The sequence below is a fragment of the Eptatretus burgeri genome, chromosome 15, assembly GCF_056783735.1.
Source record: "Eptatretus burgeri isolate ZD-2024b chromosome 15, Ebu_testis_v1, whole genome shotgun sequence".
Lineage (NCBI taxonomy): Eukaryota > Metazoa > Chordata > Myxini > Myxiniformes > Myxinidae > Eptatretus > Eptatretus burgeri.
In genome coordinates this window covers 12734039-12805452 of record NC_140975.1, presented here as the reverse complement: position 1 = coordinate 12805452, position 71414 = coordinate 12734039, and the positions used below count along the sequence as shown (strand labels likewise).

The following is a 71414-nucleotide window of genomic DNA, read 5'->3' as shown; positions in this document are numbered from 1 at the left end:
ATGTATCTCATGATCTGTGGGTGGTTGAGCATGTAGTGCCACAGCTGATTAGGGTTGGCAATAGCAGCTGCAAGGAACTGTGCACCTCTCATGTCCAGGTGGTCTTTGATTTTTAACATTAAACGGTCCATCGTTGGGAGCGCTGTTTGCTTTGAGCTGAGCAGTGTATGGCGAATGTGTATTTCAGGTTCTGCAGGATGAATTGAAAGTGATGCATTCTGCCATCATCGAGTATTGCCAATCCTTTGATAGGGCTCTCACCTGCCTGTTTGACAAGAAAATCAAGATTGAAATGGCAATCCATCAGGTATTGGTCAGGGCATAAATGAGACCTTTTGGAAAGTTTACTTTACATGTCTGTTTTATTTATCCATCCAATAATTTAGAAGCAAATTCAAAGTCCCTGAAGATATTGTATTGTCCATTTTATACATGATATTAATCATTTTGTTGATGGCGGGTGTGTACCTCTTTTGCATGTGTCTCTCTCCAGGAAGAGTTGAAATTGGCCAATCTGAGTAATTCCTTGCTCTTGGAAGATGAACTGAACTGCAGAGAAGTGCAACTTAATTTCATGAGACAACAGAAAAAGCAATTGAAGGTATTTTATACTGCACTGTTTGCTGTGAATATACGCACAATTGTAAGGTGCGTTCGAAAAGTTCTTGGAACGGGATACAATATACTCCAAGAAACACCAATCTTTTTTTAATCTCTGAATAAGTATATATAATTATTGAGGAAATAATTTCCCTTTAAAATTGTAATATATTCTTTAAGACTGACAAATGTAAATAAAGAGTTTGTATTTCTTGGACATGTCGGGCAGGTACTGAGATAAACCATGCTTGTTATTGTTAGTTATCACTGATATGCATCCAGTCTCGTACAGTTATGACTTTTTCTATGTGTTCAGGCAAGGAGAAGGCTGAGGCTCTCATGTGCATTGCTTGTGGTGTGTTTTCTGCCGCAGGAGCAAAGCGCTCAGCTGCTGCTGGAAGCCAAGGAGAGAGTTGAAAACTTTCGAGAGACTTACACCAACCTTGTTACTGGAGACAAGGTGTCTACCTTAAATACATAATCTTAGTTTGGTACTCTACTCAAGGCAGATTCAATCCTTCCAAAGCAGCCTTGTGGAAAGGATTACACTGGGTGATTTGCCATTGCATTCCAAATGGTAGTCATGGAAGAAATTTGTAATTTTTTCAGGGCACTGGTGATGGCGTGGGATGGCTGCATACTTTTCATGAAGGATGCTGTGGGATATTTAACATCCATCCACTAACTAATTACAGAAGATGGCAAACCCAGTTTAATGTCCATCCAATGTTATATCTTGTGGTCATGAGGTCTTGAAGACCTTCATGCCACCCGGCAGATATGGGACGAAAAGATCTCCATGCTTGCCTGGTTAATTTGATGAAAATTGGCGTCTCTGAACACAGACTGTGACGGAAACCTGACAAGATGGCCCAACAAAGCCCTTCAGCGATCTGTGGTCGAGGAGCTTAAGTATGGACCCAATCTGCCCATCTAACAGGTTAATAATCCAATTAAACCAACGTGTCCTACAACCATGACAGCTTAACAAATATGTCATAACCATTCACTCAGGACACACGGGACCAAAAAAGAAGATGATGAGGCAAAATACAGATCTGTGCTGTGTGAGTTCTGCTAGTGCATGTGGTTGAGCTCCTCCAACTACTCTCTGTTCGTTCCTCAGCCCGTTCGTTCATTGGGGTCTCATCTGTGCATGCAGCGGTTCCATGTAGGACTTGTCTCTGCTGCGCCCTGTGCGCCTTCCCTCCGGAACTTCTTGCACAAGCAAGTAGCAGCCCTCCGCAGCAGCATGAGCCCTCCAGCATGAACAGCACGTGGTGAAGGACTAAACGCACCACTGGAATGCACATACCAAGCTCACCGTTTGCACTTATGGGGCATGCCCATGCCTCCAAACGGATGTCCTCATACGGGCATGATCTTGGCCCGTCTCACAGCCTTGCACTAGCCCCATAATTACCGGTGATTCATGGTCATTGGTGTGATGTCGGGGAAATCCCACACATAGATCACGATCATACGTGGGCCACACTCTTTGGCTATTACACCAGGGAAACTCCATGCAGAGACAGATAAATGACGAGGAAGTTTCAAGAATCTACAGAGCCTTCAGACACTATTCACACCCCTCGACTTTTTTCACATTTTGCTGTGCTACGGCCTGAATTTAAAATTCATTAAATTAATATTTTTGTCACTGATTGACGCAAAATATTCCATAATGACAGAGTGAAAATATGTTTGTTGAAATTTTTACAAATTAATTTAAAAAGAATAACTGAAATCTCTTGCGCCAATAAGTATTCAACCTCGTGAGTCAATAATTTGTAGAAGCACCTTTGGGAGTGATCACAGCTTAGAGTCTTCAAGTGTACATCTGTATCAGCTTTGCACATCTGGATTTGGGGATTTTCTCCCATTCTTCCTTGCAAATTTGCTAAAGTTCTGTCAAGTTGGATAGGGAGCATTGGTGAACAACAATTTTGAAGTTTTTCCACAGATTCTCAATGGGATTCAAGTCTGGGCTTTGACTGGGCCACTCAAGGACTTTCACCTTCTTGTTCTGAAGTCATTCCAGTGTTGCTTTGGCTGTATGCTTGAGGTCATTGTCCTGTTGGAATGTAAATCTTCACTGCAGTCTAAGGCCTTTTGCACTCTGAAGCAGGTTCTCCTCAAGGATTTGCCTGTATTTGGTTCTATTTATTGTTTCCTCTATCCCTACAATTCTCCAAATCACTGCCACTGAAAAGTATCCCAAAAGTATGATGCTGCCACCACGATGCATCACAGCAGGGATGGTGTTAGATGGGTGATGAACTGAGCTCAGTTTCCGCTAGATGTAGCGCTTTGCATTCAGGCCAAAGTTCAATTTTCATCTCATCAGACCACAGAATATTTTGCCTCATGCTCTCAGAGTCTTTCACGTGCCTTTTTGCAAACTCCAGGCGTGCTGTCATGGGCCTTTTTCTCAGGAGTGGCTTCCGTCTGGCCACGCTCCCATAAAGCCTCAATTTGTGAAATTCTGCAGATACTGTTGTCCTTCCGGCAGGTTCTCCCATCTCAGCCAAGCAATGATGTAGTTCTGTCAGAGTGGTGATTGTGTTCTTAGTCACCTCCCTGACCAAGGTTCCTCTTCCTAATTGCTCAGTTTTGTCAGACAACCATCTCTAGGAAGAGTCTGGGTAGTTCCATATTCTTTCCATTTCCTAATAATGGAGCTCACTGTGCTGTTAGGAACATTCAACACTCTAGAAATTGTTTTATACCCTTCCCCAGATCTATACCTCCTCACAAGTCTATCTCGGAGTTATATCGACAGTTCTTTGGACTTCATGGTGGAGTTTCTGCTCTGACATACACTGTCAACTGCCAGGCCTTATATAGAAAGGTGTGTTTCTTTCTAAATCATGTCCAATCATTTGAGTTGTCCACAGGTGGACTCCAATCAAGTTGTGGAGACATCTCAAGAATGATGAAAGGAAATTGAATGAACCCGAGATCAATTTTGAGTGTCACAGCAAAGGGGTTGAACACTTATTGACTTAACACATTTCAGCTTTTCATTTTTCATTGATTTGTAAAAATTTCGAAAAACTTTTTTCACTTTGTCATAATGGGGTTTTGTGGAGATCGGTGACATTTTTATATTCAATCCATTTTAAATTCAGGCTGTAACACAACAAAATGTGACAAAAGTGGTGGAGTGTGAATACTTTCTGAAGGTACTGTGGTGGGGGGAGGGAGGTTAGATCGAGACATTTGGGTGGAGGGACTAGATCTTTCGAAACAAGTGCTGAACACATTTTTTTTAATGGGAATTATTTCATATTTGCACTGGTGAGCTATTATGTGCAGCCTGTGGCTGGTGGTTGCATCATTTTCTGGTGGCACAGCTGTGACGCTGATGCAGTGCCCTCTATTACCAGTACAATAGTACTCATTTCCTTGACCTCAGAAGGATGGCAGGTGGAGTCAATCCCACCTGGTGTTAATTAAATGGCAGACAGGGGTTCCAACTCAAAACCTTGAGATCTTAAGCCAACCACCTTAACTGTGAAGCCAACACCAGGCTTGGGGGATTCATGCATATCCAGTGTAGTTGGAGAGCTTCCTGTTCTGGTTGGGCTCCTTGGTTCAGGTGTTCAGCTCTCCCTTGGTTTGTGATTCCTGGCCCTGTTCCATGACGGTTTGTTTTGCCGGTCCAGCTCAGGCTATTTCAGCTGTTTAATTTGTACTCTGAAATAACTATTCTAATCTATCCCCTATTTTACCCCCTATGTCAGATCTGTAACAATCTACTGTATATACGAGGGAGTATTGCAAAGTAATGCCTCCTATTCTTTTTCTCCAAAACAGTTTAAGATATTTGAATGGAACAAAGTGCACAGTCTGTACATTAGCTCTTCCCACCACTGGGTGAGAAGTTTCGTGATTCACTAGGACCATTTGTCCTAGTGCTATGTTAGTGAAGATGGCAGAGGGCAGCATGACATTTGCAGTGCTTTTAGGCATAAAGCACAGGAGATGAGAGTTGGGATGACTGACTGGAAATGAGAGTTGGGTGCATCATTATGATCCTGAAAGTAAAAGATGGTTAATAGAGTACTGCTACGGAGGCTCACCAGTCCCGACTTGGCTCCATGATATTTTTATCACTTCCCCAAATTTAAGGAACACCTTCATGGAGAACATTTTTCTCCCGGCGATGTTGTCAAGGCCACTGTGAAATGTCGGTGAAGTCATCAGGATGTACAGTTCTATTGTGATGACATCATAAAACTACTTGAACTTTGGCAGAAATGTGTGGACTGCAGTGGGATTATGTTGAGAAATAAATATGCACCATGGTAGAATAAAGATGCTGGCATCTGTCTTTGTTTTATTTGAGTACCTTTACCTGTTTTGGAGAAAAATAATAAGAGGCATTACTTTTCAACACCCCCTTGTATATACTGTAAGAGCAAGTTGTCCCCCACTGGTGTGTGTGTGTGTGTGTGTGTGTGTGTGTGTGTGCGTCCATGCGCGTGCGTGCGTACGCGTGCGTGCGTACGTGTGCGTGTGCGCGCGCGCGTATCACGCTGTTTTATGTTTGTTGTACAATTCCATACCCCTGGGTCAATCAGCCCCAAATTTTCTGCACCACATTATCTCAACACATGTTAGGTCAATGTCACAATTAAAAAAATAATAGTAATAAAATTCTTAATCAAATTGATGTTAAAACAAAAGACAAAGGCATTCTGGGTGATCATGCATCGAGTATCCCCCTTGACGGAGAGAAGGGTGCAGATTGGCTTGCGCCTTCGTGGCCCTTCCATGTCCATGGTGTTTGAAGGTGAATTATTTGTTGGTAAATGAACGAATTGCATTTAAGTAGTTTTTTTCTATCTGGTGTTTGTCATTCACAGTCGGCACAGGACTACACAGAGCTTAAATAGTCATTGCATGATCCTGTACTACCTCAAACAACGAAAATAGTCCATTTGGTCTGTCATTGTCATTGTGCAGTCCCAGGTTAATTTTTCTCTACAGCTTTGAACATCAATCTTCTTCTTGGTCTGCGAAAGTCTAAACAACCAGATCTTCATCAGATGACCCAACTTGTGTGTGTATCTCTAGGTCATGGAGTATGGTAGTACTCCATATAGAGGGATGATGTTTCTGCACAGTGTCTGTCTTGTTTTATCATGAACTACTCTCTCAAAATTTTGTGAAATCATACTAAACTTTCTGGCTCAACCTACCCCTCCCATGTATATGTCCTAAAACAAAAAATGGGTTTTTTTTAATTCCCTGAAAAAAAAATTGTGAAATTTTTTTGAAAAATTGTTTTTTTTACTCAAATCTTCAACTTCAATTGCTTATAAAAATGTAACATCATAAATATTACAAATAAATTTGTGCAAAAGAAAGGTGTTTTGAATTGCATGGTGGTGATGTGTTTTTAATGACATGTTGTTGAAGTTTTTTGAATCACGTGGTGGTGAAGTGCTTTGAATTACATGGTGGTGACGTTTTTTAATAATGTGGTGGTGAGGTTTATGAATTGCATGGTGGTGAGGTTTTTTAATAATGTGGTGATGAGGTGTTTTGAATTACATGGTAGAGGTTTTTTATAATATGGTGGTGAGGTGTTTGAATTACATGGTGGCCATGTGTTTTTAATAACGTGGTGGTGAGGTGTTTTGAATTATGTGGCAGAGGTGTTTTTAATAACATGGGGGTAAGATGTTTTTAATAACGTGTCATTGAGGTGTTTTTAATACCGTGGAGGTAAAGTGTTTTTAATGAATGGGGGAAAGGTGTTTTTAATACCGTGGCATTGAGGTGTTTTCAAGAACATGGAAGTGAGGTGTTTTTAATAACGTGGTGGTAAGGTGTTTTTAATAATTTGGTGGTTACATGGGGGTGAGGTGTTTTTAATAACTTGGAGATGAGGTGTTTTTAATAACGTGGGGGTGAGGTGTTTTTAATAACGCGGAGGTAAGGTGTTTTTTATAATTTGGCAGTTACATGGGGGTGAAGTGTTTTTAATAACGCGGAGGTAAGGTGTTTTTTTTATAATTTGGCAGTTACATGGGGGTAAGTGTGTTTAATAACGTGGAGGTAAGGTGTTTTTAATAATTTGGCGGTGACATGGGGGTGAGTGTTTTTAATAACATGGGGGTAAGGTGTTTTTAATACCATGGCATTGAGGCGTTTTTAATAACGTAGAGGTGAGGTGTTTTTAATAATGTGGAGGTAAGGTGTTCTTAATAATTTGGTGGTTACATGGGGGTGAGTGTGTTTAATAACATGGGGATGAGGGGTTTTTAATAACTTGGAGGTGAGGTGTTTTTAATAACGCAGAGGTAAGGTGTTTTTAATAATTTGGGGGTTACATGGGGGTGAGTGTGTTTAATAACGTGGAGGTAGGGTGTTTTTAATAATTTGGCGGTTACATGAGGGTGAGTGTTTTTAATAACATGGGGGTAAGGTGTTTTTAATACCATGGCATTGAGGCATTTTTAATAACGTAGAGGTGAGGTGTTTTTAATAATGTGGAGGTAAGGTGTTCTTAATAATTTGGTGGTTACATGGGGGTGAGTGTGTTTAATAACATGGGGATGAGGCGTTTTTAATAACTTGGAGGTGAGGTGTTTTTAATAACGCAGAGGTAAGGTGTTTTTAATAATTTGGGGGTTACATGGGGGTGAGTGTGTTTAATAACGTGGAGGTAGGGTGTTTTTAATAATTTGGCGGTTACATGAGGGTGAGTGTGTTTTTAATAACATGGGGGTAAGGTATTTTTAACACCACGGCATTGAGGGGTTTTTAATAACGTGGAGGTGAGGTGTTTTTAATAACTTGGAGGTGAGGTGTTTTTACTAACGTGGAGGTAAGGTGTTTTTAATAATTTGGCGGTTACATGGGGGTGAGTGTGTTTAATAACGTGGAGGTAAGGTGTTTTTAATAATTTGGCGGTTACATGGGGGTGAGTGTGTTTAATAACATGGGGGTAAGTTTTTTTAATACCATGGAATTGAGGAATTTTTTATAACATGGAGGTGAGGTGTTTTTAATACCGTGGAATTGAGGTGTTTTTCATACCGTAGAGGTGAGGTGTTTTTAATATCGTGGAGGTGAGATGTTTTCAATAATGTGGTGGTAAGGTGTACTTAATAACGTGGCATTGAGGTGTTTTTAATAACGTGGAAATGAGGTGTTTTAATACTGTGGAGGGAAGGTGTTTTTAATAACGTGGAATTGAGGTGTTTTTAATAACGTGGAATTGAGGTGTTTTAATACTGTGGAGGGAAGGTGTTTTTAATAATGTGGAATTGTGGTGTTTTTAATAACGTGGAATTGAGGTGTTTTTTAATAACATGGGGGTAAGGTGTTTTTAATACCATGGCATTGAGGTGTTATTAATAACATGGAGGTGAGGTGTTTTTAATACTGTGGCATTGAGGTGTTTTTAATACTGTGGAGGTGAGGTGTTTTTATTAACGTAACGTTGAGGTGTTTTTAATACTGTAGAGGTGAGGTGTTTTTATTAGCGTAACGGTGGGGTGTTTTTAATACTGTGGAGGTAAGGTGTTTTTAATAATTTGGCGTTTACATGGGGGTGAGGTGTTTTTAATAATATGGGGGTAAGGTGTTTTTAATACCATGGCATTGAGGTGTTATTAATAACATGGAGGTGAGGTGTTTTTAATACTGTGGCATTGAGGTGTTTTTAACACTGTGGAGGTGAGGTGTTTTTATTAACGTAATGTTGAGGTGTTTTTAATACTGTGGAGGTGAGGTGTTTTTATTAACGTAACGTTGAGGTGTTTTTAATACTGTAGAGGTGAGGTGTTTTTATTAACGTAACGTTGAGGTGATTTTAATACTGTGGAGTTGAGGTGTTTTTATTAGCGTAACGGTGAGGTGTTTTTAATACTGTGGAGGTGAGGTGTTTGTATTAACGTAACTGTGAAGACTTTTTAATACTGTGGAGGTAAGGTGTTTTTAATAATTTGGCGTTTACATGGGGGTGAGGTGTTTTTAATAATATGGGGGTAAGGTGTTTTTAATACCATGGCATTGAGGTCTTATTAATAACGTGGAGGTGAGTTGTTTTTAATACTGTGGCATTGAGGTGTTTTTAATACTGTGGAGGTGAGGTGTTTTTATTTACGTAACGTTGAGGTGTTTTTAATACTGTAGAGGTGAGGTGTTTTTAAACCCGTGGCAGTGTTTGTGCCACTGTCCCAATGTGTGGTGAAGCGAGCACAGCGAGCCCATTCATGCTATTTTTACGCATATTACTCGCAGGGTATGCTTACACTTCCACATTTTAAGCAATAGCAAACCATGCTTCCCCATTATCTCAGGTCGCTCACCTGCATTTTTAAAATTCATCCATTTTCATTTATTATCTTGCCAAAACGAAGTTTTTGCAAGATATGTTAGTCAGTTTGTATGTTTTTTTTTGTTTGTTTGTTTGTTTGTTTGTTTGTTTGTCTGTAATCACGTATAAAAAATTCTGCAGAGCACAGTTATCATTGGAAATTTTTGTAACTTCGCATATCAGAGGCCTATAGAGGTCCCTTTCAGCGCATAAAATTTTGAAGGTCAAGGTCAAAGGTCAAGGTCACTTTGTCGCAAATCAGGGGAGTCGACGAAACCCTTATTTTTTGAGTAATTTTGATCAGATCGTCTTCAAACTTCATGGGAATATAGTTCATGGTCTGGCGCTCAGTTGATTAATTTTTGGTGGCGATTGGCCTTGACCTTCATGGTTAACGCCTCAGGTCAAACATATTTGACCCCAAGGTCAAATTTTCAAGTTTTAGTAACCATATCGTGTAGTACCTCAAATTGAGCACCTCGATGAGTGCTTTCTAGATATGGCAAGCTTGAGACATTATGACGTCATTTGGTGACGTTATGAGGCAAAAGCATATTTTTCATGGTTACTCTGTAGAACGATTCTCATCGGAATCTCTCGTGGGCAGATATTCCTCAAGGAGTCGCTCCTGGTGGATAGCAGCTCTGTTCACCTCAGTGTGACCTTAAAGAAGTCACACGTGGTCACCTTTTTTTTTGTATACCTTGGTCGAGGCTCGTATGAGAGCTAACACACAACTCACAGCAAGGAGGCATGAGACAAGAGGGGTGGGAGTTGAAGGGACAAAACAGTGGGGAACAGACACATTAGGTGAACTGTGGAAGGGAGAGGGATGGGGATGGGACGGGGAACATGGCGAAGAGAAGATGGACATTTCAGGGACTTTCAGGAAGGAAAGTAGGAGAAATGAAGGAAGTGGCCTTGGGTGGATTATCGGGGGTAGAAAAGATCGAGGATTTGGATGGGGGAAGATAAGAGGTGGTGGTGAACAGCTGTTTTGAAAGCCTGGAGGGAAGAATGGGAAAGAATAGAGTGAGGAAGTTTATTCCAAAGGCGGGAAAAAGAGGAATGAAAGAGTGAAGATGAGCAGTGATTCGTGATTTTGGTAGTTTTACCAGAAGGGGGTTGTTGGCGGACCTTGAGCGCCCTGTGGAAATGTGGTGGGGACAAATCGCAGAGAGAGCAGGGGGGCAAGGCTGGAGAGGAGTCGGTAGAAGACAGAAAAACCACCGACCAACCTGCGGTGATTGAGTGAGAGGCCCAAAGACTCAGCTTCATTGCGGGAGATGCCGATGATCTTAAATGCCCTGGTTTCGACAGCGTGAAGCCGAGAAAGGTGGGAGGCAGGAGCACCAGCCCAGAGGGGAGAGCAGTACTCCATCAGGCTACGGACAAAAGCTTTGTAAGTGGTCAGGAGCTCAAGAGGGCCGAGGAAGGACTTAGCACGACGGAGGATTCCCAGTCGGCGACTGGCTTTTGAGGCGAGGTTGGAAATGTGACTTTCCCAGGAAAGGTCATGGCAGATAGTGAGACCTAGAAGCTTGAAAGAAAAGACTTCTTCCAGAGGATTGTTGAGAAAGTGGATGGGGGGGTTTTGTAAACGGTCCTTTCGAAGAGACATAGTGAGCGTGTGAGATTTGTCTGGATTGAAAGACATGTTCCACGTGTTGGACCAGTTTGTGATTTTATCCAGATCTGCAGTGAGCGAAGAAGCTGCTGCTTGCCGGTCTGAGGGATGACAGATGGTACGGCAGAGGGTGGAGTCGTCGGCAAAGAGAAATAGAGGATTTTCCAGAGAGTCGGAGAGATCATTGATGAAAACCAGAAAAAGAACAGGGCCCAGAACGCTACCTTGAGGAACTCCAGCCTGCACAGGAAGAGGGGATGAAAGAACTCCATTTAGGGCCACACGTTGACTGCGACAGGAGAGGAAGTCTGCGAGCCATGAGTGGAGATGGCCTTGAATACCATGGGAAGAGAGTTTGGTGAGTAGGGCAGGGTGCCAGACTGTGTCAAAAGCACGTGATATGTCCAGGGATACGGCTCGGATTTCCTGTCTGGCATTGAGGACCTCCATCCATTGATGGGAGAGCAGAAGCAGCATATCCAGGGTAGAGTGACCTGGTCTGAAACCAAATTGATGATTGGAAATCAAGCCATTGGAGAAGAGGAAGGATTTCATATCTGAGGCGATGATGGATTCCATCACCTTGCTGATGATTGGGAGAAGGCTGATTGGTCTGTAGTTATAGGGATCTGTTTTTGCACCTTTTTTATGCAGGGCAGTGATGTTAGCAGATTTCCAAGCAGATGGCAGATGACCTTGGGCAAATGAGAGGGTGAATAGAACAGAGAGAGGGTGAGCAAGAGCAGAAGAGCAGGCTTTGAGGACACGTGGGCTGATGCCGTCTGGACCGGTTGCAGAATCTGACTCGAGGTTTGAAAGCAAGCTCTCCACCTTGTCAGGAGAGAAGGATACAGAGTCCAGGGACAGTTGGGTGCGACTGGGTAAAGTGGGTAGAGATAGTGATGGGTTTAGGACACAAGATTTAGCTGCAAACACCGAGTTTAGACATTCAGCTTTATCACGTGTGGAATCAGCAGTGCGGCCATTTGAGGTAAGGGAGGGGATGGAGGGGGAACATACACCAGAAACAGATTTGATTAAACGCCACCAGGATTTTGAGGAGGGAGAGAGGTTTGAGAGTTCAGACTTGAGATGAGGAAGATGTTGTTTTCTGGCTCTCTTGAGGGTAGATACACACTTGTTCCGAGCTTTGTGGAAAGAACTGAGATTGCCCTCAGTTGGGTTTGCTTTCCATGAGGCAAAGGCAAGTTGTTTCAGGACAACTGCCTCGCCACAAGCTTCAGTAAACCAAGGGCGGGAGGAAGGGTAAGACAACTGAACACGAGAGGGGATAAATCTGTGCATGAGGGAGAGCAAGTTTCTTTGAAAGAATTCCCAGGATGAGTTGATGTTTGAGAAAGTAGTGATAGGAGACCAGTCTGTAAGTTTGATGGCTGCTCGGAGACCCTGCCAGTCGGCTTGAGTGAAATGCCAGACTCGACGGCGGTGAGGTGGTTCTCTGATAACAGCCAGAGAGATGTCCACTTTAACAAGGACGTGGTCAGAAGAACCAATTGGAGCGAAGGAAGAGCAGCAGATTTTGCTGACAACAGCAGATCTTTTGGCAAGATACAGGTCACCCTGCGGGTGACATTGGTTTATTTATATTTTCATTTATGGATGCTCTCTGATGGTTCTGTGATTTCTTTTTTTACTGGTGTATCGGCTTCGATGTCTTCCGGCACATGAAATTACTGCGCTTCTCCATTGTCTCGGGTCGCTCACCTGCATTTATTTTTTTCATTTATTTATTTTCATTTATTTATATTTTTAACTTATGGACACTTTCCAATGGTTGTGATTTTTTCCATTGCATCGGCTTTGATGTCCATCGTCATGCAAAATTTCACCCTTCTTACCTCACCCGGAAGGTTCCGAACATTAATATCAGTCAGTGAGTGGTTAGAATGAGCTTTATATATTACAGTATTGTCCCGTGTTCGACAAGGCTTTTCTGCATTTATTAAATGATTGAATATTACATTAAGTCAATGAATCATGAGCACGAAATATAAGTCAATGGGGATTTTGAGAGCAATGAAGAAAAAAATGAGGGGGTAGTGGGAGGGGAGCAGGTACAATGTTATGATTGTGATAGTTGTTCTTCCAAGAAATATCTCAAAATCAGTTGAATCCAAACTTTTCTACCTGCGAACTGACGTGAAATGCTCTGAACTCACCACACGCATTTTGCTGCTCACAGGAGTTGGAGCGTGGATTTAGGCGAGAGTTTCCAGACTTACAAAGCTCCATCATAGACAACCTATTCAAGATGTACAAGCACCGGCCACGGTAAGATGGACACCAGCATTTAACGTTCCTTTCAAGAACCACAGGGAGGAAAAAAGCTATAAAGATTTGTTGGTTTAAAACGTTTCAATTCCAGAAATACTTAAAACAAATCACAAAAGCTCCCCTTTCCATCTCTCTCTTTCGAGTGCAACCTTATGGCTGCTGGTAGCATCATTGATTCAGGACGCAGCTATGCCGCTGATCCAGTGTCCCTATAACCAGTACACTGGTACTCATTTTGCCGACCTTGGAAGGTTGACAGGCTGAGTCAACCTCACCTGGTATTAATTCAGTGACCAATGGGGCTCGAACTCAGCACCCTAAGATCCCAAGTCAACCACCCTAACCACTAAGCCAACACCATGCCTTCCCTATCCATTACATTCAGGAAATGGTTTCTCCCATCTCTTCCCAGATGTTTCCGTCTCCATCTGACACTTGTGGTTATCCAAACACCGTTAATTGCAATATGGTTGTAAAACTTGGATGCAGAAAATTAACCAAACACACCGTTTTGATTCTGACGGACCATACTCTGTTATGGAGCATAGCCTGGTGTTGGCTTCGTGGTTAGGGTGGTGGCTTGGGATCCTCGGGGTCCTGAGTTCGAGCCCAGCTGGCCAGTGAATTAACATCAGGGGGGTTGACTCAGACTGTCATCCTTCCGAGGTCAGTGAAATGAGCACCAGTGTACTGGTAATTATCCCTGCGTGTCGAAGGCGACTAAAGGGTTGGCGTCAGGAAGGGCATCCGGCCGTAAAAACATTGCCACAAGAGAGCCCACAAAAAGCTGATCCCTGCTCAGGGAAAAAGGCTTTAAAATGGTGTGATGTGATACTCTGTTATGGAACATCGGTGCTGCCGACAGTTTCATGGCAGAGGCGAGACTGGGTGGTTTGCCATTGCCTTCCCAGGGCAAGAATTTGTAATTTGGCCAGGGGAACAACGAAAACTCACCCACTCTTCGCAAAGGACACCGCGGGATCATTAATGTCCACCAACTATTACTGGTACACGGGACACCGAGTTTGACGTCCAGCCGAGGGACAGCATACATGAGTGACAGGTCAGGATTTTAACTCAGGCTAGACAGCTGAGAGGAGAGTGTGGGTACCTTTAGGCCATCCTGCCAGCCTCAACACACTGCACCAGGTGTCAGTTTCTTACATCACATCACAAGTGTTTTAATTCGGGAAGCATTGAAGATTTTCTTTGCACAGTTAATGTTCAAGAGCAAGTCATTTTGGTGTCTTTTTGCCTTTGTTCTTTTTACCAACTTCAATAGGTGTACAATTCACAATGCTACGTGCAGGTGTACTGTACAATACTCCATATTCGCTCGTCTGATGTATTACATCATTTTAGAATCGTATTAATAATCTTAATACACATATTTAAATGTTCATGAAAATTGCATTTCTTGAAGTCACATGGTTCTTAACCCGTACCGTGAGATGCAACAGGGTCTTTTCTCTTAGAAGAGATGATGTACGGGTGATGACAATGATCCCCCAAAAATAAATAATACCAAAGTAAAAGAACCAGACTGGGTGGCAGAATGGTTAGAGCGTCCGCTCTGATTCTGGGGGGTCGGTGGTTCAAACCCCTGCCGAGTCATACCAAAGACTTAGAAAATGGTATGTGCTACTTCCCTGTTTGATGCTCCGCATTTAAAAGCAGGCAATAGAGTATCGACAAACAATGCCAGGAAGGCAATTCAAACCACCCAGTATAACACTTGCCAAGAAACTGCTTGGACAGCACCAATGCTCTGTGAAGAGGGTCCAAATCCATTCAATGGGACCATACCCTGTGCAGATTGTTGGTGCTGCCAAAGCAGTCTTCTGGGCTATTGGGCACAATCCTCGACGGGTCGCCACTCCCTCACAGGATAGTCGAATGGCTCAATCATCCCAGCAAGCTGGTACTCATTTTTCCGACCTTGGAAGGATGACAAGTTCAATCAACCCTCCCTGCCCCCCCCCCCCAGTATTAATTCAACCGTCGAGCAGGATTTGAACTCGGGATCCTTGGATCCCAAGGCACCACCCTAGCCATAAAGCCAACACCAGGCATGTGAAGAGTGTGACGTATCAAAAAAAAAAAAGGGATTCATAATTTATTGTTTTGTTATCAGTGTGACTGTGTTTGGAGATGCAGAGAAGTAGGAGCATTCATGTGGCAATCTGAGATTCTTCAAGGAGAGCAGCATATATTTTTTGTGTCGGATTTGGTTTCAAGATATATATATATATATATATATATATATATATATATATATATATATATATATATATATATATATATATATATATATATATATATACAGACATACATACATACATACATACATACATCCACAGGAGAAGGGAAAAGAACAGAATCCCTTTTTTATGGGATAACCTTCTCCTCTTTACGATACGTTTGTGCATGCGAGAGATAGCCGTAAGCCCAATGGAGACTCATTCTACCCCTTTCCATCTGGACACATTGACTTGGAAATAGACGATTTATTTACACTTTGGACTTCCAGGATATTTGATTAAACACACCACGGGTTTTTCACATTTCATTCATTCTGACAGTCAAACATGGCTGTGGATCATTTACCTCAGGACTACCTTTTTCCATTGAAGTTCGACACCCACCTCTCTTCCACCGCTGTTGACATCCACCTTTTTCTATTGACGCCCGACACCCGTTCGGTAGCTCCCTGGACACTGGTTGGCTCTTGCTCATGCCAGGCCGAAGGGGGAGGCGATGGCCGTTGTTGACGTTTTGTGACTACTTCACGGCCCCGCTCGGTTGTTCCAGAAAATGGCCGCTTTCTGGCGTTCGTCCAGCGGCCCGAACATGGTGTCATGGGCTGGGCCTGTGTTAATTGGGGGTTGCATCTTGCTCGATGGTAAGGAAGGGATGATCACGAGATTTATGGTTGGAGGTCATGTGTGGAGATGCGCCAAGTGGCAAGCTGGATTTGGCTGAAGTTTGCTTGAGGCTCCTCCCACAATGGTCGCCTATAAAGAGGATGGGAGGACCACCTTCCTGACGGTTGGTGATAGCTCCTGATGGTTGCTGACAGCTCCTGACTGTTGCTTACATCTTCTTACAGCTCCTTACAGCTATCCGTTGGTTACAGCTCCTGATAGCTCCTGATGGTTGGTGACGGTTCCTTACAGCTCCTGATGGTTGGTGACGGTTCATTACAGCTCTTGATGGTTGGTGACGGTTCATTACAGCTCTTGATGGTTGGTGATGGTTCCTTACAGCTCCTGACCATTGCTGAAGGTTCCTTACAGCTCTTGACGGTTGGTGACGGTTCCTTACAGCTCCTGACAGTTGGTGACGGTTCCTTACAGATCCTGATGGTTGGTGACAGTTCCTTACAGCTCCTGACAGTTGGTGATGGTTCCTTACAGCTCCTGACAGTTGGTGATGGTTCCTTACAGCTCCTGACCATTAGTTACAGCTCCTTAGAGGTGCCCATTGGTTTTGGCTCTTGAGAGCTCCTGACAGTTGGTGATGGTTGGACCACTCCTGCTGGTTCTGCTCGGTACCTGATTCTTGGTGTACCTGATTCTTGGTGTCCCTGGTTCCCGGGGATGACGACGAGATGTCAAATGGTTTTCAAACCTGTTTGCGAGTGGGTGCACGGTGAGGCCAGGCGCTGGCAGCAGACCAAGGCACGCTCACACATTTTGGGACATTTTATTGGACGCACGACGACTTCTGCCTTGGTAAGCCGAGACTGGATTTCTTCCCCCCCCCCCCCTGAATTATCTACTGGGTACCCATTTCTAGTGTTTAATTGCGAAGTAAGGCATAGTGATAAGCATCTGCTCTTTGTCTGTTTTTCTCTCAATGCCTGTTGAATTCTTTATTTGTTTGAGATTATTTTTATTGATTTGAATTCATCCATTTACACCACAAGGAAATGAAAAGTTCTTCAGTTTATTTATTTTTCTTCGTAATAAATTCCTTGTTGACATTTCAACCTGTCTGTGCTTGTCCTTTCCTTCCATTGATCCAGCATTGTCTGAACCTAGATAGACTGTGAGGTAATTCCCAAACTAATTAGCCTCTCATAGTCGGTGTGCACCAGCGGTAAATGCTTGGCTGCCTTACTTAAGTTTGAATCAAGATAAGATTGGTGCATCGCCAAGGGCATGTTCCCTCGTCAGGAGGCCACGAGAGTTCCAGTTAAATGGAAAATTAGGCGGTGGACACTGACTAGCATTTGTGGTTATGAAGCAACCCACTATACCACAAAGTTAATTGTGGGTGATGGCTCCAGGTCCAGTTCTTCTGAGGAGAAATGAGGATTAACCCCCTCATAATACACCCTGTACCCATGGCCGTAACAATATATATATATATATATATGTATATATATATATATATATATATATATATATATATATATATATATATATATATATATACATATACAGACCTGAACCATATATATATATGGAGGAGGAGGAGATTGGGACCATACTCTGCGCAAAGTGTTGGTGCTGCCTAAGCAAACTCCTTGGCTATTGAGCACAATCCTGGACGGGTCGCCACTCCGACACAGGATACCAGCAAGCTGGCACTCATTTTGCCGACCTCGGAAGGATGACAGGCCGAGTTAACCCCACCTGGTATTAATTCAACAGCTGAGCGAGATTTGAACTCAGGACTCTAGGATCCAAAGCCCGCCACCCGAACCATTAAGCCAACACCAGGCTTATTATATACATATATATGAAAAGAGATACTTCAAGGTTTTGTTGAATAGAAAACCCAGCTGTGCAAAGTTATTTTCCATCATTTTTCATTATAAGATTCTTTTAATTGCTTCTGACAATGAAAATTATACTAATATAGTGTCATCTGGATTTGGAATCATTGCTGTTGACGCAGGGCACAGAAGGTGCGTACACTCGCCCTCTCTGCAGACCCTTATGCAGAGAGGCCCAGCTCTCGTAGTGGACAGGCACGAGAGGCTGCCACACAGTTGCTCCAGACGATGGCGGCACTCGACAAACCCGAGTGCTCCCCCACGGGGCTTGAACCTCCACTGTGGGAGCATTTCTGCCAGCTCCGCCAAGAGAAAGTTCTTAGTGAACTGACGGTAAGACCAGCCAGTCAATTTTTACACATCACCCAAAATGAATAGTGAAAGCGATGGGAGAAGGTATTGTAGTTGGTGTGCGAGTGCATGTGCACGTTCCCACATGCAGACCAACTTTACTATGGTGCCCTTGGTAGCCTACTTCAACATAGCACTCCGGTGGGTCACTCAGACAAATATGCCGAGTCTCTGTGTTGTTAAATGGTTTGTCTTGTATGTATCCAATGTAGAATTCACCGACTGAACTGTTATTTAAAGCACATTCTTGTGTAGGAACATATGCTGTGCCAGAGAAATATTTTGTGCTGGTGTGGTAGAAGCGAAAGTCACCTGATTCAGCGATTTTCCTTCCGAAGGTGAAAGAGAAAGCACTGATGCTGGCTGAGATGGAGGCGTTTCTGCAGAACAGGGTGGCAGAAGATGAAAAGCTAAAACAAGACATAAACAACATTACACAGGAACTTAACAGGTTTAATTGCTTTCCTGTTTGGTGTGCTGATACAAAAAGTGTATAAATACCAATTAACAGCGCACCAAGGATCACATAGAGTCAACAATGAAGTGTGAAAAAAGGACCACTTCGGAGGCAGGGCAAGCATTTTCTTTCCTCCCCACCCCCCCCCCCTCAATCCTCATGTCTTCCTTAAGGTCATTAGTGAGATGGATGGGTTTTTATACACTTAATTGGAACAAGGTAAATCTTTGGGGTGAGCTTGGTTTCGAGAGAGTTAGAATCTATAATTATTAATACCGAGCTTAGTGAGCTAATAGACAATACGTGTGCTTGTAAAAATGATCATAGAAAAAAGAATAGGAGAACCACTCTGGCTCACAACATTTCAATTAGCCGACCTGCATGCATGGAAGGGGCCATTATGAAATTCAACATTTGTGGAAGGAGCACATTCACCCCAGTTATAACGAAACAATAAAAACAGTCAGAGTTTAGATTAAGTATTGGATTTCAATTCTAAAAAAACAATATCTAGCCAACAAAATGAAAAGTGAAGAATGAATAAAATGTGAGGAATTCCCGAATACAGTGAATCAGTGGCAGCAATGATTGTTTTTGGGTTTTTTTTATCGAGCTGTGTCCGTCTCTTCTGAGCTTGCTTCGAGGTAACACTTACAACCCTTGGGATGCCGGTCTATTGTCTTCGCCACGGTAACTGTAACTTACAATAAGAACTCGATGGATTCGAGATTTCACACACAGTACCTCCGCTACGCTGAACAGTTGACGTTTTGTATACCACCGATGGGCCGAATCTGCTTCCAGACCTTAACGAAAATCTAATCGGCTTGTTCCTGTCACATTCCCAACTCATCCACCAAGTTTTGTCCAAATCCGTGATATATATCGTTTTTGGCCCAATCACTCAATTGTGAAAAATCACTTTTAAAACTTCTCGTATCTCGATCCTTTACCAAAATTGAATGAATTCGTCCACACACAACAGGTCAGGTCAGGTATGGGAACATGTGCCAGAACAGCGCGTCGCTACGTCTACTTTCCGCCGGTACTCCAGGGGCCTCCGTCTGGCCATCCCCCAGGCAGATGCCAGGCCCATCCCCATCTCCTTGAGATGATGGTCAACCTGCTGCAACCACGAGGCACGTGGTCGGCCCACTGGCCTCCTCCACTCACGAGACTCCCCCGCTGAGAGAATCTGGTGAGCAGGATCAGCGTCAGGAAAACGAGCCACATGTCCATACAGCCGTAACTGAAGCTTACAGATGATGCAGGTAACAAATCTCATCCGAGTCTCTCCCAGCAACCGCTCATTGGACACAAAATCCGACCAGCGATAGCCAAGGATTCTCCGAAGAGACCCGGTACCAGAGGAATTAAGTCTCCGTCTCAGATCCTTGGTCAGAGTCCAAGTCTCGCATCCATAGAGCAAGACTGGAAGTACCAAGGACCTGAAGACTCGGACTTTCATCCTCCCGCACAGGTACCGGCAGCGCCACACCCCATGATGCAGTGAATCCATGACTCCCCAGGCCCAACCCAGATGTCTATTGACCTCTAACTCACAGCCAGCAGAGACATGAATATCACTGCCAAGGTAAGTGAATCTCTCCACGACCTCAACATCCTCACCACAAACAGACACAGACAGGACAGCAGCATCCAAGATGTCACTGAAAGCCTGGATCTTAGTTTTGACCCAAGAAACCCGTAATCCCAGCAGCTCCGACTCCTCATTTAGCACCTCGAGGGCCCCCAAAAGGATATCTAAAGTCTCCGCAAAGATGACTGCATCATCTGAAAAATCAAGGTCCGAGATCTTGACATTCCCAAACGATGCACAGCAGCTTGATCTCTCCGACATCCTCCCTAAAATCCAGTCCATACAAGTGCTGAAAAGTGTGGGGGCCAGTACACACCCCTGACGAACTCCAGTAACAACTGGAAATAAGTCAGAGATGGTACCACCAAACTTCACAGCACTCTCAGTACCAGAGTAGAGTTCAGACATCAGATCGATCAGTTTTGGTGGCACCCCACGAAGACCAAGAATCCTCCAGAGGACATCCCGATTCACTGAATCGAACGCTTTACAGAGATCGACATAGGCTGCAAGCAGCCCCTGCCGAAACTCTCGTCTGCGTTCCGTGAGGACACGAAGAGCAAGGATACGGTCAATCGTTGACCTCTTTGGTGTAAAGCCTGACTGCTCTGGACGCTGGTGCTCAAGCAGATGGTGGCGAACCCTATCAAGAATTATCCGAGCAAAGACCTTGCCCGGCACTGAGAGCAGCGTCACCCCTCGGTAGTTGTTGCAGTCTTGGCCATCACCCTTCCCTTTCCAGAGAAGAACAACAAGGCCCCTCTTCCAATCAGTTGGGATGATGCCTGTGTTCCAGGCAGAGCACAAAACTGCATGCAACGACATGAGTGCAGCATTTCCACCAGCCTTGAGAAGTTCAGCATGGATGCCACAGATCCCTGGAGCTTTTCCCCGTTTCAACCGGTTCACCGCAGCCCATGTTTCCACAAGCGAAGGTGGACCACAGTTGATTCGAGGGTCAGCAACAGGGATTGAAACACCCTTGACGTCCAACTCGACAGCTGGGGGATCAGCCTGGTACAACCGCTCATAGTAACTGTCCCAGTGGGCCTTCACTTCAGACTCCTCTGTCAAGAGCCTACCACTCTCTGCTCTAACTGCAGTGCTCCGAGGGATGGGCTTGGATGAACGCAATGCGCGAATTCCCTGTAAGCGGGACGAGAATCACCTGTCCACAGGTGATGCTCTACCCCCTCACAGATTCCTCGCACATAGGCCTCCTTGTCCACCCTCAGTGCACGTACAGTTTTACGCCTCAGCTCCCCGAACAGCTCAGCTCTGCCATTCAGCCTGGCCCTGCGACTCTGGTCAATGGTATCCAGTGTCCCTTGAGACACAAAATTCTTCTTTGCCCTGCGGTGAGTTCCAAGACATCCACCAGCAACATCAAGGATGGTGGTCTTGAAGGCACTCCACAACTCTTCAGGACCCCCCAAAGCACCCAGACCCCCCAAGTGTCCACTCAGCCTGTTTGCAAACTCCTGAGCTACTCTCTCATCCCTGAGCTTGCCAACATCCAGCCTAGGCTGGGATGGTACCATTCTCCAGGATTTAAGGTGCAGCTTTAGAGTTGCAACAACAAGCCTGTGTTCAGTATTGAGGAACTGAGCACTCTGGTAGACCCTGCAGTTCTGGATCATCCTCCAGCGACCGTCAATGAGGACATGGTCAATCTCCTTTGCCACACCGCCAGTGTTGGAATACCAAGTCCAGCGATGAGCTTGTGGGCGCTGAAACCATGATCCAGCCATCCTAAGTCCATGACTTCTTGCAAAGTCAAGGAACTTAGTGCTATTCTGGTTCATAGTTCCTGACCCATGGGGACCAACACACATCTCATAACCATCCCTTTCCGTTCCAGTCGATGCATTGAAATTCCCAGTGTATCTAGACTAGAAGTGTATCTCGTCTGGGGCACTGATCAACCACAGACTCAAGCGTGGCGTAGAATGCATCCTTCACGGTGAGATCACTCGCCTCAGTCGGAGCATATACAGAGACCAGGGAAATGACACCTAAGGAGTGACGAATCCTTAATCTCATATGCTCGTTGACCGGTGTTACCTCAATTATCATTGGGTCAGCTTATTGGACACAGCTACAGCAACTCCTTGGGTATGGTAACCATCAGAGCGACCAGACCAATAGTAGGTGTAACCACCCACCATTATCTCGCCGCAATCCGGTCTCCGAACCTCAGAGAGAGCTGCAATCCCGATGTCCAAACGCTTGAGCTCAGATGATAACAGAGACAGGTGATCATCCTCTCTTTGGGATAGGCCATTCCAGGCACCCACCCGAAGGGACCGCCTCAGGTTAACCCAAGGAGACTGCCGTCTGGTGGACAACACCTCAGCACCACTCCGACACACTCTCCCGCAATCTGACCCAGGGATGTTACAACCTGTCCACCAAATTCCGTCCGAATCTGTCCACAACTTTTTTGAGATAGCCCTGCTCAAAAACCGACAAACAGGAGTGAACACAATCTCCGTCCACCTTTGATGGCGGAGGTAAAAATGTTTGATTGAGGAAGAATTTGTTATAATAATTAGGAGGACATTGGGACCATACTCTGTGCAGAGTGTTGGTGCTGCTTAAGCAGTCTCCTTGGCTACTGGGCACAATCCTGGACGGGTCGCCACTCCGACACGGTATACCATCAAGCTGGCACTCATTTTGCCGACCTCGGAAGGATGACAGGCCGAGTTACCCCACATGGTATTAATTCAACAGCTGAGCGGGATTTGAACTCAGGACCTAAGGATCCAAAGCCCACCACCCTAACCATTAAGCGAACACCAGGCATTAGGAACGGTCATAATATAATAATTGGAATCTCCTTAAATTTACTTTTTGCTACATTATGGGGTATAATACAGTTCTTCCAAATTTTCCATACGTTTCATATTTTTTTGTGAATGAATATGTCAGAACAGAATAACAAGGACGTAAGCATACACCTGCCAAGTTATCGTCTGTATCCCTGCCAGCTTGCACGAAGAGAAGGCAAGGCAGCAGGTCGATCTCGTTGTGCAGTTCTTGTTGAAACAAGGACAAGTGGAGATTGAGGCAGGACCATTTGTTCCTCAATACTCAAACTGTGTTCTCTTGCATCAAAGTATTGTGGAAGATCTCAACTCAGCCATCAAAGTGAGTGCACTGCTTGTGGTTCACAAATATTTTTTATTTGGGTTTTCCTTTTTTGACATTCTTTTTTTCCATCGTTTTATGTTTCATTTAATTCTGGCAGGCCCTCATAGAGGACAAGATCGCAGGCATGGTTAAGGGTAAGGATTTTCACAAGAAGATTGTCCAGCTCGAGTGGGAACACCGGAGGCAGCAGATGGAAATTGAGGACCTTCAGCAGAAACTCCGAAACATCCAGCTTCTGAAGGTGTCACGGAAATTGCAAGCGGTAAGATCAGTTTCCTCAGTTTACATTGGAGAAACTTTCCAAGCAATGTGACATCGAAAGTTCATGAAGAGCCTTAATCATGCACATTCCTTGTCAATTTGTCAAAGATGGTATTGAAAAGTATATAGAGAAAGAGAAAACGGTGCAGTGAAAGATTATAAGAGGTTGATTGCACTATACCTTTGCAGTACCTGAACAAACCAGATCGTCAGAATATCGCATCCAAAGAGATCTCCAAGCTGGAGAAAAACATTGCCCTTCGGCAGGAGGTAGGTTGAGGGCTTGTTCTGTTCGTGATCTATGACTTATAGTAACTGAGCTCTGATGCCATTTAGCGGGTTCCTCCTAAGACTCAATGTTAAATTCGGATTGCTCATGAGTCTTGCGAGTCATGCAAGCATCGCTTAACCTGATTGGATGATTGGTTGAAGCTGAGCATCTCCTCTCAGGACTTTTCACCATTGTTCTCAAACTTGTGTAACTGCACTGCAATAGTAACGTAAGTACACGACCTTACCTAATTGGATGTTTGAGTGAATCTGAGCACCTCCTCGAAGGACCTTTCACCGTTGGTCTCGATCTGGTGAAACTGAGCTGCCATAGTGATGTAATTACACAATGTTTTATCCATTGTGCTTTAACCTAACGTGAACCGCAGTATTCCTTCCGCTATCGCACAGTCTCAGCAGAAAGTGATGCGACGGCAAGAATTGCATTGTGAGGAGCTGAGTTGTCGCATACAAAGGAGAGCAAAGGAAGTTGAGATGAGGAACACGATTGTTCAGGAACTCGAGATCAACGTCGGTGAAATTAATCCATTGGAGAAAGGTGTTGGTAGGTTCTCATACTTTAAATTTATGGAATTTCGCATTTTTTGTTTTCAATCTCGAAATCGTAATTCTCTCTTGACATGACTGGTTTGTATGTTTCGAAGTTATGTGCTACTTTTATTTCATGTGCGAGACATTTTGTATGCGTCATAAATGCTTTTTACAGCATGTGCGCTGTATACAATTGCACCGAGTTTGAAATGTCCCCGGTGTCTACCACGTCTCCGATGTCCCCTATCCCCCCCCCCCCCCCATGTGCCTCAAGATAGCCAATGATGGCTGTCCGGTAGATGGCAGTGCGTAACCGAGATGGAAATAGCGAGAATTGACATAATGAGGTCATAATGTGCTGTGTGTAAGGTTCACAAAGGTATTTCACCCTATGCACAACCCACAAGGGGTTTGACAATGGTGCCTGCTCAAAAGAAACTACTGCTGCACAAATTCCATGAGATTTGTTATGTATGTGGTATAGACGGGTTAGCCAGCTTAACGTCCCCTCCTATGAATGTGGTGCTCCATTGTGCAATGCACCCTGCCAGTAAACCTCCACATGGCAGTTTTAGTAACATGATTCTGCCGGGCATCAAATATAAGAAAAAGGAGTGCGGAGACGATCTTATCACCATATATCTTTAACCATTATTTAACAATTGTTTGTTTATTTTGTGGCATTGTTCCCACCAGTTGTCGACGGAGGGAAGGCAGCCATGCACAAAAAGCACTACTCTGGCATCCTGAGGCGACGCCACCTACTCGACATCACGAAGAAGCAAGCAGAGGAGTTGGCTCTGCTTCGTGCTGAGGCAGGGCGGCTTCACAGGAAGAATTTTATTTCATTGTCTCCCCCAAAGTACTAAAAACACACCAGGGGCCACACCTGGCTCGGACAAACCGTTTTCTGTTGGTCACATGCAGTCAACGGTCCAATACAATACTTTGTTCTTTTAAATTCATTGTTAACACATTAAGTTAAACATTTCTGTTCTTCCCTTGGAAGCCATTTATTTATTTATTTATTATGTGCACATTTGGAGTGGGTGGGAGAGCTAAAATCTGAAAATTAAAATTGAGAAAACGAATAGAAGAGAGGACAAGAGGAGAATAAAAGGAGGATAAGGGAGTGTGGCTGGAAGTAGAGGAGGAGGGAAGGAAATTTGACTTTAGATGGGAATAATGGAAGGAAAGGGAGTGTGTACAGCAGGCAGTGGGGCACTCAAAATCCCTGCATACTCACATCCGTAATAAATGGATGTCCCTTTGTTTGCAGTCGTTTGGGATGTGTGCCTTGTAACACAGATGTTGCACATTCAGATGTCCATTGAGATTTTAAAATTCAGGTCTGATTCTCATGAGCATGGTTTGATTAACACTAACATTTGTGCACATTTTACCAATGTAAAGATACTCGTACCACCATGATTTTATATATACACTGTCGATGCTCATGAGCAGGATTTTCAGCAAAATCTCTCTTGTATGTGATGGTCCTCCAAGGCTCGAGGAATCAATCTTTCGATGTTTGCATGTGTGACCTCCGGACGGTGTTCGTACCATGATCTTCGTTACCTTCCACACTCTCACGACTCGATTTAAAATGCTCACCAGGTTTGCATTGGTTTTTCTTCATTGTGGTGTCATTACCGAACTGTGTTGCTGGCCAGCAATGAATTTAATGACGTTTAACACCCTCCTTGGTACAAAAACGATGCAGTTTTTCGCTTCATTCTTCAGGATCTTACACCATGCACCTGTCGCTATGTCAGATCTGGTGCCTCCTGGCACAGGTGAAGGCATTTCCAGACAAGCCATACATCTGTTAATGAATAACTTTACACTTTCCTCCAATTAAAATTGAACAATTATAAAGAGATAAATAGGCAAGGTTGTTACCCCGAGCACGCGAAGCGAAATGCGGGGTTAGGCAATTGGTTCACGTCCGTCTGTCCGTCTTATCAGATTATGATAGTCAGTTTATGATCGAAGAACAACTTATTTCAATGGAATGTTATATTTTAAACATGAATCGAAAAACGAACCTTCCGTTTAACAGTACTTTGTCTCTGCATTCGTCCCGATCGCACATGTGCAGAGAGGAGTGAGATTAAAAAAAAAAATTACTCTGTCTGCTGCCTAGCAGTCAATCAAAATTAAAAATCATTCCAAACAGGAAACTTCCTCTTTTAAGGACATCATAAAGGATACAAACAACAGGTGCGGGGGACCAACTTATCTTGTTGGAAATTAATTTATTTATAGGCCTTTAAGCCTTTATTTAAATCGAACTATACACTTGAACACTGTAGAACACAAATTGTCTTCATAATACTTCTAACAACCTGCAGTTTCACATAACTTGGTGTTCTCTAAGGTGGTGTATGTAATAGGAGTTGTCAAGCGCAGCCCCAGGGTAGTGGACGTGGCATGTAAAAGGGTGCATTATCGGGGTGAAGAAAAGGCCGCCGATATGCCTCTGTGCAATGCCGATTGATTCTGCGTTCTATGGTCATCAATAAAACCTCCATCTCTTAAACTGTGATTTAACGTCGTCTTGTTACAGTGTACGTTGAAGTCTCTACTGTATATACAGTGCCTTCAGAAAGTATTCACACCCCGTTGGCTTTTTCACATTTTGTTGTGCTGCAGCCTGAATTTAAAATGGATTAATTTGAGATTTTCTTTGTTGTCACTGATCTACCATAATGTCAAAGTGGAAAAAAAAAATCTCGATTTTTTTTACACATTAATTATAAATTAAAAGCTGTAATATGTTGCATCAATAAGTATTCAACCTCTTTGCTATGACACTCCAAATTGAGCTCAGGTGCATCCAATTTCCTTTGATCATCCTTGAAATGTCTCTACAACTTGATTGGAGTCCCCCTGTGGCTCATTCGATTGATTGGACATGATTTAGAAAGAAACACACCTTTCTATATAAGGCCTGGCAGTTGACAGTGTATGTCAGAGCAGAAACTCTATCATGAAGTCCAAGGAACTGTCCGTATAACTCCGAGATAGAATTGTGAGGAGGTATAGATCTGAGGAAGGGTATGAAACAATTTCTGGAGTGTTGAAAGTTCCCAAGAACACAGTGAGCTCCATCATGAGGAAATGTAAAAAGAATATGGAACTACCCAGACTCTTCCTAGAGCTGGCAGTCTGACCAAACTGAGCAACCAGGCAAGAAAGACCTTGGTCATGGAGGTGACCAAGAACCCAATACCACTCCGACAGACCTACAGAGTTCCTTGGCTGAGATGGAAGAACTTGCTGGAAGAACAACAGTCTCTGCATCATTTCACAAATCTAGGCTTTATCGGAGAGTGGCCAGACGAAAGCTAATCCTGAGAAAAAGGCACATGACAGCACACCTAGAGTTTACAAAGGGCACGTGAAAGACTTTGAGAGCATGAGATTCTGTGGTCTGATGATACGAAAATTGAACTCTTTAGCCTGAATCCAAAGCACTACGTCTGGTGGAAACCGAACAAAGCTCATCACACCCATCTAACACCATCCCTACAGTAAAGCATGGTGGTGGCAGCATCATACGATGGGGATGCTTTTCAGTAGCAGGCTTTGGGAGACTTGTAAGGATAGAGGGAACAATGAATATATCCAAATACAAGCAAATCCTTGAGGAGAACCTGCTTCAGAATGCAAAAGACCTCTGACTGTGACGAATATTTAGATTACAACAGGCCATAGACCCCAAGCATACAGTCAAAGCAACACTGGAGTGGCTTCAGAACAAGAACGTGAAAGTCCTTGAGTGGCCCAGCCAAAGCCCAGACTTGAATCCCATTGAGAATCTGTGGAAAAACTTGAAGATTGCTGTTCACCGACGCTCCCCATCCAGCTTGACAGAGCTTGAGCAAATCTACAAGAAAAAAAATGGGAGAAACTCCCCAAATCCAGGTGTGCAAAGCTGATAGACATACCCAAGAAGACTCAAAGCTGTAATCACTGCCAGAGGCACTTCTATAAAGTATTGACTCAGGGCGTTGAATAATTATGTGAATTAGATGTTTCAGCGTTTTCATTTTTAATTCATTTGTAAAAATTTCTAAAAACATGTTTTCACTTTGTCATTATGAGGTTGGTAGTTCTGAAGAATTGGTTTCAAAGCAACACAAATATTCAATCATTTGCTTGGGTGAGAGATGAGAATTGGTAATATGGACAAGAAAAACAGGCACGACAGGAATTTGAGTAATTGAATGCGACAAGAAGGGTTAAAAAGATTGATAGGAGTGAAAGGGTTTTTTCAAATAAATGAAGATGATGAGGAAAAAAGGAGGAAGGAAAAGAGATGACCACAAACACCGCAGGATTATTAAGGATATCATGGAATGCCAGTCTTAGTGACTGCTCTGCCAGTGTCGGTGACAGCTCTGCCAGTGTCGGTGATGGCTCTGGCAGTCTCGGTGACGGCTCTGGCAGTCTCGGTGATGGCTCTGCCGGTGTCGGTGACGGCTCTGCCAGCGTCGGTGACGGCTCTGCTGGTCTCAGTGATATCTCATGCCAGTTTCGGTGAGGGCTCATGACGGTCTCGGTGAGGACTCATGATGGTCTTGGTGAAGACTCATGCCAGTCTTGGTGAGGGCTCATGCCAGTCTTGGTGACGGCTCTGCCAGTCTCAGTGATATCTCATGTCAGTCTCGGTGAGGGCTCATGACGTTCTTGGTGAGGGCTCATGATGGTCTTGGTGAAGACTCATGTCAGTCTCGGTGAGGGCTCATGCCAGTCTCGGTGACGGCTCTGCCAGTCTCAGTGATATCTCATGCCAGTCTCGGTGAGGGCTCGTGACGGTCTCGGTGAGGACTCATGACAGTCTCGGTGAGGACTCATGCCGGTCTTGGTGAGGGCTCATGCCGGTCTCGGTGAGGGCTCATGCCAGTCTCGGTGAGGGCTCATGACAGTCTCGATGAGGACTCATGACAGTCTCGGTGAGGATTCATGACGGTCTCGGTGAGGGCTCATGACAGTCTGGGTGAGGATTCATGACAGTCTCGGTGAGGACTCATGATGGTCTCGGTGAGGACTCATGCCGGTCTCGGTGAGGACTCATGCCGGTCTCGGTGAGGGCTCATGACAGTCTCGATGAGGGCTCATGACAGTCTCGATGAGGATTCATGACGGTCTCTGTGAGGGCTCATGACAGTATCAGTGAGGACTCGTGACGGTCTCGGTGAGGGCTCATGACAGTCTGGGTGAGGGCTCATGACAGTCTCGATGAGGACTCATGACAGTCTCGGTGAGGATTCATGACGGTCTCGGTGAGGATTCATGACGGTCTCGGTGAGGGCTCATGACAGTCTGGGTGAGGACTCATGACAGTCTCGGTGAGGACTCATGATGGTCTCGGTGAGGACTCATGCCGGTCTCGGTGAGGGCTCATGACAGTATCAGTGAGGACTCGTGACGGTCTCGGTGAGGACTCATGACAGTCTCGGTGAGGACTCATGACAGTCTCGGTGAGGACTCATGACAGTCTCGGTGAGGGCTCATGACAGTCTCGGTGAGGGCTCATGCCGGTCTCGGTGAGGACTCATGCCGGTCTCGGTGAGGGCTCATGACAGTCTCGATGAGGATTCATGACGGTCTCGTTGAGGGCTCATGACAGTCTCGGTGAGGGCTCATGACAGTATCAGTGAGGGCTCATGACAGTCTCGGTGAGGACTCATGACAGTCTCGGTGAGGACTCATGACAGTATCGGTGAGGGCTCATGACAGTCTCGATGAGGATTCATGACGGTCTCGTTGAGGGCTCATGACAGTCTCGGTGAGGGCTCATGACAGTATCAGTGAGGGCTCATGACAGTCTCGGTGAGGACTCATGACAGTCTCGGTGAGGACTCATGACAGTATCGGTGAGGACTCATGACAGTCTCAGTGAGGACTCATGCCTGTCAGTGTCTGTAGACAAGACAAGAGATTGGACATCATCAACTGAAAGTTGTTAAGAGTATGCTAACTGCCAAAAAAAGCGAAGGTTCAGCCGTTTCGAGCATTTGTCCTTCGTCAGGGCAAAACTAATAAAATGCTTATTGACCCATCAGTTGCACGTTCGTACCTCGTTTCCCCATGGTGAGGAACATACTCTTACCAATGTTTAATCGATATAAGTAAACATGAAATAACACACAAAGTTTATAATAACAGTGCAGGTGTCGTGTCTCGTGAGCCATTGTTGAATGAATGAAACTAATGAAGAACTTTCAAACAAAAAGAAACAGGCAGAAAATTTCCCTAACAAGCCAGCAATACCGGCTCACTGCTCACACAAGGGGGAACCGGTCCTTATTGTGACTACAGTCGGTCTACGTCGACCCAGCAATAAGTTTGATTTAAGAGAACTAGCCTAACCATCATATGGAGAAAAAGGTGCAAAGGGACGTTTCAGGTTCCAAGCAAGCAAGGAGAGCCCGAAACGTCACAACAGTCTTTCCCACAGTGGTTCGCAAACCAATCTCAACATTTGGTTGGAAACATTGACTCCCCAGAATCACTTTATCTTGTGTCTGGACTGTGGGAGGGATCCATCTCAAGCCTTTATCCCACATTCCTGCTGGGACTTGCACCTGTTTGGCATTGCCTAACCTGTTCAGCAGCGTTTATGAAGCATTTTGTATTTGCTGGAGACGTCATCAGACCCAACCCCATGAATACAGTATTGCCAACAAACATTGCTTTATGAGCAACACATGTGGACTCTCATTTGAAAAGTAAGTTCCATTGTTTGATCGTTTGCTGTTGTTTTTTTGTTTGTTTTTTTAACTTCATACTTCATGTTCTTCAGTTTTAATTCTTCGTTTGAATCTCCATTGTTGTATCCAAGCATTAGACAAAGTACAGAGGAAAGTTTTGGATCCTGTGCGGAGATGACAATAGTTGTTCACATTTGTGAGAAACACTGTGGTTTGGAACAATTGGGGAGTTTCATTAGAAAACAAGCACGACACTCGGTAGAGCACGTACCTCCGCCATGCAACGGTTTATCCACAAGAGCACATCTGGCCCAATAAATTTTTGAAATATTATTATAGTTATAGTTTTTGGCCCAATCTCTCGATGGTGAGGAATCACTTTAAAAATTAAATAAATCTCGTATCCAGATACAGATTCGGATCTTCACCAAAATCTAATCAGTTCGTCCTTGTCACACAACCGAACCTGTCCACCAAGTTTCATCCGGATCCGTCCACAACTTTTTGAACTATCCTGTTCACAGACAGACAGACATTGGTGAAAACAACCTCCGTCCACCTTCGGTGGTAGATGTAACAAAGCAGGGCCCTCTTTGGTTACATCATGAGAACAGTTTCGTTCTATCAATCCTTAAAACGTGTTTTTGTTTTGTAACCTCAAGCATTTGGTGGTGTTCAAACCAAAAAATGCAACGAGCAGTCTTGGAGTATGTCAGACTGGAGAAGGATCTCGAGGTAGCAATAGATTTGGGGAGGGTAAGAAGGGCCGGTGCGACCATCAGGCCAACTAGGCAGCCGCCTCGGGCACAGATCTCAGAGGGGCGTATTACTGACCTTTAAGGGTCACAGTTTTATGCAAATTATTGTTTTAAGGAAACACTTAATAAAAGGAAAATATAATATTTCATTGTTCATAAGAGTTTATAGTTCATTGTTCGTTCATAACCAGTTTATTGTTTTCAACACTAACAATACTGTTTCTTTATCTATTCTATTCTTCTTTCTTTATCTATTCTATTCTTTCATTCTCAGCTTGGTAACAAAATTTGCAAAGGAAAAGGCACGCAAAGTGAGATTTTGATGTCTGAAATTGAAACTTTTATGAGACGTTTTTAACTCTGTTTGTCTGTTTTTTTGTTTGTTTCTCTGTCCGACTGTAAGAAAAATATTGTGGTGAAATAAATTTAGCAGTTTCAAGTTTTGTGCTTTTTATTTTTTCGACAAAACATCTGTTTTTAAAAATCGAAGTTGGCAATTTTTTTTGGGGGGGGGGATGCAAGTAGCTGGCCTTGCCGAGGGCACAAAATAGTCTGACGCCAGCCCTGGACGTAAGGGTGGGGTACGCAGACAGCACAATGCAGACGGTTACAGGTAAAGGAAAGAGGATTTTAGGTTGTTTTGGTGGGGGGATAATTATATATCGAAAAGGGTAAAAGGGTAGTGTTAACACGATAGTGATTTAGTGAGGCCTCATCTAGAATATCGTGTTCAGTTTTGGTCACCGGATCTGAAAAAGAACATATCTGCCATAGAGAGGGTACAGTGTCGATCTACGAGATTGATTCCAGGGCTGACTTCTAGCTACTCAGTTATGAGGAATGTTTGAAGGAGACAGCACTTGATATATTAGAAAGGAGCATTTACGAGGGGATTTGATGGAGATGTTTAAGATCATGAAAGGTGTGGACATGATAGGTGTGATACAGTGTTTCAACAGAGTGGACAGCATTTGGACCAGGGGCCACCGTTTGAGAGTAAAGTAGGATGAGAGTTAGGAGAGTTTTAAAACAGGTGTCTTTCCGTTGGAGAGTGGTTAATGCCTTGAATGGTCTTCCAGGAAGGATAGTATCAGCAGAGGGGGTGCATAAGCATAAATGGGATTTTGATAGGTCCCTTGATGCATTGGCGATAGAGGGGTGTGGGGATATTGGTCGGACTTGTAGGTAACTTGAGTATGGATGGGTGATTGTGTGCATCTGTGCTGAGTGTGATGTCTGTTGGAGGGTCTCATCAAGGGATAGTATGTGGACCGCAATCCAGTTGTGATGTTGCAGTTCTCCTGAAATGAACTAAACTTCCAAAAGATGAGAATCCAAATCCCAAATACTGCTGCCTTCTGGAATGCTGCAGAATTTGAACCCACATCGTCTGGGATCACAGTGCATGAATGTCCTGACGAACAGGTAACGATTAGTAACCAAATATAATACAGTACGTATTAACGAATCAATAATTGACAAGAGACATAAAACACAAGTTAATGAATGGATTAACCCCTCTGGAAACGTAGTGGCTGCAGAAACAGTAGATAGGTTCCTGAACTGGAAGCATTGGAGATAGAGCGGTGCAGGGATATTGGCAGGACTTGAAGGTAACTTATGTGTGGATGGGTCATGGATACTGGGATTGGCACAGCACGGGAATGGGCCGAATGGCCTCGTCCTCCTCTTCCTGTGCTAAAGTTCCTTTTGTGTAAAATTGACGAACAAGCTCCCTGTACAGTCATGAGCTTTCGAGATCAGTATGACACTAACTCTCGTACATCCCACCTTCGTTCCTTGTTGACCTTCCACCGTTTGTTGAAAAGCCTCAACTTCTACTGATGAATAGGTCGTTTCGCTAGAATTAATACTGGCTCGCTTGCTGTGAAATGCCAAACCCATTCAGACAAGTGTTTGAAGCAACATCTGATTATAAGGTTCATGTGATGTTTGTTTTTTTACTTGTGTTGGATACCACATGTTCTCAGGTTGTGGTGTGCAGGGATTGATGCAAGGAGCTGTACATGGCAAACAGTGAGTACAACAGTCTTCTACTCAATGATGTCACGGACGATGCTGTGGATGCTGTACAGATTGGAATTGAAAGATTAAAGGAGCATTCATTCATCCATTTCATTCGCCTTGTTGCGTTGAAAGCCTTTAGTCCTGGAATATTCTTTTCTTCTGCATTCGTATTTCAACTGAGCGGGTCTTATGGCCTCGCCACATCGATCTGGGTTGCTGGAGGACTTTTCTCCATTCTTGGAACCCTATGTCTCACGGAGATGTTGAACTGCACCTTGGACCCTGGTGCACAAGGGAATGTCCATGTGGAGGGTCTTCGTACATTCGTTCATCTCTGGCTGAAGTTGCTGATGCTGGAGCCGGCGTTTCAGGCTGTCATTGCTCTCATCTTGAGCACCTACCTCCTCCAACCGTTCTTTGATCACTGTAGTCCGTGCTACATTGCTGTTCGAATGATGGCCATCTTCGTCGTATGTAAGTTTTGATTTTTGTTGTTCGTTGTTATTATTTATTATCATAGTGGGGAGAAGCAGATCACATATTATGAGATTAGGGAAACTTTGGTACTCCAAGAGGGCAAGGAAGAGATTAAGTAAGTGGGGTTGGGTTAAAATGGGGATTGCAGACTCAAAGAGATTGAAGCAAAGCAAAGGAAATTAGATTTCAAATCAAGAAGTTTTGAAAAGGAATTTGTTACATTCTTTATTCATTTGTTCATTTCTTTTTGACGTTTGTCATGTGATCAAGGTTTTCTCACAATGCTGAACTGCCTGTTCGTGACATTGGGATCCAAACTGCAGAGATTCTGCAAATGCTTCATGATCGTTATGCTTCTGAGTATTGCTGTAGCTGGAATCGTCAAAATGTCACAAGGTGATTCGGAAGCTTGACTCACTGCCTTTCCTGGGGTTTGTAGGATGACCTAAAGGTACGCACACTCATCTTGACTGGGTTTGGATCTCGGGCCAGCTACAAGCTGTCGTCCTGGTATCCCGCAGGTATGATGATTCATCAATGTCTGTGCCGTCCCTCGTATGGACGTGAAACCTTGCGTCCTATCTGCTGACGTTAGTTGGTGGACATTAAAGATCCCACGGTGTCCTTCATGGAGAGTCGGCGAGCTATCGCCAGCATCATGAACAAGTTACAAATTCCTACCTTAACTACTGCTGGGAAGGCAATGGCAAACCACCCAACATAATCTTTGCCAAGAAACCGCTTTGGCATCATCGGCGCTCTGTAACAGAGTATGGTACATCAGAATCAGATGTGAATTGGATGAGATCCAGTAAGAGACCATTTGCCAATTGCATTTGAAAGAGGTGGGGTGAGGGTAATTGAGAAGAGAAATCTGATGGAAAGAAGGGAAGGAGGAGAAATAGAGGAAGAAAAAGGAGATTTGTGAAGGTGGGAGAAGAATATGGAAAGAAGGCTCAGAATGGATAGGACTAAGTGAAGGCAATGAGAAAATATGGGACATACCATGAAAGGAAGGGTGGGGATAAAAGTTGTGCTATTTTAGCATTTTTAACAGGTAGATGGCCCTTAAATGTGTATAACCTATGCTAAAGGTCACTTTAGACCAGAAGTCCATGATTATAATTATTACCTTTGTTGTGCAGGAAATACATCCAGACTACAAAATGCTTTTGGAGGATCTGTCTGGGAAATTACTCCAATTTCATTGGCTCTTTGTGTTGCTGTCTTCTCCTATTGGGGCCAAAAAATTCCAAAACATCTGATACATGAGACGAAACATCAGAAAAGGTGATGAATACTTGTACAGTATTGTTATGTGGAGACCGTTAACCATTCAGGAAGAATTGTGAGTGTTGACAGAAGGATGGGGCTGACAGGATGGCCTGGATGTTAGTGTGGCAGAAAACAGCAATTTTTGAGAGGAATCGTGCAAATGATGATACAAGCATCAAATTTGGCACATTTGTTCTCAAGGGGATTCTAATCAAATCTGCCTGATTGGCCATTTGAAAATCCAAATTTTTCAAAATTTGGATTTTCAAATGGCCAATCAGGCAGATTTGATCAGAAAGCCCTGCAGAATTGAAATGCCAAATTTGATGCTTGTATCATAATTTGCACGATTTTTCTACTATCTACTGCACTATGTTTGCACACTTACCTGTGAGGTGGATATAGCCTGGGTTTGAATCTCAAGGCAGTTATAAATTATCGTCCTGGTGTCTCGCAGGCAGGGTGATGCATCAATGTGCGTGCCATCCCTCAGAATCTCAGATGAACGTCAAGCTAAATGTCCCGTCTGCCAGCATAAGTTGGTGGACATTAAAAAAAACCCATGATGTCTTTCACAAAAAGTGGGTCAAATTACAAATTCCTGAATGTAACGCAATCGAGTAGCACGTGTCGGAGCGCCGACCCATCCAGGATCGCAACTCAAGCCAAAAACTGCTTCAGCCAATTCAATGCTCTGTATAGAGCATGATGCAAAAAATAATTCTTATTAGCTCACTTAGAACATCGTTCAGGTGAGCTAACGGGATGGTACGTCATCCGTCCATAAACACTTGCAACTTCTCTGAAACTGCTGATGGGATTGTATTCAAACTTCGGGCCCTGTCACACCTTGACGTTTTAGCCAGCGTATGGCAACGTATCAAAATGTATGTAAAACGCTGGCGTATGCTGAACTATTAATGTTTTTTTCAGTTTTGGGCGTATTCATAACGAGTTGGACGTTTGCATAACGTATTACTAACGTACACAGAACGTTTCGATAACTTATAGATAACTTATACCAACGAATGATTAGCGTGTTGTCGGCGTTCACAACCTATGCCCAACGATAGTCTAACTTATGCATAGCGCGCGGCAGTGTATCGCCGACGATCACGTGGTGTAGCCTATTAATAGGCTGCCGCTCAACGATTTGAAGGCCCCGTAACACCTTGACGATTTAGCCAGCGTATGCCGACGTATGAAAAATTTGTCTAAAACGCTGGCACACATCAAATATGTTATGGGTAAGTTTTGTATACATTAAGAGCACGCTGAAGCACGCTGGCATACGTCGTAGTACGCCGAGCTCATCGACAAATTTAAAGCATGCTCAAAATTTTTTGACGTATGCCAGCGTATGACACACGTTCCGCATACGCTGGCCATAAGTTGTAGGCACGTTATGCGATCGTTGACACACGTTACTTGTAAGTTACTCATAAGTCGAAACATGTCGAGGTAATGTTTAGCGTACCCAAAACTTATTTCTAACCTATGAGTAACGTATCTCCATCGTATATTGACGTATGTAGACGTATTTGACATCTTCAGGATGACCACAGAACTTACTGAACGTGTTTCTAACTTACAGCTACAGTATAATGGCGTATTGGCAGCGTTTAGGGGAATTGGCATATAAAAATGGGGTTCACAGGAGCAACCCGTCAGTGTTTCATACTCCATGGTTTTTTTTTTTTTCTTCTTCTTCGGCTTGACGGTGATGTTGACACTTCGATTTCTCGTGCGGTTATGATTTAAATCGTTGAGCGGCAGCCTATTAATTATATTATATTATAACCACACGAGAAATCGAAGTGTCAACATCACCGTCATGCCAAAGAAAAAAAAAAGAAAAAAAAACCATGGAGTATGAAACACTGACGGGTTCCTCCTGTGAACCCCATTTTTATATACCAATTCCCCTAAACGCTGCCAATACGCCATTATACGGTAGCTGTAAGTTAGAAACACGTTCAGTAAGTTCTGTGGTCGTCTTGAAGACGTCAAATACATCTACATACGTCAATATGCGTTGGAGATACGTTATTCATAGGTTAGAAATAAGTTTTGGGTAACTAAACATTACCTCGACGTGTTTCGACTTATGAGTAACTTAAAAGTAACGTGTGTCGACGTGTGTCAATGATTGTGTGTCAACGATCGCATAACGTGCCTACAACTTATGGCCCGCGTATGCGGAATGTGCGAGTCATATGCTGGCATTGGTCGAAAAATTTTGAGCATGCTTAAAATTTGTCGACGAGCTCGGCGTACTACGACGTATGCCAGCGTGCTCTTAACGTATACAAAACTGACCCATAACATATTCGACGTGTGCCAGCGTTTTAGACAAATTTTTCATATGTTGGCATACGCTGGCTAAATCGTCAAGGTGTGATAGGGCCTTTAGCTAAAATTATCTTTGGTGTGGTATAACTCAAACTTGTTCATGGCATCCCCCCCACCACCTCACCCCCCCCTCCATCTATAAGTCGGTCATCATAAGATTTGAAGGTCCCAAAAGTACTTGGATTTTGGTCGAGTTTGGCCACCATTTTGGATTGCAGGCATCTACTTTTCTCAAACTGCTCAACCAACCAATGCAAAACTTAAAATATTTGATCAACTTCCTCTGGGAATGTTTGATTAAAATAAGCTAATCTGAACCACAATGTGGGTACCGGTGATGTTGTAGTGGCATCATTTTGCCTTTGGTTTTGTAATATATCAATACACTTGAGCTTCGGTAATGGAGTTTCCCAGCAGGGGTTTTTGAGAATTTTTACCATGGTGGTTTAATGAAGAATTGACTCAGAATCTGAACGTTTCAGGCGTCTTTTCTTCCACACTAAAAACGTCATGATACTGTTACTGGCCGGGGGTCAGCCGCCAACCGACCGTTCTGAACGGAGCCGCAAGTCAAGTCGGCCCGACCGATTGCCCGGATAACTCCGAGCGACGGGTCCTTATACAAGAACCGAAATACGCCAATCGGCAGATCACGTGGGGTAGGGTCGATTGCCAATCTTCAATTTACCTAAATACCCACGTGATCCAACTACCGGGTTATTCCACCCTCGACGGAACTCGTACGGAACAAACCGCTGAGGCGAGCTTGTCCGTGCCCGATTCCGAGCAGCATAACCGCCGAGAACCATCCATCCAGATGTCCCCCTATTACGGCAAACCAACGGCTTTCTAACTCCCAACACACAAAATGTTCAGTCAATGAGGGAATGGACGCAACGAGCAGGTTTACATTCACACAAGGACATTTATTCTTATGAAACACGTATGCAATTATATAAGGCAAAACACTTATGCAATTATACAAGCAACAAAAGCACGACAAAAGAACTACAACCGTCTACTTATTATCTACAGTCATTTACACTTAACAGCAGTTTCTACTTATTAGACGGGCCCACGGACACACGTACACACACACACACACACACACACACACACACACACACACACACACGAAACGGTGGCTGAGGCCTTTAATCATGAGCTCCAGCTCGGAGGACAGGTGAGCTGAAAGTCAGAGCTTGACTCGAACCTTTCCACCTCGTGTGGTCTTCAACTTGTCCGGACCCGGGCTCCAGCGAATCCTCCCACGCTTCTCAACACGTGCCAGTGAGACGAGGCGTCGATCCTTCCTGTCGATCGTCGCTTCCCCGAGGATCCAACTCCAAGAAGAGGCCGACGCGTCGCACCAAGCCGGGAAACAAAATGGAGAACGACAAGCTCCATGAACCAAGAGGAAGAGGAAGAAGAGGAAGAAGCCTTCACTCGCAGCTCGAGCCGAACAACCGGCTCAAGTTCCTTCCCAAACAAAGCAGCAGCCGAAGCTCACTGAACCAGCCGAAGCAAAAAGCTTCCAAAGGCCTCAAGCCAAGCAGGACCCGATGGCTGAACGACTGCTCTCTCCGAAGCAAAAAAAGCTTACTCCTCCCACGGGACTCAGCACACGAACTCTGCCCACGGGACTCCCACGAACTCTTCAAACAAAGAAAAGATGTCCTCTTTATCCTTTGCACCCCCTCCCCTGCACCCGGCGTGACTCATGCCCTTATGATCCACCCCCCGCTCAACCACGGGTGGGAGGGAGTTGTATACGTCACCGCAGGGTTCTTCTTCCTCTTCACAGAAGAGGGGGAGGGACGTCTCCATTGTTCGCTCCCTAACTATTAAATCGATCTGCAGCGCATCTAATCGATTTCAAAACATTTAAACAATGGAAGGTGAGCTATCTAGGGAACATGCACTTATCGACATAGCTGACTAAGGGAACCTGTATGTTGTGTGCGATTGAATTCCAAATTCGTAGCAATACGTTGAGTGGGCAATATTTTGAAAAATATGAATTTTAGACACCTTGGAGTTGCACCTTATCAAGTCGGGGTAATTTTGATACAACAGGAAGTGACATCAACATTCCGGAAGTGGCCAATATCTCAAAAAAACAAAGCTCATCGACAGCAGGGAGTTTCACGACTGTGAATGTCATGTCAGTACTATCTCACCTAAGAATTGTATTCTAAATCCAGCTTTTCTTTTTACCCTGAACTATCCATTGCTCCAATTTTGGACAACCACTCACATGAGCTCCAAGATGATTGGTCCTCTATTTTTAGATCCTCGTGGAGGATCGCTAAGTCTTACTCACGTTGTTGTTCTTCATCTTCTTCTTGTGGACTTTTTTGTTTCACAGCCTACAGTTTTCATCGAAACTTCCTGAAATTTGGCATATATATGTAAAAAATACCTTGCGCAGACAGTAACCATCTCCAATTTTGAAAATTCCTCCAAGAAAAAAAGTTATGACGTCAAAATATCTCCGCAAATGGAAATCGCCTAAAAATTATCTCCGAAATTAGGCAAGCTTTTCGAATTCTGTTTGCGGGAATCGAACAGGGCATTAGCAGAGATGAATTACCGCACATATTATGATACATCACTATGACGTCATATCTATTTTTATGACGTCATTCCTATTTTGTGACATTTTTTGTTTCACAACCCAGAGTTTTCATCGGATCTTCGTGAAACTTGCCGTGTATATGCAGAAAGCCCACGCGCAGGCAGTAACCATCTCCGATTTTGGAAATTTTCCCGAGAAAAAAGTTGACGTCATAATATCGCCGCTAATGGAAATCGCCTATACCATTATCTCCGAAACTAGGCAAGCTGTTTGAATTTTGTTTGCGGGAATCAAGCTGGGCATTAGCACAGATAATTTATCGCAAACCGGATACATCACAATGACGTCATATTCGTTTTTATGACGTCATCATTAAAAGGACAAGGATCTTAGCTTACTTGAGCTTGTTTTTATTAATACTCAATTACGAAAAGAGGAAAGTACTTGTGTTTATTGCCCTGCTTTTACATGCTGGTATGCCAATTTAATCCTCACTTTTAAATCCTTCCTCCCACATTCCCACAGGAAACTATCTCGAGCGATTGTACTTTCATTGTCCCTAGTCATCGTGGTTTACATCCTTGACAACACAGCCTACTTCATCATGGTGGATAAAGTCATCGTTACATCGGGTCAGACCACAGAACTTGTGAGTCTGTCTCCACATCTGTAAATGTTTCATCGAAAGTGTTTCGTTTTTTTGATCGTGAGGGTGGGAGCAAAGCGTTGTTCGATAGCCAAGAGAAACGATTGTTATCATTACTCTTATCATAATATTGTTACGGCTGTGGAAATTCGCAAACCACCATTCAGGTCCCGTAGATGAGATAACTCTAAGTACATGTGTAGTTAGCCCCAAACCCGTTGTTTAGAGGGAATTTATGTGATTCATTCGGGCTGCGACGCTTTGAGATAGCCGTTTTTCTGTTCTATCTTTATTTTGAACAAACCACGTCTCAACCGCCAAAACCATCAAACCACCACCGATAAACCCTCCACCACCCTCACCTCTCTCCTTCTACGGCCGTTCCTGCACCACCTGTGAACACTGAGCGTCGGGCTGTCTTGGGCTCGTTCAAGATCCGCACCGAGCCGCGAGTGCAAATAGCGGCCTTTCCGAGGGAGAATTCGGATCAAGAACGCTACACGCCCACTTCTGATCCATCCAATCAGCAAGCGTGGAGCGGCTTGGCCCCGTCTCCAGGCGCGTCTGTGTGAAATCCATATATGCAATTTCTAGGATCAGGGGAGGTTCACGCCCACTTTTCCTCCGTCCAATTGGCGAGCGTGGCTCCGCCCCCGAGGTCATTCTGATCCAGAAATTTGCATATTGTTTCTCCTACCGGCCTATAAAACGGCGAGCACCAGGCGAATCGTGGCAGAGTCAGTTTTGGTGGCAGAGTCGGTTTTTGGTTGGAGAGCAGAGTGTGGCAGAGAGTGGAGTCGGGTGGGGAAGGCATTGAGTTGGGTTCTGCAGCTCGGCTGAGGAAAGTTGTGGGAAGAGGCCAAGGAGCTCGGGTCCGAGGCGAGAAGGATGGCAGTCGGCGACGAGGTCGCGGTGGGAGATCGCTCATCGCAGGACCCAAGCCAGCCAGCCATTCTCCCTCCCCCAGGGCATCAACAATTCCCCCTTTTCCCCCGTGCTGAGATAGTGCAACCAAGGGGGCCCCATTCCCACCCCACTCCAAACGTCGTGCCAACGAAACCCGCCAAGGAGCACGGAGTCGGGGCACAGCCACGCGGCCACATCTGCGGCTCGTCCGCCAACGCGTCACGAGGACGCGGGTAGGACCCACCCGGTCTCGCGGACCTGGCCGCTCCTTCAGGTCCCGCGCACATATTGGCCTACAGGCCCGTCTGCCCCCTTGTCTATGAGGGTGGCTTCTTTCCTTTGCTTTTGAGTAAATGTGGGTTGGCGCCGTGTCTTGTAAAGTAGAACTGTATAAGTGTTGCCGTGTGTACGCGAATTCGGTAGTAACTCTGCGTCATTGTTTCTTTTGTTTCACTGCTATAGGTGCATTTTGACTGTTTCGCTGTATATGTGTGCTTTCCGTGTGTCGCGTAATAAATGTGAATTGTGTGAACTGTTTTCCCGTTTCGCTTCGTCTTTTCTTGATTGACCCTCCATCCTGTTTCATGTAAAGGGTTCGTAGTGGGCTTAAAACGCCCGATAATTAATCTGAACCGTCGAGGCCGATGATAACACCGCTCGGTTATCCCGATAACACGGAACGGACCGCTTAAGCGGTTCGTGTCCGGAGTCGGCCTGCGACGAGGTACGATCGCCCAGTCGACCATCCACGCAGGTACTTAGGTAGATCAAATTTGGCGAGCAACCCTATCCTGCGTGGGTGGGCAATTGGCACGGTCGTGGTGGGGTTAAACCCCCACCCGTGACTAGCTCCCGGCGTTGTTCCGAGAGGGTCACGACAGAATTGTCCGTTCCGGTGGGTGAGGCGGCCGCCATTCGAGTCGAGCGGCTGATCGCACGCCGGCGGGCGCGAATTCGCAACAATATAATAACCATGGCATTTTCATTGAGCCTTATTTCATCACTCACCTTATGTTTTACAACACTTTAAAGTAGCAGTAAGTGTGAATTGCTCCATTGCTGATTAAGTGTTTTGATCTTGTCATTTGTTAGAACTTTGCCGACCATTCTTATGGACTTGCCAAGTGGTTGGGCCAACTTGCTGTTGCGATTTGTTGCTTTGGAAGCATCACGTCTTCTATGAGTACCTCATCAAGGTAAGTAATAACCATCCGCCATCAGCGCTGATCAATTTCAATGTATAATTGTGAACCCCTGTGCAGGTCTTGTCATCTAATAGATAAAGCTCTTTCTAACCAGTGACTCACTCACTCACTCACTGACTGATATTAAAGATTGGGACCTTCCGGGTGACGTAGAAAGCTGAAATTTTGTGTGCCGATGGACATCCAAGCCGATCACTGGGGGAAAATCACAGAATCGTCGGAAAACATCTGTAAATGAAAATATAAATAACTAAAAAAAAATGAAAAAAATGCAGGTGAGCGACCCGAGACAATGGGGAAACAATGCATATGCTTACACAATGTGTAGGCGTACCCCCCCCCCTAGTGTGTGAACATATATACACACACACTCTTCCCTTACTTGGTGAAGCAGCAAGGCACAGATTGAGTCACATAACGGCCATAGCTGCCCAACGTGTTAGCAGCAAGCATCGTCCACCATGGAGACACATTGTATCTGCCCTGTTGAGCACAAGTTAGGAGGTTAAGTTGTGGTTCATCATGGGGTAGAAAAGATCATGGTTTTGGATTTGGGATGATCTGAGATGGCGGTGAACAGCTGTCTTAAAGACCTGGAGGGAAGAATGAGTTTAACATGATAAGTTTGCGTCTGCACATGATGTCCTCGTCAAATCACTTTCAGGTCGGAAGAGCCTTTTCTGGAGGAGAAGAGCCTTTTTATTTATCCTTGTGAAATTGAGCTTTCTGGAAAGCTTTGTTTTGTTAATAATCACTATAAATATAACTATAAATAAATAGAATAAATCAGGTTTGTTTGCACATTGCAGCAACTGTTTCCTTGTCTTCCATCATTCGAGTAAGTCATGCTGAGGGGGGGGGGGCGGGGGGGGAAGAGGGGAGAAATTGTCCAACACATTCATGAGAAAGTTCCGGAAAAACTCCGGAGTGTTTCGCAGCCATCCTCGAACAAGATGTGGTTGCATCGGGTAGGAATTCCAACCAGATGACTGTACATCAAGAAACAATTCAAACTACAGGGTTGCCTGAAAGCCACTTTATGCCTCCCCAGTTAAGCATTCGTTCTTAAATTCTTTTAATATGCAGGTTTTTTTGTACAAGACTTCCAATAATTAATCACTTATTGTATCTGTATGCACTCCAGCATTCTCCTTGCACCACTGAATTCATCACCAAATCCTCTTAGACATCTTAGACACCAAATCCTCTTGTGTAGCATCTGTGGAGTCATCTGTGCAAAAGAAGTCACAACTGCAGTGCGCAATTCTTCAATCATCCTGTACCGGTTTGTCAACACTTTCCTCCTCAATGAAGCCCCACAAAGAGTTGTCTGTGTTTCCACGTACCATGACGGGAAAGGGCTGGAGAATGGAAAGATCAGACTAAAGATGGATATGATGAAAATTAAAAATCGCATTCCACTGCAAGTCAAAAAAAATCATTGCAGCATTGAAGAAACCAGTGATTACATTTACTCAGGCCAACTCGTACAAAATGGATTTGGATCAGTGTGAAGAAGTGGCGATTGTACAGATGGGCAGAATTTTGGACGGAGTAGGATGGATTGGCAGAATTTTGGATAATTGATCAACATCATGAAAAGCAAATGTCATCAGACTCTCACCTTAGCAAGCACTGAGTTACTTTCAGTATACGTATTTCAAAAAGTTGGAATAATCTCCAAATTGAGGGGGGAAAGGATTTTGATTTGAATGGGACATTTTCGTGTTTCCCAGGCTGTTCATGAATGGATCCATCGAAGGTGACTTACCTGATGTGTTCTGTATGTTGCATATCACATGGCTCACGCCAGTGCCTGCCCTCATCCTCAATGTAAGTGAAGGGACATTTCTTCACTATTATGACACCAAAACTAGTTTTTCTGACTGGAGAGGGCAAAAACTCAAAGCACTCAAACACTTCCTGAATGATCCAGTTGTACATCCATAACAATTTTGCCACATTGCTTTTCTGGTAACAAGAAACTCCAGCTAACCATTGGCTTGGTGGTGTGCTCTCGTGTTTGCAGTGTGTCATCACTCTTGTTTACTTCTTTGCCAACATTACGGCGCTTATCTATTACATCGTCTTCACCTACTGCCTCTCTATGGTGCTGGCATGCATCGGACTCTTGTATTTACGGTGGGCGAAGCTGGTTATACAATGGCTGCTCGAGGTATTGTCTCTGAGGGTGGTGACACATTGGGTTATCGGGTTTTTTTTGTATACATGGTCAAGCATCGTGGAAGAGCTAGTACTAGTACACTGAATGGATCAAGATGCAACAGGACAAAAGGAACAGCAGAGAGAGAGAGAGAGAGAGAGAGAGAGAGAGAGAGAGAGAGAGAGAGAGAGAGAGAGAGACAGAGAGAGAGGAGGGAAACACCAACAGCAGAGCCGAGGCTAAGACAAAGGGAGGCGGAGAAACAATGGGTGTGGGAAGGAATTGGGGGCAGGAGAGGATGCATGGGGTGAACAAAATGGATACAGAAGGGAAGTCTCAGGAGGTAAAACTGGAAATTTGGAAGAAGGGAGGGAATTGGGTTGGAATTGGGGGGGGGGGTGAATGAGGGTAGAAAAGATCATGGTTTTGGATTTGGGATGATCTGAGATGGCGGTGAACAGCTGTCTTAAAGACCTGGAGGGAAGAATGGGATTGAAGCGAATGTGGAAGTTGGTTCCACAGGTGGGAAAAAAGGAACTAATGAGTGGAGGTGAGCAGTGATCCTGGATTTCGTTAGTTTCACCAGAAGGGGTTGATTGTGGACCATGTGTGCCTTGCAAAGACCTGGAGGGGAGGGGGAGGGGACAAAGCATGGAAAGACCAGTGGGCGCAAGACCAGAACGGAGGTTCTGGAAGACAGAGAGACCACTGACGTATCTGCTATGGCAAAGTGATAGGCTCATAAACTCAGCTTCAACATGGGGGATTCCAATAATCTTAAAGGCCTTGGTTTCCACGGCATAAAACTGAGCAAGATATGCGGCAGGAGAACCATTCCAGAGAAGAGAGCCATGAAGCTGCAGGTGAAGACCTTGTAGGTCGATAGGAGTTCAGGTATGCCAAGGAAGCACATTGTATGGCAGAGGATGCCAAGCTGGCTGCAGGCCAACTTTGAAAGGTGGTTTGCCCAATAAAGATCATGGCTTCTTCTTCTTCTTGCATATGGTCAATATGGATTGTGCTAAAGTTTGATGTCCAGGTTCTGCAGCCATGTGGCTGCATGGGGGGTGAGTTGGTGGAGAGCTAAAAGTCCTCCCGATAAGCTAAAACTTCCACAAGGGACAGTGCAACGTGATGTGCTCATGCGTCTGAACTCCTCCGCAGTCACAGAGTACACCCGGCCTCATGCTCCATCGGTGGAGGGTTCTACCGCAAAGGCCTTGTCCACTGCAGAGTCTGTTGAGGGCTGTCCATTGCCGATGTGGCAGTGTGAAACCGAGTGGAGCAATGGTTGTATCATGTACAATATGTTTATTACGAGCTGCGGCAGCCTCCTAACTGACACTCCACAAGTCGGCTTCACTTTGATGGGCTCCAGTAGGGAGCTCGGCATGGTTCCATGGTGGTTTTCGGGACTTGAGGTGACAGCACAGATGTTCAGTGAGAAGGCGTTTGGCTGGAATTTCGGTATCCAAAACACGGCTGAAGTACCTGGACGATAACGCATCCCATGGATGACTGGTGAAGCAATGTTGTAGAGGATAGGAAGCCACTCAGTCTTTGTTGGCTTCAGGGTTCTAGACACTGTTGTCATCGTGACATTTAACTGAATGTCGATGACCTTCGTGTGGACACTCGCCGACCAGACTGACGCGCAATACTCTGCCATCGAGTACATGAGGATGAGCATTGCCGTGCGTAAGGTGTCAAAGCCGGCTCCCCATAATGTTCTAACAGCTTGCAGGAGTTTGTTGAAGGTCAGGGTCTGGTCAAATGTAACCCCAAGGTATTTTGGGATCATGGATATTTTCAACTTTCATCCCGCAGAATGTCACATCTACCTCTGCATTTGCTGTGTGATTGTCAAGATGGTGGGTGCAGATGACTCTTTTGTTGGGGTTTGGGAGGAGCTTCCATTTGTGTAAATACTCCTGCAGTTTGACCAGATCTCGGGTGAGTTGGTTCCCGACAGATTTTATGTTTGATCCCTGTTCTACGAGTGCGATGTCATCAGCAGAGGCGAATTTGAAGGAGGTCGTCATTAGCAGCTCACTAACATAGAGGTTAAAGAGGGCGGGGGCTAGAGCATATCCTTGGAGGAGGCCATCGTTTAGTGTTCAAACACAACTGATTTTGCCGTTGAGGTTAACGCAGATCTTTCGGTCCCCAAGGAATACTGACAGCAGTCTGACTGCCTTCTGACAGCAGAAGACTTTTGAGATTTTGAGAAGGAGCCCTCGGCACCAGACTGTGTCATAAGCCGACGACAGGTCCACTAAGGCGGTTGCCATTTCTTGTTTTCTCTGGAAGTCAGCCTCGATGATGGTGAAGAGGGCAAGAACCAGATCACAGGTACTGCGGCCAGGCCTAACGCCCCCCCCCTTGCTCATCAGTCAGGAAAGCCTTCAGAGTGGGGGTTGAACAGGATAGCAGGGCCCTCTTCATCAGCTTTCCTGTCACTGATAGTGGGGCTATAGGGCAGTTGTGGCATGGCAAGTCTGCTGGCTTACCAGTTTTTCGGTGGCAATAACATTAGCCTTCTTCCAGGCTGCAGGAATTTGCCCTGTTTCAAGGACGGCAGTAAAAAGGGCCGCCAACCAGAAATGACCCTTTTATTTGAGGTTTTAAAGGAATTCAGGGAATATTCCGTCGGCTCCTGTGGCTTTGCCATTTTGGTTGCCGACAGTGCAGCGTCAATGTCTTTCTTTGTATATGGGGCTATCAGGTGGCTGCTCAGTAGGCTTTCTTGGAGGTTTCTGAGGTAATCCCTTTTTACCTCCTGCTTTAATGATTTAGAGGTTGGTGCCTTTGAGGTCTGGAGGAGGTGAGACATGATGGAATCGGGGGAAACCTTTGGGATGGCAGCAGTAGTGTTTTCTGCAGCACTCAGTTTCTTCAGCAATGCCCATGCCTTGCGGCTGCCGTGGGTGAAGTCTGTTGACTCCACCAACTCCTTCCAGCACTTCAGACATTCAGTATCGAGAGCCTCAATGAGTGCTTGTGGCAACATCTGTGTTGCCAGTTTTGTTGTACTCCTTTAGAAGCCTATCAGTCTCTGCTGTCCAGCAAGGTGTGTAAGTCTTGCGGAAGCTACGTGGTATGGTATTGGTGGCAGCAGAGAGAAGGAGGTGCACAAATTCTGCATATTTAGCTGGGACAGGTGGTATATCCTCGATCTGGGATTCAGCTTCTTTGGTGAAAGTGGTTCAATCTGCTTCCCGGAAGTTCCAGCATGGTTTTGGCTTGGAGTGCACCAGCGGGATCTCGATACCAAAGTGAACAACAGTGGGGCAATGTTGGCTTTTTGGAAAAGGAGCGAGAACTCTTCTCGATGCTATCATTGGTAGCCGTCTGTCATCCATTGTCAGGAAGCAGAGGTCGGGATTTCTTCGGGTATGCCATCGTCCCAAGTGGAAGGTCTTTGGTTGCTTTGGGTGAAACAGCAGGTTGAGATCGGTCGTCGACGCCCAGTCAGTTAGCTGTTCTCCAGCGACGTCATTTTCCCTTTATCCCCATTCAGTGTGTTGGCTGTTGAAATCCCCGACGTAAATCATAGAGTTGTTGTATTTGGGTAGGGCAGGTGATGGCCATGTTTGTGTGGGCAGCTTGTACACATTTGCAACAGTGACACCGCTTATCTTTACTATTGTGTGTAGCGTGGTATTGTGTATGGTTTCGATGATTTGAAGACCGTGTTTGATATCGGTGGCGAGGCCATGTTTTGCTGTGTTAATGGAGGCCATGAGGATGCAGCCTGCAATCTTTTTCTTTGTAGCCTTTTGGTCATCCTCGCTATGAGTTTCCTGGAGTATGGCTACATGTCGATGTTGTAGTCCTTCAGGATCTTGTCGAGGATCTCACACTTTAGAAATGTCAGCCCCTCAACATTGAGTTGGAGGATGCGGAGAGAGGGACCCACTGGTCTTGTTGTGGTCCATGGCTTTTGGCACTGAAAATGACCTTGTTTTAGCACAATGCAACCTCGGGCCCCATTGCTGGGGTTTGTCCCAAGTGCGTTGGTAGTATTGGCCATCATGCCTGAACTTCCTCAAGAGTCGATGACCTTCATCATGGCTGAACTTCCTCAAGAAGATGGTTAAGAAAGTACAGGAGGAATTGCCAGATGGTCCCTTTGGAGAGAGATACTGAGAGTGTGGGATTTGTCAAGATTGAAATACATATTTCAAGTGTTTGACCAGCTTGTGAATTTTTCAAAGTCTGAAGAGAGGAAAGAGACTGCAGCCCCTTACTGAAGGATAAGGGATGTCACCACAGAGGTTGGTGTAATCAGCAAATTGATAAAGATAATTCTCCAGAGTCAGAGAGATCATTGATGAACATCGGGAATATGACTAGGCCCAGAACACTGATTTGGGGCACTCCAGCCTTGACAGAGATAGGAGATGAAAGGATTCTGTTGAGTGCCACACGTTGGCTATGAGAGTATAGAAAATCAATGTCATGTGCGGAATTGGTCTTGGATGTCATGGGCCAAGAGTTTGGAGAGTAAGGCAGGATGCCAGACTGTATCAAAGGCATGAGATATGTCAAGAGAGACGGCCCTGAACTCATGCCTGACAATGAGGGCCTCCATCCATTGTTGAGTGAGTCGGAGCAGCATGTGCAAGGTGGAGTGACCTGGTCTGAAACCAAGTTGATGATCTGAGATGAGGTTGTTGGAGAAAAGGAAAGATTTCATATCAACTACAATGATGGATTCCATGACCTTGCTGATGATTGGAAATAAGCTGATAGGTTCATAGTTATGGGGATCACTTTTTGCAGCTTTTTATCTCGTGCTGTGATGTTGGTGGATTTCCAAGCAGATGGGCGATGACCTGGAGCAAATGACAGGATGAAAAGGGCAGAGAGGATGTGCAAAAACAGCAGTGCAAGTTTTTAGAATGCGTGAGCTGATGCCGTCCGGTCCAGTGGTAGATTCAGAGTCGAGGTTTCAAATAACCTTCTCCACCTTCTCAGGTGAAAAAGACACAGAGTACAGGCATAGTTGGGTATGACAGGGAAGGATGGGTACCTGGAGTGAGGGGTTGGGGACAACATTTTGAAGCAAACACAGAATTGAGGCATTCAGCCTTCTCATGAGCTGAGTCGGCTATGATGCCATTTGAAGAGAGGGAAGGGATGAAAGGGGGACATGCACCAGCGACAGACTAAAGAAGGTGCCACCAGGTTTTAAGGAGGGAGATGAGTTTGAATGTGCATTCTTGAGGTTGGACAAATGTTTTCTGACTCTCCTGAGAGTGGACACACACTTGAGCTGTGCACTTTTTGGAATGCACTAAGATTGCCTTTGGTCGGATTTGCTTTCCAGGAAGAGAAGGCTCGTTATTTCAGAGCAACTGCCTCACCACAGGATTCGGTGTACCATGGGTGGGAAGAAGGGTAGGATAAGTGAAAACAAAATGGGATGAATCTGTGAGAGAGAGAGAGAGAGAGAGAGAGAGAGAGAGAGAGAGAGAGAGAGAGAGAGAGAGAGAGAGAGAGAGAGAGAGAGAGAGAGAGAGAGAGAGAGATAGAGATAGAGATAGAGATAGAGATAGAGATAGATTCTGTGGAAGAATTCCCAGGCTAAATTAATATTAGCAGCAGTGGATATCCTAGACCAATCCTGAAGAGAGATGGCTGCTTGGCAGTCCCTGCCAATCTGCTTGAGTGAAATGCCAGACTTGCCGGCATGAGGCAGCTCTCTGAGAATAGCCAGCGAGATGTTGACTCTCACAAGCATATTGTTCTAGCAATGATTCCTTGGGGTTAATAAATGCTTAATATAGCATAGTTATTCCCCATTAGTTTAGGTAAGTGCTTTCAGTCCCTGCCAATCTGCTTGTGTGAAATGCCCGACTTGCAAATGCCAAATTGAGTGGCATGCTAAAGCTTTTGATTGTACTCCAGTAGTTAGAGAAAGAAAAACTGTGTTGCTGCTCCAGGGCATGTGATCAGACTTCGACTGTCAAATATACATACAAGCCCAAAGGTCAGTTTCGTGAAATTCCATGTTTCTCCCATAATGCCGATCTCAATAAGATGGACAATTCCATTGGATGTTTCCACAGTGACAACCAATGAAGATGCGGCATCTCTCATCACTCCATCTGTCTCGAGCCGTGAACCATGCAGGATATGTTCAATACACAAATGCACAGTGATCGCAACATGTTTCATTGATGGGCCAAGTTTATTGTGGTGTAACAGTACTTAGCAGTCCTGTCTTGAATAGGTTACCTCATTTCTTGAATTCCTTAAAAAGCACCTAAATCCTTTATTTAATTGCCAAGTAAAAAGCTCCTTGTCTGTTGCAGTTGTCCCCAGCAGTGCCAGTGTTGTGTTTAATCCCCTCCATCGTACTGGTCATCCTACAAGTTTACTCCACCTGGACAACTTCCCTGGCTAGTGTGGTTGTACTCCTTATCGGCTTAGCAGTGTACTACCTGGCTCACATCAGATCTGGACAAACACCTGGGACCATTGTGTCTATTTTTGGTAAGTCAAACGAAACAAATAAATAAATGCATTTAACAAGCAGCTAAAAGGTTTAATATATAATTTTATTTACTTTTGGAAAGAGGAAACATGAAAAAAGAGATATGAAATTGATACAGTGGTACACTGTAAAGGAAGATGCTCAACAATCAACAAACACATGTCGAATCACCTTCACGTTCTACATATCTGTAGTGATGTGACTGATTTAACATATATATATATATATATATATATATATATATATATATATATATATATATATATATATATATATATTGTTACGGCTGTGGAAATTCGCAATACACCATAAAGGGTCCTTAGATCAGTTATGACGCTAAGTTTATGTGCAGATAGTTCCCCACCGTTGTTTAAAGGGAATTTATGTGATTCACCGGGCTGTGACTCTTTGAGATAGCCGTTTTTCTGTTCTATCATTATTTTGGACCATCCGAAGACTTCAAACGAAGGCCCCTTGAATGGCCTAGAACGGCGCGCGAGTTTTTCCCCCTTTCTTTTGCGGCGCCGGGGCTGACGGGAGAGGCCGCGAGAGCTCGCTGGCGATTGGTGGATACGGGGTGTGAGGCGGCCGTGAAGAGGGAACGCCCCTTTTCGAGGAGCTTCTCGAAAGGGATAGAGGAGAGGCAGAGCCAAAAATGGGGAGGAGCGAAGGGTGGAGCCCCATGCTATATAGGGCGGACCGCGCGCGGGCTCGCTCTCTTGGTGGACGTCGTGTTTGAGATCCCTCTCTCTCCTGCCTGGATCATCGCGTTGGATTCCTCCTCTCTCCTGCCTGGATCATCGCGTTGGATTCCTCCTCTCTCCTGCCTGGATCATTGCGTTGGATTCCTCCTCTCTCCTGCCTGGATCATCGCGTTGGATTCCTCCTCTCTCCTGCCTGGGATGTCGTGTTTGGACTCTTCGGGCTCTGGATCGTCGTGTTTGGACTCTTCGGGATCTGGATCGTCGTGTTTGGACTCGTCGGGCTCTGGATCGTCGAAGTGGGCTCTGGATCATTGAAGGCTCGTCTCTCCCTCTGGGCGCCGAGTCGTGAGGGTTGCTAGCAGTGGTCCTGGGTCGAGGTGCGCACGAGAGGAGAGTGCCGGAGAGGGCTCACCGACCGTCGCCCCTCGAGGGGGCAGGTAACCTGCTACGGTCTCGCGGGACCCGTTCGGTCTCCCAGGTCCCGTGTCATAAAGACCCAAGTGGTCCAGCCTTACCCCCTTGTCTGTGAGGGGGTATTTTCTTTCCATTTCTTTTGCTTTTGTATGACTGCTGTGGCGCCGTGTCCCTATAAGTTAGACCTGTGTAAGTGACTGTACATTGCTCGTATTTGGTGGTAACGCTTTTCTTGTATATTGCATGATTCCTTGCTTGTGTTGTGTGTGCAATATGTGTTTTGTAATAAATGTCCTTGTGTGAAATGTATCCCGTTCGTCGTCTCTTTCCCCATTGAAAGTGCCATCTTGAATCGCGGAATAAATTAGTAGAGGGTTTTGAACACCCGAGTAAAGAAGAGAATCACATCCATTGGGGTCGGCGATAACACCGCTCGGTTATCACTGTAGCACGGAACAGACTGCTTAAGCAGTTCGTGTCCTAGGCCGACCTGCGGCGAGGTATGATCACCCGGTCGACTACTCGCGCAGGTACTTAGGTAGGTCGAATTTGGCGAGCAACCCTATCCTGCGCGGGTGGGCAATTGGCACGATCGTGGTGAGGTTAAACCCCCACCCGTGACTGGCTCCTGGCGGTAGTTCCAGGAGGGTCACGACTGAATTGTCCGTCCGGTGGGCGACGCGGTTGTGATTGGAGTTATGCAATCGCTCGCACGCCAGGCGGGCCAGAATTCGTAACAATATATATATATATATATATATATATATATATATATATATATATATATATATATATATATATATATATATATATATATATATATATATATATATATATATATATATATATATATATATATATATATATATATATATATAGCTCGGTCTCGGTGTGCCTGCATGCGTGCACACGTCCGTCTGTTCATCAACATTTGTCCCATACAATCGACAGCGCAGCATGCCTGTATGCACGCAGCATAGCAATACACACATACACACATATACGTTCACACAGCATATAATATATGCTGCACATACGTGTATGAGGAGAGTCTGTTTCCTGACATGGCCCATGGCTAATATGTACCCCAGACAGTTTGATCAAAAGAAGGAAGAGAGGGGGAGGTGGAGGGCAAGAAATTATTATTACATTGATCTTCCTCTTAGTGTGTTGTTGTATATTATTTGGAATTCAGCATCTAAAAAGGTTGGGATGAATATCCCAATCACACCAACCCCCTCCCTGCTCCTTGTGTATGTAGCTTGACTGGTATCTATACACCATCTAATTTAATTTCCCATTAACAACAATCGTTTCTTCCAACTTTTAAAAAAATTTTAGCAATTGTGCAAAGATTGGTATTCCCATCAGCAAAGCGAGGGGTCTTACATTCTAGTTTTATCAAAATTATAACAATCCGGCGAAGAACTTTTCACTTTCAGGGGAATCTCTGTAATACCAACACAAAATGGCGGGATCTTTGACTCCATCCCAACCGTCCTCCATTTCCTACCCAAACATTCCTCTTGCTCGTCTTCCTCTCCCTCCTCTTCGCATTAAACTTCAATTCCCTCCTTACTCTTCCCCATACACTCCTTTTCTTTCTTCTTCCATTTTTCTTTTGATCCTTCCAACCTGCATGGAGAATGTGCAGATGAGATCTTTTGAAATAGCTTTTCATTGTGTTTCGGTCTGTTCTTCATATTCCAGAGGATTCCGTGGAATGTCCTACTTTTTCTGACAAACAGTACCATGTACCACCTTTCCTTTCTCTTCCCTATCACCAGGTCCTTGAAGCATCTTGTTTGTTTTTCGCTGACCTTAGTTTATTACTCCACTTCCAGATTGCCTACAAAATCACGATAGCAACCACACACACTAAACTCGGTCCTGATCGTCGTGATATTCCCTTCCGATGCACTTTCCTCGAATGTATACTGTATAAGAGAACGCAATCAATCACATTTTCAAAAAATTTACCCTCTTATTGGAAAATCGTCGTCTCACTCTGCTTTTGCTGTCTGTTTTTGCAGGGTTCTTGACGATGTACTCACAACTGCTGGGAAATTGTTGTGAAATGAAGCTTTCAAGAAAGGTAGAATAAATCATATTTGTTTGTACAATGCAACGACTGTTTGTCTATCTTTCACCATTTGGGTAAGTTGCGTGAGGGGGTAGAGGGGGGGATTGGGGGGGATTGACGGAACGTTCATGAGGAAGTTCCAGAAACACCCGAGCGTTTCACAGGCATACTCAAAGAAGATATGGGTGCATCAGGTAGGAGTTCAAACTAGATGTGGATACTGACTGACTGAAGTACCATACTCTGTTACAAAGCGTTGGTTCCGTCGAAGCGGTTTCTTGGCTAAGGGTCATACTGAGTGGTTTGCCATCCCTCTACCAGCAGTAGTTAGGGCAGGACTATGGATTTTGTTCATGGTGCAGGCGATAGTTCATACACATTGATGAATCAAGATATAGATATACATCAAGTCGGAATTCAAAGAAGATGTGGGTATATGTCTGGTATGAATCCAAAGAAGATCAATGTGGGTACATCAGTTAGGAATCACACACACACACACAAACACACACACACACACACACACACACACACACGCACGACGGGATTATTACTTCAATCTGATCATATGAAAAGGACATCGCTTGTGTTTTTTTTTTTGTTGCTGTTGATGTTTGTGAATGGGGAAATGCCATGTGCTATGGCACAGAGGCGATGGAACGAGAAGCCTTTTCCTATGAATCCTTGGCTGTTGCTGGTCAGACTTTGAGTCCAACGAGCGGTTGCTGAGAGAGACTCAAATGAGATTTGTTACCTGCATAGTCCGTGAGCATCAGCTGCGGCTGTATGGACATGGGGCTCGTTTTCCTGACGCTGATCCTGCTCACCAGATTCTCTCAGCGAGGGAGTCTCGGAAGGTGAGAAAGCCAATGGGCCGACCACGTGCCTCGTCGACGCAGCAGGTTGAGCGGCATCTCGAGGAGATAGAGATGGACCAGTCATCTGCCTGGGGGATGGCCAGACGGAGGCCCCTAGAGTACCGGCGGAAAGTGGACGCAGCGACGTGCTGTTCTGGCACATGCTCCCATACCTGACCTGACTTGATGAACCACTCGTGCATTTTTCAAGTCCATCTTCTGCCTCGCTACAAACAAGACATTGGTTATAATTTTTGTGCAGTGATGGTAATAAAACATCCACACAGAGTACTCGAACACATATTTCAAATCTGTGTTTATTGTTTGCGTTAAAATATAAACTGGTGTACAAATGAAACAGAAATCCGTCAGTTGTGACAAATTTTAAATTTTTTTTAAAGTTTTCCATAAAACCTTTTAAATAAGTTATTGATGCTTTCGAGTAAGTTTACTGGCACACTGGTGTGGTAGTATTTCCTCGAGGTACTCACACTCGCCTCTGAGCTATGAACTGCCATCCTGTTTCACATGAAGGGCAAGGCATCAGTGTGTGCACCGTCCGTCTGAAGGATTTTAAACCGGATGACCCGACTTCCAGCATCTTGAACAAATTACAAATTCCTGCCCAAAGTGCAGGTCGCAGGTGGTCTTGTCTACTTGGACACCAGGTAATTGCCTGGACACCAGGTAATTGCAACTTTTGTTATCTCAGTCTGCAATTGTCTGGGCAGTGGCTCCTCCACTCTCCGCAAATTCACGCTCCCAGGTTGTTTGCATGTCACGTGGTAATGGCCATCTTCAGTTACAAAGGGCAAGCACAGTGATGATGATGATGATGATGATGATGATGATGATGATGATGATGATGATTATGACTGGCACACTCAACATGCCAATGGTAAATCCCAGGAATGCTTAAATGTTTGTAAACATACAAGCTCACATTTTTACAGTGTGAAACTGTTATTTATTTACTTATTTTAAAAAAAAACAAAAAACTTCTCATTCAAGTAGTTGTTGTTTTTGTTTTTCTTTTACTATTTTTACATTTTTTTTTGTTCCAAAACTTATTGCTCTTTTTATGATAAACCAATGTACTAGTTTTTACAACCACTTGTTTGTGATCATAGGAGGGATAAGACGTAGAATGATTCACTGCTCAATCTATCATTCTATCCAAAGGAAGTGTTGGCAGATTCTGATCAGATGGCAACCATGATGGGAGTCATTATATGAACAAGAGATGTGTAGATCTCACTTCCCAAGCCTGGCAGTGGTCTCCGTCCCCTACCTCCTCCGACTACTCCACTCCTGCCTTCCCTCCCACACAACCCCATCCAACCCCATCCAACCCCATCCAACCCTACCCACTGTTCACTGTTGTCACTTTGGGTTTCAAGTTTATCAAACAACATCTATCCTTGTACTTTAAAATAAAATAAATAAATCCTCTCATTCAGGGTGTTTTTCATATTTATTTTAAGCAATCGATGTTATTTCAAAATGTTTATATAAATAATTTAAAGGAGAATGTATAATTATTCTAAAAGCTTTTCTGATTCCAAAAGTCACTTAGAATTTTTCTCCCGTCCAAAAATGTCAGCAATGGAAGTATCACCTGTTGGTTGCTTTGTTTTGATTGGCTGTTTAGTCTGATGATGACATGACAGACTGAATCGTTTGGTTTACCATCATTTTGGGTTTAAACCCCAACTTGTGCATTCCCTCAGGATGTTTTTTTGCTTTCTTATTTCTCCCATAACTTCCCGAGTAGAAATGTCAAGGGGTGCTAGGTAGCCAACAAAAGCGGTGTGTGCCCTGAGGGCAGCGAGATGCATACACAGTGCCCTGAGGATACCTGAGCGTCCTGAGCGCCCCCTGTCCAATTGGAGGACTTCTCCAACCAGGGTCGAGCCCCTCGCCTCCCAGCCAGGCACGAAACATTGTCAGGTCTTTCGGCCACCCTTGTCCATACTCTGGATATATGCACATCCCACGGTTTGGTCCACAATGCCCTGGTCTGCTCTGGTGCCAACGGGGCGTCTGGATCACATGCTCCGGCCTCGGTACATTGTATTCATGGTCTTTCGGTCTGTTTTGTTCATCTTGCCATTCTATATCCTCCGCAATGGTTCCTTCATCGAAGTCTTCAGGGCGTCGTCGTTTTCTTCCAGGCTGCTCGAGAACAAGAGACATATTTTGATGTTTGATTACAATTGATTATTGCAATCCAATACGCAGCTTTCAAAATTATGTAATCCACCCCAGAATGCTTGGCGTGCATGCACAGAATCCCCAAGCAACAGCTGTCATCCGGGCAGGGAACATATATTGTGTGTGCCAGATAAGGATTGTTACCTAAAATGGCTTTAAAAGGTTCTGAAAGAAGCCGAAAATACTTGGGAAAGTACCTGAGAGAAAGGGTGTGCCATTGCACAACAAAAGGTTTGGAGAACTTTCTGATCAACTCGCCCAAAAAGTTGATATCTTGCAGCCTGTACTGCAACGAGTACCGACGATGTGGACCCGTGCAAGGCCTGTGGATGATGCGTTCTACCTGACCTCCCCGATCATCCCCACCAGTTAGTGGGCTTTGAACCTTGTGGGATTAACTCGTGTGAACATGGCAGGCTTGGTGATTTATTTAATGGAGTCTTCAATTGGAAAGACGCCGCCGTCATTCCCAACATTCAGTTAGACTTCCCAGAGGGAGACACCTTATCAAATTTTGGTGCTTTTTAAATCCGATGGGAAGAGAACATATCTGGGGCTTGTCGATGCACTGGGTAAGTTTAAAATGATGATATTTACTATTAATTATGTTTGGGATGAGGAGGATGATGGGTTGGAGGAGGAGTTGCATTGGCTGTGAGTGTCATTATAAATATTGTTTTGGTTTTGGAAAACTTACCCCAGGGGGAGAGCTTACATTGACACGTAGGTCACCCGAGGATCAGTTATTTCATTAGTCTTTATATAAATAGTCCTTGGTCCCTTGTGAAAGGGCTGCTCAGGGTGGACATGCATTCGTTAAGCTGTATTTATCCTGTGTAATGTCTTCCCCCCCCCCCTCCCCTTCTGTTACTTTCAACCTTTCCTCCTTCACACCATCATTATGTTCAATCCCTGTGTTACCTTCAATCATTCCTCCTTCACATCATCGGTCCATTTCCCTTTTCTGCCTTTCTCAATCCAACAATTGCCTTCCCTTCATCAAACATCCTTATCAAAAATTCCTCCTTCACCCCATCGGTCTCGCCTTCAATTCAGTGGCCATTCGGTCATCCCTCGCTCATGCGAGGTCCCTCTCCATGTTTCCTCCATTCGCACATTGTTTGATTTGGCACATTGACCCGTCTGTGTGGTCTGCTTGTCGTGGTCTGCGAGGTGCGGTACTATTTGCAGGCGTGACAGTGCAGACCTGTACGAGTGAGCGTTTTGTGTTTGCAGGCGCTGTTTGGGGGCTCTCGGCACGGCTTTGGATGCGGAAAGTTCCCTCAGAAAGGTGTGGTATTTTCCACAAGTGACGTCGTGGACCTGCCCCCATTGGCTGCAAACCAATAGCAGAGGAAGAAGGCTTGTGGGAGGAGGGGAAGAAAGCTGATGTGAAGAAGAAGCAAGAAGAAAGGCGAGAGAAAACGAATGGTACAGGCTCACGCGAGCAGGGACAGAAAGCACTCTTGAGCAGATGGCTCAGAAAGCAAACAGGGTGAGAGAAGCAAAAGGAAGAAAACAGAAGAGAAGGCAGAAAGGAAAAACGAATGGGACAAGTTCGCATGAGCAGAAGATTCAAAGACTGAGAAGGCTCGTGAGGGAAGGAATAAAAACGTGTGACTGAGGGTAAAGAAAGGAAGTTTCACGAGCAGTAGGTGTTGAGCTTCTTTGGGAAAAGAACACTCCTTCCACGAGCATCGTCCTGCCCTCTCGATGCTGTCAAGCATGAAGGACGAGGAGGGTGAGTGGCAGCACCTCATCAACGGGGGCCTGAGGAGGAAGCATCTGAGGCAGAGGAGGGCAAGTCCCATATCTGACTCGAATATCTGGGATGCCAGAGAAGACTCACCTACTGGGTTTGGACACCTAAGGGACGTGGCTGTGTCCCCATTGCGTCACATTTCCGCTGAGTGTGGTGTAGCGGGCCTGCGGGGGCAGGGCATGATGTGGGGGAGCGTGGTGGAGGAGTGGTTAGAGTGGTCACGTGTTTGCGCGGGATATATGAGGGCGCGCTGCCTGAGGCGTGGTCGTAGTTGCTGTAGCCGTTGTGGCCGGGGAGCCTGTAAGTCGTGTGGCTTGTAGAGTGCATCGAGTACGTAATAAAGGGGAGTTACGGGCAACGTATGCTCACGCTCTCGCTCGTGCAATAAAGCAGGGTTCAACTGTTCCCCCGCTCGTGTCTGCCTTGGAGCACCTCTACCACGACACCACACTGCCCATCTTCCCCATACATTTTCCTTCAGATTCTCTTTTATATTTGTGTGAGGTGAGAGAGAGAATGAAAGACTGCTTTCCTTTTCTCCATACGTTACTTATATTTTATTTTCAAGTCCTTCTTTTATTCTTCTCCCCAAAGTGAATGATGGCCATGTTTTTTGTTTAAATAAGATTGAAGAAGAATAAGTGTTATGGTTAAATCTGCTCTTATGTGCCTTTTTGCTTTCTTCCTTATAAATACTTCCTTTTGAATGATTGCTTCCTTGTATGTTTGTAATAAATAATTGTTTGTTGCTATTTACAATCTGTCTCGGCTGTCTTTTCCTTTATTGGTCTGATGCAGTGCACAAGTAAGGTTAGACAGGATGCTCTACCCAAATAATTTCCTTTGTCAGTCAATGCATGCTCACTGTAATGCTCGGCAGTAATCTGAGTGTGCGCTGAGGGCATGTGATTAATTAGCCAGCCATTAACAAGTAAGGTTAGACGGGACGTTCTACCCCAATAATTTCCTTTGTCAGTCAATGCACACTCACTGTAATGCGCTGATCTGAGTGTGCGCTGAGGGCACGTGACTAATTAGCCAGCCATCCACAAGTAAGGTATCTCGCAAAGTCGTGTAACCCTGCCCGGATTGGTCGTGTCAATCGGTATTCGTGGTTGGCTAGTAACATGCTGGTGCATGGAGTTATCAGTGCCTGGCGACCTCAGGGCTGGGTGTTCGGCAGGGACCCGAGTGCTTCCCTTCGTAGCAAGCCTTGAACCCTGGATCTGAGACAATTTGGTGTCAGGAGTGGGATTCGGTCCTGGGGGGTGAATAGTGCACCCACAAAATTATAAAGAGGTGTTTAGCCAAAATTTTAGTTAAAATGTAATTGTGCAACTATTTCGGACCAATGCGAGATCATCCAGGTGGGTTTTGATGAGGATAATGAATTGGGGGAGGAACCTATGGTCCAGGGAATTGTATATGATGTTGAGCAAGAGGGCGTAGTCAGGGGTGCCATGGAAATACCAACAGAGCTCGAAGATTGCCACCCCCATTCCTCGGAAAAGAAGGCACAGGCAGTGGATTGGTATCACCATCGCAGTCCGGCAACGATCAGATGATGCTGTTCATGAGACATGATGGTAAAGATGGAGTTTGGGATGGAAGTGATGGGCAACAGGCTGGAAACAATGGGCAAGAAAATGGATGTGGGACAGGTGGAGTCATAGGTGATGGGCAATGGCCAAAGACATGACATGGAAGCGATGGACAACAGGCTGGAAACAATGGGCAGCAAAATGGATGTGGGACAGGCAGAGTTGAAGGCAATGGACCATGATGTGGCAGTGAAATTCCAAGCTGTATGGGACGAGGTGAATGGAGTAAGGGGGTGTGTGGACGGTGTCCAGGAAGAGATGAAGGCGGGTCAGGTCAAAATGACAGATAAAATACAGACGGAGATAAAAGGACTAAAGAAAGGGCAGGAACAGCAAAGAATAGAAATAGGAGGTAATACGGAGGTGATAAAAGAATTGAAAAAGGCCCAAAAAGTAACCAAGGGGGAATTGATAGCAATCAAGAAGGAATGTAAGGTGAGACACGACAAGGTGACCCAGAAAATAGAGGAGATAGGACAAACGATAGAAACAAAAGAATGACAGATAAAGGAACATATAGTGACGAGGGAATGGAAAATGAAAAAGCATAGAAGACACAAAAATAATTCAAGAAGAGTAAATTAATATAGGAAACCAAGTGGGAGATCATAAAGATATCAGACGAGAGAGATGAAATGAAGGAAGAATGAGTGGAGGCAGTGGAGGGGTAAAGCAAATTAAAGCAGAATTTATGGAATGTGTTGAAACAAGGCTTAAAGATCAAGATAACGCATTGCAGGTACAGGTGGAGAGGATACGAAACCTCGAGGCGAACCAGGAGGAGGTAAGTCCAGTTAAGGTAAGATTATGTGAGCCGACACAGGTGCATGGTGCGAATGGGTGTGTGTCGAGCTTTGGGGGAATAAAGGACCCAGGGTTTCTTGGAGTGATGAGAGGCATGGATTGTGTGCCGAGTGTGCAGAGAGTGAGTGTGATGGAGTGTGTGCCAGGAACGAGTAGTATGGAGTGCATGAGGAAGTGCAAGAGTGCAGGACGTGCACTGACACAGATGGGATATGATGGTAAGAGTGACTTGAGGGTGTTTTTGGTGCAGTTTGAGTGCATGGCTCAAGGCCATAGGGTGCATTTGGTAACAGCATTATGCAGTGCGGTATGGACATGTGGCTCGTTTTCCTGATGCTGATCCTGCTCACCAGATTCTCTCAGTGAGGGAGCCCCATGAGTGCAGGAGGCCAACAGGCTGACCGCGTGCCTCGTGGTTGCAGCAGATTGATCAGCATCTCAAGGAGATGGGAATGGGCCAGGCATCTGCCTGGGGGATGGCCAGACAGAGGCCCCTGGAGTACCAGCGTAGAGTGGACGCAGTGACACGCTACTCTGCCGCATGCTCCCATACCTGACCTGACCCATTGTCTTGTGTCACTCATCTGTATTTTTCTTCATTTATTAATTTTTTCATTTATTTATTTTCATTTATTTGTTTTCATTTATGGAAGTTTTCTGACAGTTCTGTGATTTTTCCCAATGTAGCGGCTTTGATGTCCATTGGCACGCAAAATTTCAGCTTTCTACGTCACCCGGAAGGTACCAATCTTTAATGAGTCAGTCAGTGAGTTAGTGAGTCATTGGTGAGAAAAAGCTTTATATATTACATGTTGTTTCTTTGGTTCAACAAAGAATTCTTCGGTTCTTTCTTTTGTTTCCACAGGATAAATGGCAGTAGATTTTTGCAACTATTGGTAAAAGGAGAAGTGTGTGTGTGTGTGTGTGTGTGTGTGTGTGTGTGTGTGTGTGTGTGTGTGTGTGTGTGTGTGTGTGTGTGTGTGTGTGTGTGTGTGTGTGTGTGTGTGTGTGTGTGTGTGTGTGTGTGTGTGTGTGTGTGTGTGTGTGTGTGTGTGATAACCACCGCTCACGAATTGTCTCTTATTTCCGAACAATTATGGCGAACTGTTTTGAAATTGCTACACTTTCGTCTAAAGGCTGAAAATGATGTTAAGAGAGGATTAAAATTACACATTTCGCACAACCAACGGCAGGTTAAAAGTGCCGAGTGTGTCAAACTGAGTCAGTGTAAACACACACACACACACACACACTCACACAAACACACACACACACACACACACACACACACACACACACACACAGCACATGCACGAAAGACCTCATTAGCATTCCTAGGTCATTTCGAAAGTTCAGTATTGTTTAATAATGACTGCAGGTCGGTTTTTTCTTTTCTTCTTGTGGGACTGTTTTTAACGAAACATATTCGATGGTTCCATCCATCCAATGAGACCGTACTCTGTACAGAGCATTGGTGCTGCCAAAGCAGTCTCCTTGGCTATTGGGCACAATCCTGGACAGATCGCCACTCCGACACAGACTACTTGAATGGCTCAATCATCCCAGCAAGCTGGTTCTCATTTTGCTGACCTCAGAAGGATAACCCGCTGAGTCAACCCCACCTGGTATTAATTCAACAACAAAGCGGGATTTGAACGCAGGACTATAGGACCCCAAGGAAGAGGAGGAGGAGGAGGAGGAGATTGGGACCACACTCTGTGCAGAGCGTTGGTGCTGCCCAAGCAGTCTCCTTGGCTATTGGGCACAATCCTGGACGGGTCGCCACTCCGACACAGTACACCAGCAAGCTGGCAACTCATTTTGCCGACCTCGGAAAGATGACAGGCAGAGTCAACCACACCTGGTATTAATTCAACAGCTGAGTGGGATTTGAACTCAGGACCCTAGGATCCAAAGCCTGCCACCCTAACCATTAAGCCAACATCAAGCTTCATTTGATGGTTGAAGTTACCTTATCATCCATCTTGAGTTACTGTTAGAAACTCTTTTCCTCTGTCATGACAAACCTGATCTCAAACATCTTGGCTTGAGATCACGTTTGATCCCAGTTATTCAAGAATTCCAATTCATTCATGAATGTAACAAGAAAAACTTTCAATAAGAACCAACACACCGATTCCTCACCGCAGGATCTCGTAGCATCTCAGCAAAGCTGGTCATCTCTCCCAAAACCTCTGACACCAGGTCAAAGCTTTCAGAAGAGCTTCCACATGTGATGCTTCCAGTTCCTCCACGTCCTCCATATTCATAATTGTGCTTTCCGGTGCAGGGAGGACTTCCAGCGTTTCTTTCTGTAAATCCAAGTTTATTGTCACCTGTTAGTGTCTGGAAAGGGAGGATGTTAAGATAAGAAATGTGATTTTAAACATCACTAACCCCTTCCTAATGCACAAAAGCAATTTGTGTGTAGCATGCCAACTGTGATACCTCGAGTAGTTGGGACAATTGGCGGGAATGTTCAAGCAGCTGCTGCAGGTACACCTTGTGTGCATCACTCTTGTTGCCGAATTGCTGTAATCGGTGGAATGGAAGGAATGGAAAAAGATAAGAAACCATAACTGTGGTTTTGATATAACTATTTATGATGTAGAGACAGATCTAACTGTTTATTATAGTTTTTGTTACGTTTGCAAATCCTTCAATTCGGGTTGGGGCAAAGACTAAAGGTATTTTTTGTACAGATCGATGAAATTGAGTTGAGATTATCCAACTGTGTTTAGGACAACCAAAGTTCACCTAATATTTATGACACCTAAGTTTATGACAACACTGAACTTGGAGCTTCACCGAAAATTTATGATGATAATTATTCATTGAAGGTTCAGCAATCATACCTGGTGTTTTTTGTTTTGGATCTCCAGACCAGCAGCACTGGTTCTCTTCTTGCAAGGGGTCGACGTTGCCAGCTGAGCCGACAGAAGGTCAGGAAGCGAGTTCCACGACTCATCCACATTAACACTGACGTTTGGTGGGGCAGGAGACAAAGGGTCTGGGGGAAAAAAGGAGATTATAACCCGGTCAGGCTGTACACAGTATCTGGTCTACTCCATTTTGAGTTTGGTTTTGGAGCTAAACTGATCATCAGCCTTCGTGACTATCATGATATGCATGATGGAGTCACCTTTAATACGATGATTCCATCTTACCGAACAACAGGTGTGAGAGTTCCGGTAGAAAAGAGCTGAGACTCGTTCCGAGTGTCAGGTCTGAACTTGGTTCAGGCTCCATGGGCAGTGGAGAGAGGCTCGAGAGGCAGGACAGCAGGCTTTGCTGTGGGCATGGTTATGGAAAGTTGATTAATGTATCAAAAAGATTGGTCTCAATGACGCGAGGTATGCATCTCTTCTCGGGGTGACCTATGCTCGGACTCATGGCATATTGTGATCCTACCTGGTCTTCGTGCTGCAAACCTTGCCAGGTGTTTTCATCAATCGTGTTAAGTTCTGAGCAACAACAACAGCAACCGACAATGTTAAACAAAACTGAAAGCACCACCAACCCCATTCGAGCTGGTGGCGCCTTCAGTTGTGAATATAGCGAGAACATTTTATATACCTTCTGCAATTATTGCACAATATATTATCAAATACAAGGTTTGAACAGAACGTGTTTACATTTTATGTATAGGAAATGTTTTATTGCAGGAACAAGGAGCATTGTAGTTGGTACTCTCAAGTTGGTAGTTGGTATTCTCAAGTTGGTAGATCGAGAACAAGGTAGTTGGTACTACCTCCCTACTTTGGGAGTAACAGCTTACCGTTATAATCGATAGTTGGACTCGGAGGTTTTCTGTGTCTTTTCTCTGCCCGGTGAGTGTGTGGCTGTGACGCACAAAATTGGACACTCGAAAATGATGACGTAAACACAGTACATTAAGAACAATCGATCAAGCTCTCAACAACAATTGATTGATTGCTCATAGACAATCCATCAAACTCTCAACAACAATCAATCGATCACTTAGAGAAAATCAAACTCTTAACAAAACAAAATATTGATCACTCAGACAATCCATCAAACTCTCAATAACAATCGATCGATCACTCTTAGACAATCCATCAAACTCTCATCAACAATTGATTGATCACTTAGAGAAAATCAAACTCTCAACAAAAAGAAATATTGATCACTCAGACAATCCATCAAACTCTCAATAACAATCGATCGATCACTCATACACAATCCATCAGACGCTCAACAACAATTGATTGATCACTTAGAGAACATCAAACTCTCAACAAAACAAGATATTGATCACTCAGACAATCCATCAAACTCTCAATAACAATCGATCGATCACTCATAGACAATCCATCAAACTCTCATCAACAATTGATTGATCACTTAGAGAAAATCAAACTCTCAACAAAACAAAATATTGATCACTCAGACAATCCATCAAACTCTCAATAAGAATCGATTGATCACTCATAGACAATCCATCAAACTCTCAACAACAATTGATTGATTTCTCAGAGAAAATCAAACTCTCAACAACAGTTGATCGATCACTCATAGACAATCCATCAAACTATATGACCGTTTTTACAGCCATTTTCCCCTGCTGTGCAGGGGTTGGGCTTTTTCTTGAGGCAATGTTTTATGGCCGGATGCCCTTCCTGACGCCAACCCTGGTCGCCTCTTACGACACACAGGGATATGGTACACCTATTCTAACCGGGGCATACACTGGGACCAGTACACTGGTACTCATTTCGCTGACCTCGGAAGGATGACAGGCTGAGTCAACCCCCTGGTGTTAATTCAGCAGCCAACGGGGCTTGAACTCAGGACACTGGGATCCCAAGCCACCACCCTAACCACTAAGCCAATACCAGGCTTACAATCCATCAAACTCTTAAGAACAATTGATTGATCACTCAGAGAAAATCAAACTCTCAACAACAAAAGATTGATCACTCAGACAATCCATCAAACTCTCAATAACAATCAATCGATCACTCATCGACAATCCATCAAACTCTCAGCAACAATTGATTGATTGCTCAGAGAAAATAAAACTCTCAACAATTGATCGATCACTCAAAGACAATCCATCAAACTCTGAAGAACAATTGATTGATCACTCAGAGAAAATCAAACTCTCAACAAAACAAAATATTGATCACTCAGACAATCCATCAAACTCTCAATAACAATTGATCGATTGCTCATAGACAATCCATCAAACTCTCAACATCAATCGATCATGATTCATTGACAATCCATCAAACTCTCAAAAATGATCGATTTATCGCTCATAAACAATTGATAAGATGATCCAACACTCGATCGAAAACCCCAAGCAACAATCAATCGATCGCTGAGAGACAATCAATCAAAGCCTCAACAACAATCGATGAAACCATCAACAAAATCGATCGATTGTTCATAAACAATCGACAAAATGCTCAATAACAAGAGATAAATAGCTCATATAAAACAATCAAAGCCACAAAAACAATCGATCAATCCCTCACTATTGACCGGCTCTATGATAAGTGCATTTTTTTTATGACTATCCAGTTGCTTCTGTAAATAGTCTCAGAACGACACTCGGACTTGGAGCTTGGACTCTGAGGTCACGTGACGCGCTGACTGCGGATGCTGAACCCTGTACATTGCAATGCATTGATAACTTATCATTATTGTTATGATGATTATCATTATTATTTTATATCCAAATGTAATAACAATAATAACGAAGACATAAGCTCATTGTGTAACTTTATAATTTGCCACCACAGAGAGTAACCAGGTGAACTCTGTAAATACAGGTTCAGGCATCATAATAGGGATTGGGGAGACAGTATGTAATTAATTATAATTGCATGTCTGTGATGAAATCCCACAGGACTATACATTAATACCAAAGGGATGTTGTCACTTGTTCCAATTAGACGATTAATTGACCAAGCTGTCACCTCGAGCAGACAAGGTCTTCCGTGGGGACACAGGTTATGAATCCAGGTAAAAGTATGAGATGCCAATCGAACCCAACAAGTCATCATCAATAAAAACGTTCCACTTACGATGGTATCGATTAATCTGATTGCTCCTCAAAAGGAGTTTATAAATTTGAAACTGTGAACACTTTGCACCTGAGTATCCCTAATGTTCGCTCATTTGAATGGTGGTTAGTGATACAGGTGTCCAAGCCATCGCCACTCATACTACATCAACCTGGGATGGTAAAGGACTTTACAGGAAAAGATATCCTTATGACGTCAACCTCCTGATTGTTATAATAATAGCCAGAATAATTAAATATTTGAGCTAAAAATGGACATAAAGAGTGAAAGACGCATGGAATGTGTGCATAGTGCCGAGGGGAGGACACTTCGAAACCTGATCGGAAAAGTAAGAGGATTCCCCCAATAAGGTATTCCCTTAAAATCGATTGTGCAAACAAACGCCTTGCGTTTGTGATGTAATAATGATGAGATTTAAGGGATCGAGATGTAAATGTGTCTATATATATTTAACAATATTGCGAATTTTAAGTTACTTTTTGTGACCTTCGGTATTCCCCCTACTCCCCCCCAACCCCCTTTTTGTCGTGATCTATTGTTTAAGTACATACTGTGTTGAAAGGGAAAGGGGGGGGGCGTTCGATCAAATTTTGCGGTTAAAGTGGATAGCGCTTCCTTTCGGTAAAGCGTAAAATTTCTAAGCAGGTTATTTGTATTAAAAAGTGTTTTTAATAGACACTTTAAAGTGTTTAAAAACACTTTAAAAAAGTGTTTTTTAATTAGATAAAAAGGCTTTAACTATAATTATGATTACAATTGTTCGTCCACTACACGTGACACACCTGGTTCGGACAGGTCTCCACCAGGACGCCGCGGGAGGGTTCCATCTCTAGGACGGAGATGGGAGAGGGCTGCGCTGTTGACGGACGATCGTCGTTCAGATTGATGTTAATGCTGGGCCAGAGCTTACATAGTCCCTGAAAATATCGACCCCGTCCCCAGGAGTCCCTGCATTACCCTTCCCTCCCGGACTTTTAATGAGCTGCTCCTCGTCACCATGGAGGCAGGAGTCCCGCGCGCGGGCTTATAATGCGCGGGCTGAAGGTGGGTCAAGCCAACGAGGGTCGCAAGTCATGCCATCTCTCAGGTCTGGGATTTCAGAATGGATGTTGAGAGCAGCAGAAATTGTGGCTTTAATCGAATTTCACACAAACCTATATACAGTGCCTATAGAAAGTCTACACACACTTACAAATTTTTCACCTTTTGTTGCCTTATAGCCTGGAATTAAATTCAATGAAATCAGACTTTTTCCACCTTTATTTATATGTCGTAACCCACAACTTCCAAGTGAAAACAAATTCTTCAAATTTCAGAAAATTTATTAAAAATACAAAACTGGAATATCTTGGTTTCATAAGTGTCCTCCCCCCCTGAGTTAATACTTGGTGGAAGCAAATTTGTCAGCAATTACAGCTGTGAGTCTGTTGGGATAGGTTTCTACCAACCTTGCACACCTTGATTGGGAAATATTTGCCCATTTTCTGGATAAAACTCTTCAAGTTCAGTCAAGTTTTGTGGGAGTGTTGATGGACAGCAATCTTCAAGTCATGCCACAGATTTTTGATTCGGGTCGTTGTCATGCTGCAAGGTGAACTCCCGTCCCAATTTCAGCTTTCTTGTCAAGGGCAGCAGGTTTTCCTCTCGGATTTTTCTGCATTTTGCTCCATCCATTTTCCTTTCTATTCTGACAAGTTCCCCAGTCCCTGCTGATGAGAAACATTCTCATAGCATGATGCTGCCACCACCATTTTTTCACAGTAGGGATGGTGTTCTTTGTGTGATGTGCTGTATTCGGTTTGTGCCAAACAACGTTTTTTTCATCTTTGTTTCATCAGACCACAAAACTTTTTGCCACATGGATTCAGTCAGAATCTCCAAAGGGTTTTTTTTTTGCATCCCTCAAATGGGACTTAAGGTTGGCTTTTTTGAGTAATGGCTTCCTTCTTGGTACCCTAACGTACAGGCCAAACTTGTGGCGTGTTTGGGATATTGTTTTGTCATGCACACGGTGACCAATCTTTGCCATAAAGGCCTGCAGCTCTTTCAAAGTTGCCATTGGCCTCTTGGTGGCCTCTCTGATCAGTCTCCTCCTTACTTGGACATCCAGTTTTGAGAGACGGCCTGATCTAGGCAGGGTCTTGGTGGTGCCATACGCCTTCCACGTCTTAATCATTGTCTTGACTGTGATCCAAGGGATATTAAAGGACTTTCAAATATTTTTATATCCATCCCCTTATCTGTGCTTTTCCACAACTTTATTCCGGAGGTCTTTTGAAAGCTCCTTGCTGTTCATTGTTGAGTGTTTCCTGTGAAATGCACTACCCAGCAGAGGAAACCTACAGGAACAGCTGATTTTATTCTGAAATGATCATAATCACGACAATGTAATACAGGTGGAGGTCAATTAACTCGGTGTGTGATTTTGAAGGCGATTGGTTACACCTGAGCTAATTTACAATTGCTATTATATGGGGGGTGGACACTTATTCAACCAAGATATTCTAGTTTTGTAGTTTTTAATCAATTTTCTGAAATTTGTAGGATTTGTTTTTCACTTGGAAGTTGTGGGTTACGATGTATAAATAATGGTGGAAAAAAGACTGTTTAATGCAATTTAATTCCAGGCTACAAGGCAACAAAAGGTGAAAAATTTGAAACGGGGTGTAGACTTTCTATCAGCACTGTGTGTGTGTGTGTGTGTGTGTGTGTGTGTGTGTGTGTGTGTGTGTGTGTGTGTGTGTGTGTGTGTGTGTGTGTGTGTGTGTGTGTGTGTGTGTGTGTGTGTGTGTGTGTGTGTCCTAGTATACACACTCGGTGTACAAAACATTAGGAACACCTTCCTAATATTGAGTTGCAACCCCTTTTGCCCTCAGAACAGCCTCAATTGGTTGGGGCATGGACTCTACAAGGTGTCGAAAGTGTTCCACAGGGATGTTGGCCCATGTTGACTCCAATGCTTCCCACAGTTGTGTCAAGGTTGTCTTGTAGTGGATCTCGACTCCGAATATCTTGTTCC

General features: G+C 44.5%; 3 protein-coding genes across 9 annotated transcripts in view; 2 read left to right on the top strand and 1 right to left on the bottom strand.

Annotated features, from left to right (window-relative positions):
* Window positions 1-26832, top strand: part of CFAP43 (cilia and flagella associated protein 43) — a 145971-nt gene extending 119139 nt beyond the window's left edge. For all 5 annotated transcript variants that reach the window (XM_085857481.1, XM_085857480.1, XM_085857483.1 and 2 more), the window contains 11 exons: window positions 188-307; window positions 494-601; window positions 974-1060; window positions 12769-12857; window positions 17766-17976; window positions 18333-18445; window positions 23045-23204; window positions 23305-23469; window positions 23658-23738; window positions 24150-24303; window positions 24987-26832. In XM_085857481.1, coding sequence (XP_085713607.1) covers window positions 188-307; window positions 494-601; window positions 974-1060; window positions 12769-12857; window positions 17766-17976; window positions 18333-18445; window positions 23045-23204; window positions 23305-23469; window positions 23658-23738; window positions 24150-24303; window positions 24987-25159 — 1461 coding nt within the window. In that variant the 3' untranslated portion in view covers window positions 25160-26832. The remainder of the gene's footprint in view (window positions 1-187; window positions 308-493; window positions 602-973; window positions 1061-12768; window positions 12858-17765; window positions 17977-18332; window positions 18446-23044; window positions 23205-23304; window positions 23470-23657; window positions 23739-24149; window positions 24304-24986) is intronic.
* A 2735-nt stretch (window positions 26833-29567) lies between these two features.
* Window positions 29568-59618, top strand: LOC147011545 (Y+L amino acid transporter 2-like). Of its 3 annotated transcripts, none has more exons than XM_085857485.1 (11): window positions 29568-31030; window positions 33762-34272; window positions 34546-34671; window positions 35421-35565; window positions 41006-41129; window positions 43125-43228; window positions 44974-45070; window positions 45267-45413; window positions 51722-51902; window positions 55055-55116; window positions 55935-56938. In XM_085857485.1, exons 2-11 carry the CDS (start codon window positions 33798-33800, stop codon window positions 56136-56138), a joined length of 1665 nt encoding a protein of 554 aa, XP_085713611.1. In that variant the 5' UTR covers window positions 29568-31030; window positions 33762-33797; the 3' UTR covers window positions 56139-56938. The 3 variants fall into 3 exon arrangements, with proteins under 3 accessions (XP_085713611.1, XP_085713613.1, XP_085713612.1); XM_085857487.1 differs by lacking the exon at window positions 55935-56938 and adding an exon at window positions 59412-59618 and having other exon boundaries at window positions 29569-31030; XM_085857486.1 differs by lacking the exon at window positions 29568-31030 and adding an exon at window positions 32400-33383.
* On the bottom strand, window positions 57741-67492 carry LOC147011544 (uncharacterized). Its single transcript, XM_085857488.1, has 7 exons — window positions 66121-67492; window positions 65754-65806; window positions 65510-65633; window positions 65198-65352; window positions 64791-64874; window positions 64488-64688; window positions 57741-58136 (listed from the first exon to the last, which is right to left on the bottom strand). Exons 3-7 carry the CDS (start codon window positions 65589-65591, stop codon window positions 57741-57743), a joined length of 918 nt encoding a protein of 305 aa, XP_085713614.1. The 5' UTR covers window positions 65592-65633; window positions 65754-65806; window positions 66121-67492.
* Window positions 67493-71414: the final 3922 nt, after the last annotated feature.

Bases quoted from the DNA above. Each gene is read 5' to 3' on its own strand.
- LOC147011545 (XM_085857485.1), top strand. From the start codon at position 33,798: ATGGCAAACAGTGAGTACAACAGTCTTCTACTCAATGATGTCACGGAC. The intron at 35,566-41,005 runs GTGATGAATACT...ACATTCCCACAG, and splicing joins GAGACGAAACATCAGAAAAG to GAAACTATCTCGAGCGATTG. The intron at 43,229-44,973 runs GTAAGTAATAAC...CGTGTTTCCCAG, and splicing joins TCTATGAGTACCTCATCAAG to GCTGTTCATGAATGGATCCA.
- LOC147011544 (XM_085857488.1), bottom strand. From the start codon at position 65,591: ATGGAGCCTGAACCAAGTTCAGACCTGACACTCGGAACGAGTCTCAGC. The intron at 65,353-65,509 runs GTAAGATGGAAT...TTTTTCCCCCAG, and splicing joins ACTCTCACACCTGTTGTTCG to ACCCTTTGTCTCCTGCCCCA. The intron at 58,137-64,487 runs GTGAGGAATCGG...GTTCTCGAGCAG, and splicing joins AGATGCTACGAGATCCTGCG to CCTGGAAGAAAACGACGACG.